This window comes from Peromyscus maniculatus, chromosome 8, assembly GCF_049852395.1.
Source record: "Peromyscus maniculatus bairdii isolate BWxNUB_F1_BW_parent chromosome 8, HU_Pman_BW_mat_3.1, whole genome shotgun sequence".
NCBI lineage: Eukaryota > Metazoa > Chordata > Mammalia > Rodentia > Cricetidae > Peromyscus > Peromyscus maniculatus.
Window position 1 is genome coordinate 13,358,018 of NC_134859.1, and position 71,449 is coordinate 13,429,466.

General features: G+C 44.2%; 1 protein-coding gene across 16 annotated transcripts; it reads left to right on the forward strand.

The window, feature by feature from the left end:
* The first annotated feature begins 1,308 nt into the window (after positions 1 to 1,308).
* On the forward strand, positions 1,309 to 51,107 carry LOC102920207 (meiosis-specific with OB domain-containing protein). 16 transcript variants are annotated; one of them, XM_076578044.1, is made up of 15 exons: positions 1,379 to 1,518; positions 14,222 to 14,299; positions 18,069 to 18,126; positions 20,253 to 20,384; positions 21,811 to 21,883; positions 28,735 to 28,851; positions 28,946 to 29,141; positions 31,066 to 31,166; positions 32,157 to 32,209; positions 32,301 to 32,396; positions 35,692 to 35,790; positions 37,906 to 38,059; positions 46,748 to 46,931; positions 48,210 to 48,296; positions 50,762 to 51,107. In XM_076578044.1, the coding sequence occupies exons 2-15, from the start codon at positions 14,231 to 14,233 to the stop codon at positions 50,870 to 50,872; spliced, it is 1,530 nt and encodes a 509-aa protein (XP_076434159.1). In that variant the 5' UTR covers positions 1,379 to 1,518; positions 14,222 to 14,230; the 3' UTR covers positions 50,873 to 51,107. The 16 variants fall into 16 exon arrangements, with proteins under 16 accessions (XP_076434166.1, XP_076434170.1, XP_076434159.1 ...); XM_076578048.1 differs by having other exon boundaries at positions 20,253 to 20,375; XM_076578045.1 differs by having other exon boundaries at positions 1,478 to 1,665.
* The last annotated feature ends 20,342 nt before the right edge of the window (positions 51,108 to 71,449 follow it).

A 71,449-nucleotide genomic window follows, 5' to 3' on the forward strand; every position in this document is an offset into this window, starting at 1 on the left:
TTGTTGAAAGTGGACTCGGGGTTCGAGGAGGCCCTCCCATTTCTCAAACTCAAGCAGCTGTGGCAGGTCTCCTTCAAAACCTCTTGGGCTGGTGAAAACGTTCAGAGAGTAAAGGAGCTTGCTGCCAAGCCTCGTGACCTGAGTTCTATCCCCAGGACCCACATGGCAAAAGAAGAGATCCAACTCCTACAAGTTGTCCCATGATATCCACACACATAGCATAATACATTATACACATACAGACATGCACACACACATGTAAAAAATGTTTTAAGTGAGTTCACTTTTTCGAAACTTGTATTATTTTTATGTGTATAGGTGTTTTGCCTGCATGTTTCCCTGTCCATCATGCACATACCTATAGAGGGCAGAAGAAGGCATTGGTTACCCTGGGACTAGCATTCTAGTGAGTGCTCTTAACTGCTGAGCCATCTCTTCAGCCCCCAAATTCACTTTTATACACACGCCTACCACCCAAGTTTGCTTTTGTGCGCGCGCGCACACACACACACACACACACACACACACACACACACACACACACACACACTCCTTAGGAAAGTAAGCATATTTAGCTTGGTCTTTCATTTACTTTGCAGTGCTGCAGATCAAACCCAGGTCTCACCAATGCTAGACAACCTGTCTACCACAGAGCTACTTGGCATAAGGACCTTTTCTTCTCTTTCTGTCCCCACCTGAACACACTCTGAGAGACAGAGGCATCAGGCATTTTAGGGGCAAAAACGGATCACTACAATCCACTGCAGTCCCAGAGCTACCGTCACTAAAATATTCCAAGTCTGGATGGTTACTCATTTTATTTTTTCTATTTATTCATTTATTCATTCATTCATTCATTTATTTATTAATTATTTGTTTGTTTGTTCAAGACAGAGTTTCTCTGTGTAGCCCCGACTGTCCTGGAACTCACTCTGTAGACCAGGCTGGCCTCAGGTTCACAGAGATCCACCTGCCTCTGCCTCCCAAGTACGGGACTAAAGGCATGCGCCATGGGACTCCAGGCCAGGTCCCAACCAGAGAACTGCGGCAAATGCCTCGCTCGCTTCCTTAGCGGCTTCCCTATTCGCTTGCATCCGTGCGTGGGAACTGCTCCTGTCTCCGAGTGACCGCAAACTTGGCTTTTCTCGCTCAGCGCCTAAGGCCGACTTGCCGTCGGCGGCCACCCAAGTCCCAAGTCCGAAGGAAGCTCTCCAGTCCCAGGAAGTGACAGCGACACGCGCCTAGCTTCGAGGTGGTGGGCGTAGACCTGTACACAGGGGCGGAGTCAGCGCGCGGCGGGGGCCTAGTATGCCAGGGGCGGAGTCAGCGCTCGACGGGGCGGAACTAGTGTGTCAGGGGCGGAGCCAGCTCGCGGCGGGGGGCGGGGCCAGCGCGACGGGGGCGGGGCCTCGCTCTAACGGACGCCAGGTGGGTCGCCCAGCCGGCTGTGTGGAAGTCGCCGCGCGTGAGTGGCGCCGAGCGGAAGCCGCCGAGCAGCCAGCCCTCCGGGAGCATCCGGTGAGCCGCGGCCCCGACGGCCTGCTGTGGTGCCCGGCCGGCCGGCCGCGCGGGGGCTCGCGGCAGTTCTGAGAGGCCGCCCGCGCGTGTCTCGAGCGCCTGGGTCCCGAAGGTTCACAGCGGAGCGCGCAGGCCCTGGCCTGTCAGGTGCCTGCCGGTCAGGACTCACTCCCTGGGGCCTCTTCTTCCCGCCGGGTCGCTCCCTCCCTGTCCGTTCTCCTCCAGTCAGCTCCTTCCCCGCTTGGTCCCTCCCCGCCCCTCCATTTCCTGTCAGGTGTCCCCTGTCAGGGTCTGAGGATGTCGGTGTCCCTGGTCACCTGGTCCCTTGAGGTCAGGTCCATACCGTGAGGTTCTATCCAGTCAGGCGCCTCGCATGTGGAGGTGCATCCTCCCCAGGCCCTCACCCTGCCAGGTCCCAGGTCAACAGTTAATCTCAGAGACAGGCTTTTGTAGTTTTCTCTCTCTTTCTAATTTCTTTCTTTCTTTCTTTCTTTCTTTCTTTCTTTCTTTCTTTCTTTCTTTCTTTCTTTCTTTCTTTCTTTCTTTCTTTCTTTCTTTCTTTCTTCTCTCTCTCTCTCTCTCTCTCTCTCTCTCTCTCTCTCTTTCTTTCTTTCTTTCTTTCTTTCTCTTTCCTTCCTTCCTTCCTTCCTCATTCCTTCCTTCCTTCCTTCCTTTCTTCTTTCTCTTTCTTTCTTTCTTCCTCTCTTTCTTTCTTTCTTTCTTTCTTTCTTTCTTTCTTTCTTTCTTTCTTTCCTTCCTTCCTTCCTTCCTTCCTCATTCCTTCCTTCCTTTCTTTCTTCTCTCTCTCTTTCTTTCTTTCCTCTTTTTCTTCCTTCCTTCCTTCCTTCCTTCCTTCCTTCCTTTCCTTCCTTCCTTCCTTCCTTCCTTCCTTCCTTCCTTCCTTCCTTCCTTCCTTCCTTTCTTCTTTCTTTCTCTCTCTTTCCTCTTTCTCTCTTTCTCTTTCTTTCTTTCTTTCTTTCTTTCTTTCTTTCTTTCTTTCTTTCTTTCTTTCTTTCTTTCTTCCTTCCTTCCTCCCTCCCTCCCTCCCTCCCTCCCTCCCTCCCTCCCTCCCTCCCTCCCTTCCATATATATATATCTGGTATATATTTGAATGCCCGCTCCCCAGTTAGTGGAACTAACTGAGAAACATTAGGGGACTGGCATAGTTGGAGGAGGTGTGTGTTTTGGGAGTGGGCTCTCTCTTGCTGCCTGCTGCCTGCAGGTCAGGATGTCAACTCTCAGCTCCATGCTTGCCTCCTGCCATCTTTCCTGGAGTGATGATAATGGACTTGAAAGGATAAAAGAAGAAAGGCGAAGTGGGTACCTTTTGGCGGGTCCTGCCAAGTATGCCATTAAGCAAATATGCCAAGAGCAACAGAGGTAGTGCAAGAGGTTTGTTTACTGGGGAAGGGTGAAAGGCCGTGTCAGAGTGGGGACATGAGAGAGGTAGATAGACAGACTGACAAGAGGAAGAAACAAGAGGAAGAAGAGAGGAGCAAGAGGCAAGAGAGGAAACAGCTTTTGTCGTTATTGTTGTCTGTTTTTGAGACAACATGTAGCCCAGGCTGGCCTTGAACTTGTGATTCTCCTGTCTCCACCTCCTGTGTTTTGGATTACAAACCAACATCACTCCAAGCCATGGAGGAAAATGAAGGAAGATGTTCTCTCTCTCTCTCCTTCTCTTCTTCTCTTCCCTCCTTCCCTTTATCTTTCTCCCTTTCTCCTGCCTTTTCATCCTCCCCGAATTGTCTGCCTGCCTTCCTTCCTTCCTGCCTCCCTCCCTCCCTTCTTTCCTTCCTCCCTCCCTTCTTCCCTTCCTTCCTTCCTTCCTTCCTTCCTTCCTTCCTTCCTTCCTTCCTTCCTTCCTTCCTTCTTCCTTCCTTCCTTCCAAATCTTTCCCTCCTTCCTTCTTGAGATAGGGTCTCAAGGAACCCAGGCTGGCTTCAAAATTCACTGTGTAGCTCAGGTTAGCCTTGAACTTTTGGTTCTCCTACCTCCACTTCTCAAATGCTGAGATTGCAGGTATATGCCACCATAACTGCTAGGAGAGAGCTTTTAAGGGGGAAGAGAGCCTGTCAGGTTCTCAGGGGATAGGGACAGGATACATGCAAAAACCTATGGAACAGTCATATGTATGCATGTCACATAGGATCCTGGAGAATACATCAGATATCAGGATAGAGTATGTATTATGAGTAAAACACTACTTTTCCTGACCTAGAAATCCCATGTTCCACTTATTTTCCCTTACTCCTACCTGTATCACCCCCTGGTTATCACTGGCCTTTTTTTTATTATATCGAGGATTTTGCCTTTTCCAGAATGACATACAGTTGGAATAATCAAAATACAAGTTAAAATACTGAATGGGGCTGGAAAGAGGCTCAATGGATGAGGCTTTACTGTAAAAAGATGCAGATAAATTTGGATCCCAACACCTACATAAAAGTGGGACATGGCTGCACTTCTGGGGGTTGGAAATGAGAGATCACCAGGGCTTAATAGTCATCGGCTACCCTGGCTTCAGTTTCAATGAGAGACTCTATTTTAAAGAAATAAGGCTGGCAAGTGGTGATGGTGCATGGCTTTAATCCCAGCACTCGAGAGCCAGAGGCAGGCAGATCTCTGTGAGTTCTAGACCAGCCTGGTCTACAAAGTGAGTTCCAGGACAGCCAGGACTACATAGGGAAACCCTGTTTCAAACAAAACAAACAAACAAACAAGCAAACAAACAGAAACAAGACAAAGAAAAATAGAGGTGAGCTTCTTCCTCTGGCCTTGTTACATACCTGTACACATATGTGCACACATACCACACATAATAATAATAATAATAATAATAATAATAATAACAATAATAATAATAATAATAATAATAATATAGAATTTATTTATTATGTAGGTGTGCAGACATGGAGGTGCCACTGTGGATGTGTGGAAGTCAGGGAACAAGTTTTGGGAGCTGATTCTCTCCTTCTATCATGTGATTTCTGGTGCTTAAACTCAGGTTGGCAGTCTTGGTACCAAGAGCCCTTACTCATTGAGTCATATTACTGGCCCCCTACATTTTTGTTTAAAAATTATTTTATTTTATGTGCATTGGTGTTTTGCCTGCATGTATGTCTGTGTGAGGGTGTCAGGTCCCCTAGATTTGGAGTTATAGACAGTTGTGAGCTGCCATGTGGGTGCTGGGAATTGAACCTGGGTCCTCTGGAAGAGCAAGCAGTCAGTGTTTTTCACTGCTGGGTCATCTCTCCAGCTCCCCCAAAATTTTAATTTTTTAAAAAGCAGTGCTAGAAATTTTGAAACTGCCTTAGAAAGTTACTAACACTTTCTTCTGTCTCCACACTGAAGGGTTTTCCGGGGTGGAAACAACTTAAGAGTGTTTGGAAGAAAGGAAACTATTTTCTTGCAGGAAAAACAAATCTTAGCCATAAAATATTGTTACAAAATTTGTGGTTTATGTTGAGAGGTTGCAAAGATACTCTGTATAGGACTAGCCTCATGGAGAAAACTTCCTTATAATGGCCTCACTCAGCATCAATCTTTAGAATAAATTGGAAACCACAGGAAAGTCATCTCCAAGTTCCCCGGAAGCTTCCTTTGCCTGGAATAGCAAGCTATAAACCTTGTTTCTATAACTTAAATGCTGTAAACGTAGTATTGGGTATCAACTAGAATTCTTATTTACCCAAAAAGTTAACTGTAATAATATTATCTTCAAATTACAAACTAATTTTTTTTTAGGACTTGATTTAATTTAGTCTACAAATTAGTAGCAACTATGTGTGAGATCCTGAAGTACCTAGTCACTTGTGGTTACAAGAGAGGAAGAGCCAAGGCACAGCTCTGATCTCATGTGGCAGCCTTATAATGAGACAGAGCAGAGGAGAGATAGTAGGAAAGTTCTCTACTTGAGGCTAAAGTAGAGGAGCCTGTCCTGAGGGGATTGGAAGGTTGTGACTGGGGAGGAGGAAAGAGGGAGCTGCTTCTACCAGACCCCACCCTTTGCTGGTCTGGGGAATGAGGGCTGCAAGGACACTGGAGGGTGGTAGGAGGAGAGGTTGAGGCAGCAAAGGCTGTCAGCTGTGCACACTAGAGGCTATGACAAAGAGTTTGGACTTTATTCTCAATGCTCTGGAAAGGTTTAGAAAGCTTAGAAGTGACATGATCTGCGTTTTGAAAGATTGTCCTGTCACGTGGAGAAGAGACAGATAGAGAGGATCAAGAATAGAAGCGGAATATTGGGCAGAATGTGCTGGAGAGATGGCTCAATGGTTAAGAGCACTGGCTTCTCCTCCTGATTGCCTAGGTTTAATTCCCAGTACCCACATGGTGGCTCACAACTATCTATAACTCTAGTTCCAGGAGATCTGACACCCTCTTCTGGTCTTCTTTGATACCAGGAACATAAGTGTTACACAAACATGTATGTAGGCAAAACACCCATGCACGTTAAAAGAAAAAAAAGTTGGACATAGTGTTACACATCTGCAATTCCAGCATTCTAGAGGCTGAGGGAGTGGATAAGAAATTTGAGGTTGTTGGGGATGGGTAGATGGGGCAGTGAGATGGCTCAGTGGATAAAGATGCTTGCTGTGAAGCCTGATGAGCTGAGTTCAGTCTCTTGGACCCATGTGGTAGATGGAGAAAACTGACTCCCACCAGTTGTCCTCTGACCTCCACATGCATGCCCATCTCTCAGTAAATAAATCAATTAACTAATGAAAAAAATTCAAAGCCAGCTTAGGATATATGGCCAGAACTTGGTGTGTGTGTGTGTGTGTGTGTGTGTGTGTGTGTGTGTGTGTGTGTGTGTTTTGGGGGAGTTGATATATCCAAGACTGGCCTTGAACTCCTTGTTTTCCAGCTTCTACTTCCCAAATATTGATATCAAAGGTGCACATCACTATGATAAAGGAAAAGAAATAATAGCTAAAAGAAAATGCAGAGGAATGGCTTTTCTGGTGGGAAATTCTATGGTAGCTGCAGGGCATCAGTGTGACACCTAGTTTTCAGCCTGGTGAACAGTCATGACCCTGAAAAGAACAATCAGCCCATGTGGGCATAAACACAGACATGTACTTGCATGCATACACAAACATATTTGGGATCACCAGCTTCATAAATTCAGCAAAGTTCTTCCCCATTTTCACTCAACCCCTCTGCTCACAGTTCATTTATTTAAGGCCCAGATCTGAATCCAACTGACTAAATTTCTCAAAATTTGACTATAGCCTAAAAATTAGAAAATCATTGACCTTCAGAGCTGACTGACATCCTCAGATAACTTGTTAGCTAGACACCACCTCAGAACAAGCAGCTTGCTGCGTTCCATTTTCAGCAGGGTTAACAGAAGCCTCTCTTTTCACACCAGAGTAAAAGGACCAAGTAATACAACATTCTCTGGAGGAAAGAAAGGGGCACGAAGGGTCTGGGCCAGGCCATAAGATAAACAAAAGACCAGGAAGGTCCTGGAGAAACTGGCCCACATCAGACTGGCGGTCACCCCTTTAAAGCTGGAGGTGGTCTCAAGAGCTCAAGGAAGGCCATTTGGGAGACTTGGGTGGAAGCTCTGTCAGAGACAGTCGTAGTGTTCTGTCTCTGGTGGAGCCATAGCCTCCTAGCAGTCACCAGTGGCGGCACTGCCCCACGGGAACCTTAAGCTGGCAGAGTCCCAGCACCATAGCTTCTTTCTTTCCATCCTCACTAAGACCTAGATCAGTGGTCCTGAGGCTTTGCTCTTAAGATGTCACTTCTGGTCCTATATTTTTATTGTTTCTCCCTGAGACACCTGAGTAGGTTCAGGGCGTAGTTCTGGTGACCACCCTAAAGCTCTAGCTCTTAATCTGATTCTTGACCTGAATCCCTATCACAAAATGCACATGTGAACAAATAAGGAAACAGGTTATATGCTGGGCTGTGGTGGCACGTGCCTTATATCGCAGCGCTGGGGAGGCAGAGGTAGGTGGGTTTCTATGAGTTCAAGGCCAGCCTGGTCTACATAGTGAGTTCCAGGACAGCCAGGACTGTTTTACAGAGAAACCCTGTCTCAAAAACCAAAAAAGAAAAAACAAAGAAAGGAAAAAAGAAAAGAAAGAAAGAAGGAAAAGAAAACAGGTTATGATGGTATCTTATGTGAGGACTAATTGTGCCTTGTCCTGGGGAGATGGCACTGGAGTTGGAGAAGAGGAGGCATTATAGCCAAGTGTGGTGACACATACCTTTAATTTCAGGGGCAGGAGGATCAGGAGTTCAGGACTGGGACCTCAAATAGTGATTTCAAGGCCAACCTGAGTTACCCGAGTCCCTATCTCAAAAACCTAAAGGAAATATAGTTATAAATAGAAGTTGATAATGAATTATATAATATCTGAACTTACATATTTAACTATTTTGTGTGAAATTTATATTTTTCAAAGCACTCAGGTAGTGAAGTAAGTGATACTTTTTTGTGGATAAACACTAAAGTGTGTCATCAATATACTTCAGATAGTGGGAACTGAAAGAGCTTTAAAGATATAATATCATTTAAACCATTAAACCCTGAAGATGCTAAGGGGGAGAACCCATTTAGTATATGCATGTGTTTTTTTTTTTCCAAGACAGGGTTTCTTTGTGTACCCTTGGCTGTTGTAGAACTAGCTCTATAGACCAGGCTGGACTTGACCTGAGAGATCCACCTGCCTCTGCCTCCTGAGTGCTGGCATTAAAGGCATGTGCCACCTTGGCGCAGCTTGTAAGTGGGTGCTTTAACACACAGTCACCCACTAAGTAATTTATCTTCTCCGACATAAGTGTCAGGCATTTTATGGATTCCTTTATAAAACAGATTTATTTATTTTTATATGTATGTATGTTTGCCTACACATCATGTGTGTGCCCAGTGCCTGTAGTGTCAGGAAAAGTATTAGATCTTCTAAAGCTAGAGTTACAGATGAACTGCCTTGTAGTAGTTGGCAACTGAACTCAGGTCTTGTACAAAGAGCAGCAAGTGTTCCTGACTGCTGCGCCATTTCTTTAGTCTCAGAGCTCTTTTTTTTATTTTTTTGGTGGGGTGTGTATGTGCAGGGTTTCCTTATGTAGCTTAGTTGGTCTCTAACTCTTGATTCTTCTGCCTGAGCCTGAATGCTGGAATTACGTGTGTGCCACCATGTTTTTGATGGATTCTCTAATAACTTTTTGAAGAGGCCAGTGAGATGTCCCAGCTGGTAAAAATACTTGTAGACAAGCCTCATGACCCAAGTTCAATTCTAGGGACCTACATGATAGGAGAAAACCAGCTCCTACAAGTTGTTCTCTGAGCTTCACATGTGCATCACAGTGTGTGTACAACTCAACCAGAAAAAATGTAGTAGCTGCTGAATGGGTGAATGGATAAATGAATGTGTTTGGCAAGAATTTCAGAAAGTGAAATTGCATTATAAATTAGATAAGACCAGTCAGAAATGTAAGAAATTTAACACTTCTTAATCTCCAGTTGTTTCTTCTGGGACTGGAAGGCCTGGGGTACAAAAACCTGCTACATTGGATATTATTGAAAAGAACTGATGTCATTTCTTGAGAGCCTGTGAACATCCAGGCACATTGTGCACAGTTTCTAATTCTTACTGCAAGGTAGATAGTAGTCACATTTTACTGTGAGGACATAAGTAGTGTCATAATACATGACCACAAAATAGTGGTGCTGGGATGCAGAATCAGTTTTTACTAAGTCTACAAGCACCTGAAATACAAAATCCTTACAGGTGTCAGGGATACTTCCTGGTACTGAACAAAGCCTGGCATGAGGACATTCATAGAGTTAAAGATTCTGTATTGTTACTGTACTGTTGCTGTGGTATAATATCATGCCAAACTGAGACTTGAAGAAAGTTTATTTTGGCTTATGGTTACAGAGAGATAAACAAGACGATGAAGGCATGGTAGGCAGTAGGAGCAGGAACATTTCCAACATCCACACACAGGATCCAGAGAGGGGAGGGGAAGGGAAGGGAGAAAGGGGGAAGGGAGAGGGGGAGGGAGAGATATAGACGGACGGATGAATGAATGGGTGGGTGGGTAGGTGGATTGGTAAGTAGGTAGGTTGGTAGATAGGTAGGTACGTATGTAGATAATGAGAGAATAGGAAGAAGGGTGAGACCATACAATTCCACCCTAGTGATGTACTTCCTCCAGCAAGACTCCACACTAGGGATCAAGTGTTGAACACATAAACCTATGGGAGACAGTTCTCATTTAAACTACCACAGAGGCTCTGTTTTTCAATGTGAATAATCTCAAAGCAAAACAAAAAAGTGAAATCGAGTTGATCAGTTTGGTTGAATTTTTCAATTTTTACTAAAATAAAAACCTTTGGGCTGGGGAGATGCTCAGTGGGTACAGTGCTTGCTGCACCAGCCCGAGGACCTGAGTTCAGATCCTAGCACACAGGTGAAAAGGGAGGCTAGGTCGCATGCCTAGCATTCCAGCACTGGGAGATGGAGACAAGAGGATCTTAGGGGCTGCTAGCCAGGCAGTCTGGCCATCAGTGAGCTCCAGATTGAGTGAGAGACCCCATCTCAAAAAAGGTGGAGAGTAATAGAGGAAGACACTCTAGTCAGCCCCTGGCCTCTGCAAGCACATCACACACATGCATGCACTACAAACACACACAGACACAGACACAGACACAGACACACACACACACACAGCAAAAAAGAAAAAAAAACACCCATAAACCCTTTTGTGATGATGCTAGGAGGCACAAACAGCCATTTATTTATTTGTTATTGGTGCTTTCTGTGTAGGGTAGCACTGGGTACAGTCAGGAGAGATGGTGCACACTTGTAGTCACAGGACATAGGAAGCTGAGGTGGGAGGATCACTTGTACTCAGGAGTTTGAGGCTAGCCAGGGAAATGAAGGAAGTCCCTGGCTTAAAAAAAATGGATAAAGAGACACACATAAAAATATATGTGATGCCACCTCAGTCCTCTGGAACGTAGTATCTAGACGCATCTAGAAAGGTGTTTAAAATGACTTTCCTCAAAAGTGTAAATAAATGTCAGAGTTGAGGTGTTTAAAGTTTTTCTGTATTTTTTTAAATAAAAAAATTAGGTTTATTCTTTTATGTGTAGGAGTATTTTACTGGATGTATGTGTGTGTACCATATGTGTGTGCCTGATAACCACTGAAGTAATAAGAGGGCACTGAATCCCATGGAAATGGAATTACAGATAGTTGTGAGCTACCATGTGGGTGCTGGGAATCAAATCCAGGTCTTCTGCAAGGGCAACAGATGCTCTTAACTGTGAACCAACTCTCTAGCTTGTAGTTTTCTTTTTAAGGAAGGTCTGATGTTAATAAATATTTAAATCTTGAGATGGACTATTGACTCATCATTCACCTGAAATTCTAAGTTTATATGGCACTAAAAATTGCTAAATTTTGCAAAGTTTTAGTGAGTGATAAATTGAAACTTAGCTAGATGTCTTAATTACTGTTCTATTGCTGTGGAGAGACATCATGACCAAGAAAACTTCTAAAAGAAAGTATTTAAATGGGGGGTTTGCTCACAGAAAGTATTTAAATGGGGGGTTTGCTCACAGAGTTAGTCTATTTCCATCATGATAGGAATCATGGCAGCAGGCAGGCATGGCCCTGGAACAATAGCTGAGAGCTTACATCTGATCCACAAGTTGGAGGAGAGAGAGAAGGGGAGGGTTGAGCCAAAGAGAGACTGAAATTGGGCCTAGTGTGAGCTTTTGAAACCTCAAAGCCCTCTGCCAGTGACACACCTCCTCCAACAAGGCCACACCCCCTAATCCTTCCTAAACAGTCCACCAACTGAGAACCAAATATTCAAATATATGAGCCTATGAGAGCCATTCTCATTCAAACCACTACACTAGGACACTTACAAAAAATATACTTAAAAATATTTTTATGTGTATGGGTGTTTTATCTGCTTGCTGTCTGTGCATTAATTATGTGCCTGGTGCTTGTAGAATCCAGAAGAGGGCATTGGAACCCCTGCAACTGAAGTTCTAGATGGTTGTAAGTTGCCATGTGGGTTTGTCATGTTGCTCTTTGAACAACAAGTGTTCTTAGCTGCCATCCAGCTACTTTGGAGTCAGGAGGCTCCCTTAAGCTTAAAAAACCTTGGACAAGGTCTTTGGTATGTCTGTCAGGCTGTTCTTTTTTTAAAATTTTAAATTAATTAATTAATTAATTAATTTTCTATTATCAGCTTGATACAGTATAAATTCTTATCTTTTTTTTTTTTTTTTTTTTTTTTTTTTTTTTTTTTTTTTTTTTTTTTGGTTTTTCAAGACAGGGTTTCTCTGTGTAGCTTTGCACCTTTCCTGGAACTCACTTGGTAGTGAGGCCCAGGCTGGCCTCGAACTCACAGAGATCCGCCTGCCTCTGCCTCCCAAGTGCTGGGATTAAAGGCGTGCGCCACCACCGCCCGGCAAATTCTTATCTTAATAGTGAAATGTTTCATTGAGGCTTGCTCAGTAATTGAGTAAAACCAAAACTTATTATGAGCCACAGTCATCCTAGGGTCCCCCCTTCTGTATATATAGCCTCTATGATTCTGTCAGGCTGTTCTTGAACTCCTGGTTTCTTGAGCTTAAGGGATCCTCCTATCTCAGACTCCAGAGTAGCTGGAACTATGGGAATGTGCCAACTTGCCCAACTTTAGCTATGTCATTCAAAATTCTAAAAGGACACTTTGAACTTGAACAGGGTACTCTTACTATTTTTGAGACAGACTCTCACTATGTAGTCTTGGCTGTCCTGGAGCTCAGTATGCAGACCAAGATTGCCTCAAAATTACTGAGATCCACTTGCTTCTTCCTCCCAGGTGCTAGGATTAAATGCATGCACCTCTACAACCAGCCTTATTATTTTTGAGACAGAATCTCATGTCACCCAGGCTGGCCTTGAAGTTGCTATGTATCATATAGAGGATGTGCCTGAGCTCCTGATCATCTTGCTTCTACTTTGCAAGTGTGTGCCACCATGCCCAGCTTTTTTGTTTTGTTTTGTTTTTAAGATTTATTTTTATTTTATGTGTATGGGTGTTTTGCCTACTTGTGGGTCTGTGCTTCACCTGTGTGCAGTGCCTGTAGAGGACAGAAGAAGGCATCTGACCTCTGGAACTGAAGTTTTTGATGGTTGTTAGTGGTCATGTGGGTGATAGAACCAAACTTGGGTCCTCTGGAAGAGCAGCCAGTGTTCTCAACTGCTGAGCCATCTCTCTAGTCCCACCCTACCTTACATTTTTAAATCTCTTTTTATTTTATATGGATGAGTGTTTTGCTGTGTGTGTGTGTGTGTGTGTGTGTGTGTGTGTGTGTGTGTGTGTATGCATAGTGCATTTGTGGTGTCTGTCAAGGCCAGAAGAGGGTGTCATATCCTCTAGACCTGGAGTAATAGGTGTTTATAAGCCAGGACCTCTGCTTGAGCAGCAAGTGCTCTTAACTGCGATTCATCATCTCTCCAGTGTCCATGCCTGGCTTTTTGTTGTTGCTTTGTTTGTTTTTGAGACAGGTTCTCACTCTGCCTTTCACAGGCTGGCCTGGACTTCACTGTGTAGCCCAGTGGGTCTGAAATTCATGGTCATCCTCCTATTCCAGGCTTCCAAGTGGTGGGGTTAAAGATAAGAGCCACCATACAGAGCTTGAACGTATTTCCTTTTCTTTTTATAAATTCAAAATGACATTTATTTTTTTTTGTGTGTAGTGAGATAGGGGTGTGGTCTCCATAGTAGAGGTGCTGAGGTCAGAGGATAACCTACTGCACTGTAATTGGCTTTCTCCTTCTACCATATGGGGTCCTGAGGCTAGAACTCAGATTCTTAGGCTGGGGAGCAAGCCCCTCTACCAGACAAGCCATTCAAAGGCCCTGTTGTCGTTGTCATTGTGTGTGTGTGTGCGCATGTGTGAATGGGGTGCATATGTGAAGGTCAGAGGACAACTCATTGAGGTAGGATCTCTCTTGTTTCTGCCTAGCTAATACTCAAGGGCAGTCTGGAAGCTTTTAGGTGGTTTTCCTGTCTTGGGCTCCCATCTTGCCACAGGACTGTTGGGATTGCAGATGGGAACCCCACTTCTGGCTTTTTTTTTTTTTTTTTTTTTTTGGTTTTTCGAGACAGGGTTTCTCTGTGTAGCTTTGCGCCTTTCCTGGAACTCACTTGGTAGCCCAGGCTGGCCTCGAACTCACAGAGATCCACCTGGCTCTGCCTCCCGAGTGCTGGGATTAAAGGCGTGCGCCACCACCGCCCGGCTTACTTCTGGCTTTTTTACATGGGTTCCAGAGATGTAACTCAGTTGTCAGCTCGTGCAGTGCTTTATCCAATGAGCCGTCTCACCAGCCCTTGGACGTATTTTCTACAGGTTTAATCTGAATTAGTTACATTTCACCATTATAAAAATTTGCCAGGGGATATCTAGTGCTTCCTTAGCTAATTTTAACTTTTGGATTTTTAGTTTTGTTTTGTTTATTGTTTTTTGTTTTACAAGACAGGGTTTCTCTGTGTAGCTCTGACTGTCCTGGAACTCACTCTGTAGACCAGGCTGGCCTCAACTCTCAGAGATCTGCCTATCTCTGCCTCCTGAGTGCTGGGATAAAGGGGTGTGCCACCACTTTAACACCTTTTTAAGAATTTGTTTTCAATATTTAATGTATACATACAAATTATATTTCCTAAAACACAGATTTAAAGCATGGCAAGCTCCTTTGCATTGAAGAACTTCACTGCACTTTCAGATCTGCATCCAAATATGGCTAATCTGGTAGGTTTCCATTACTATTATTCTGACAGTCAAGTATGTGCTCATGAGACTTTATGTAGCAACTTTACATTATATCACCATTACTGATTCACTGGACAGATGTTTGTATAATTGACAAGTACACAGATACTCACTGAATTAGTATAATTGTGAGAAATTAAATACTCCTAAGCTCTGTATTTATGTCAGCTAAATGTAAATTAAATTTCCTTTTATCTATAGAGTAGTAGACATAGGATTATAGATATGACTAGCAATTACTCAAAACGGTGGCTCAGTGGACAAATGTGCTTATGTTAAGCTTGGGCACTTGAGTTTGTTCGCTAGAACACATAAGGTGCAAGGAGAGAACCGACTCTTACGGGTTGTTCTCTGCCCATCATATGTTCACCATGCATGTGTGCACATATACACACATACATACAATAAATGTAATAAAGTCTTTTGTATTATCTTAGTAATAAAATAACAAAATTATTAAGTGCTCAAATTTACCGTTATAAAATTAAACTTTTTTTTTTCCTTTTTCTTTTTTAAGATTTATTTATTATGTATAGAGTGTTCTGCCTGCATGTATGCCTGCAGGCCAGAAGAGGGCACCAGATCTCATTACAGATGGTTGTAAGCCACCAGGTGGTTGCTGGGAATTGAACTCAGGACCTTTGGAAGAACAGCCAGTGCTCTTAACCTCTGAGCCATCTCTCCAGCCCCTAAACTGTTTTCATTTAACAGTAGAAATTCTCTAAGAAAATTATAAAAATTTATATTTTAAGTACTTGCAAACATGCTGCTCTGACCTTTATTTTGAGATAGGATCTCCTCAGGTACCCCTAGCTAGCCTGGAACTCACTATGTACACCAGACTAGACTTACAGAGATCTGTCTGCCTCTGCTTCCAGAGTGCTAGGACTAAAGGTATGCACCACCACACCCAGCTGTTTTTATGACTTTTGATGTGGAATTTTGGAGTAAAGATTCCTAGTATACTGAGGCTTATTTAAATAAAATCTGGATTGATAAAATGAAGCATTTATTATAAAATAATTACAAAATTACCATATTCTTTGTCCCTGAGCAGCGCTCGCTCGCTCTCTCTCTCTCTCTCTCTCTCTCTCTCTCTCTCTCTCTCTCTCTCTCTCGACCACCAGGCTGACCTTAAAAAAAATTTTCCATTGTGTTCTTCCTGCCTCAGCCTCTGTGAATGCTGGGATTACAGATGTGAACCATCAGGTCTGACTTCCAAGCAGTATGCTGTTAATCTGGCTTTTGCAAATCAGATTTCTTAAAATTAATAAACTTATATGTAACATTAACACTTTGCAATGCAAAATTTATAGATGTAAAAAATCCTTATAGTTTTCCTTGAAACAATTTGCTAATTATCTTTTCAGTTCGAAAGTTTTTAAATTTTCATTTATTTTTATGTGTGTGGATATTTTGCCTACATGTATGTCTGTGCACCACATGAGTTCCTGGTGTCTACAAATGCCAAAAGAGAACATTGGATATTTTGTAACTGGAATTACATACAGATGGTTATAAGATACCATGTGGGTGTTGGGAATTGAACCCAGGTCCTCTGGAAATACAGCCAATGCTCTTACCCACTGAGCCAACTCTCCAGCCCCAATTAGAAAGTTTTATTCAAGTTTTCTATTAGTATGTTTCTCCAACAAAATTCAGTAAGATGTGCATGTATATGGAATTTAAGAAATAATATCAATGTGTGTAAATATGATAAGATGGCCAACTGTTCAGCTGGAATGTGATAATCTTAAAGTTTGAGTGTACTTAACTTATTTTTATTTTAAGTCTATGGGTGTTTTTGCCAGAATGTATGCCTGTGTACCACATGTATGCAGTGCCTGTGGAGGTCAGAAGAGAGGATCAGATCCTCTGGAACTGGAGTCACAGACAGTTGTTAGCCACCATATGGGTTCTGGGAACTGAACCCATATCTTCTTTGAGAGCAGTATGTGCACTTCATGGCTGATTCTCTCTCCAGCCCCCTTTCCCCTCACTGTATTTTAAATACCACAAATTATTGCAAGGTTGAAAACAGTTGCTAGGATTCTTCATTAAAGTTTAATTTTTTTCCTTTCAGAAAGATACTTTTATTTCTTGTTTGTTTTTCTACACTATTTTTTTATTTCTTAAAGCATGTTTTTTAATATTTAATTTTTCTTTCCTTCTTTCCTTCCTTTCTTTTTTTCCCCCTGAGACAGGGTTTCTTTTTTTTTCTTATTTAATTTTTTTCCTTTTATTTATTTTATTTTACAATACTGTTCATTTCTACATAACAGCCACAGATTCCCTTGTTCTCCCCCTTCCTGCCCCCCTCTCCTTCCCCCCAGCCCACTCCCCATTCCCACCACCTCCAGATCAAGGCCACCCCCGAGGACTGAGATCGACCTGATAGACTCAGTCCAGGCAGGTCCGGTCCCCTCCTCCCAGATTGAGCCAAGTGTCCCTGTATAAGTCCCAGGTTTCAAACAGCTATCTCATGCAGCAAGCCCAGGACCTGGTACCACTGCCTAGATGCCTCCCAAACAGATCAAGCCAATCAACTGTCTCACCTATTCAGAGGGCCTGATCCAGTTGGGGGCCCCTCAGCCTTTGGTTCATAGTTCATGTGTTTCCATTTGTTTGGCTATTTGTCCCTGTGCTTTATCCAACCTTGGTTTCAACAATTCTCGCTCATATAAACCCTCCTCTTTCTCGCTAATTAGACTCCTGGTGCTCCACCCGGGGCCTAGCCATGGATGTCTTCATCCAGATTCCTCAGTCCTTGGATGGGGTTTCTGGCACAACTATTAGGGTGTTTGGCCATCCCATCACCAGAGTAGGTCAGTCCCGGGAGACAGGGTTTCTTTGTGCAGCCTTTTTTTAAAGCCTTTCCTACATTTACTTTTTAGACCAAGCTGGCCTCAAACTCAGATCTACCTGCCTCTGCCTCCTGAGTGCTGGGATGAAAGGCACGTACCACCACCGCCTGGCAATGTTTAAATTTTTTTTTTTTTTGGCATTCACTGAAGAGAACATTAAAACTTTTGAGGAGATATTAGTATCTCCAAGATTTAAGGTCTAGAACTTTAAGATTTAAGTTTGTTAGTGGTAATATCTAAGTTTATTATAGTCTATATTATTGCCCAACGTATTAGGAATAAGAAGCTAGGCAGATAGATAGTGGTGGCCAATGCCTTTAATCCCAGCACTCAGGAGGCAGAGTCAGGCAGATCTATGTGAGTTCTAGGCCAGCCTGGTCTACATAGTGAGCTCCAGGATAGCCAGGACTACACAGAGAAACTCTGTCTTGAAAAGAAAATAAAAAAGAAGGAGGAGGAGGAGGAGGAGGAGGAGGAGGAGGAGGAGGAGGAGGAGGAGAAGCAGCAGCTAAGCAGCTTTATGTTAGAAAGCCCCATGCAAAGGAAGGCTTTGAAGACTATGGCAAATTAAATTGCATTATACATGTGTTTGGATGAATTCAGTAAAGATTGATAGCTCCCTCTAGTGACTGAAAATAAAGTAGAAACATTAAGTAAATGATTATATTTGTAATAGCAGTTAACTGTCTCATTACTTTGTACTATTCCTTGGAGAATTGAATATTTATGAAGATTGTTAGATGTTTGTCTGGGATAAATGCATTTAAATATTTCCTAGTCAAAAATGTTTGTTAGAGCTGGTAAAACATAACAAGTCCATGAAATTAAATTTACCATCTACATCTGTGTTTAATATCGGTCTTCTCTACTCTTTTGTTTTCCAGAAAATAATCGGTATAGTTATTGGGAAAACAGATGTCAAAGGCTTTCCAGACAGAAAAAGCTGAGTTCTATTTAACTCTTTCTTAATTTTTCATTAAGTATGGCTTACGACTGCTACAAAATATGTTTAACTGGCTATATTTTCTAGTGTGTTTAAGGCCAGGCCTTCTACATGTATGGTCATACTCAATTCAAGGCTGTGTATGTATAAAGACAGAAAATATTTTCAATGATTTAATGTGATATTCTGCAACTATATTTTAAAGGCTTTAGCAATATAGTTAATTAAATTGATCAATTCATTAATTTGTAGTTTCATATTACCAGATACAATGGTGTCTAAGAGTATGAATTTGGAACTAGATTTACTGTTCTTAGTCACTAAGTGATCTAAGATCTTTCCTACATTCACCCATGAAGAAGGAATCCAGTAGACACAAAAGTTAAATGATTCTCTCCCCCCCCCCCCACCAGACAGGGTTTCTCTGTGTAGTTTGCACCTTTCCTGGAACTCACTTTGGAGACCAGGCTGGTCTCGAATTCACAAAGATCCTCCTGCCTCTGCCTCCCAAGTGCTGGGATTAAAGGCATGCGCCACCACCACCCGGCAAATGATTTTTTTAAAAAAAGATTTATTTATTTATTATGTATACAGCATGTATGACTGCAGGCCAGAGGAGGGCACCAGATCTCATTACAGATGGTTGTGAGCCACCATGTGGTTGCTGGGAATTGAACTCAGGACCTCTGGAAGATCAATCAGTGCTCTCAACCTCTGAGTCAACTCTCCAGCCCCATAATTTTTTTTTTTTTGTTTTGTTTTTCGAGACAGGGTTTCTCTGTGTAGCTTTGCGCCTTTCCTGGAACTCACTTGGTAGCCCAGGCTGGCCTCGAACTCACAGAGATCCACCTGGCTCTGCCTCCCGAGTGCTGGGATTAAAGGCGTGTGCCACCACCGCCCGGCCATAATTTTTTTTTTTTTATTCAGAGACACGGTCTCACATAGGTAGCCCTGGCTGTCCTGGAGCTCACTCTGTAGACCAGGCTGGTCTCAAACTCATAGAGATCCTCCTGCCTCTGCCTTCCAAATGCTGGGATTAAAGAAGTGTGCCTCTACGCACGGCCAATTCAGATGCTTCTAATGACACTGTGCAGTGGACCTGTGGGTCACCCTCATGTTGGGTAGAGGTGGCAGAGGGACGAGGCTGAGAGGACAGTGGTCACATGGAACAACAACAGGAGACAGAAGACTTGGTCTTGGTGGCGAATGTCTGTAATCCCAGCACTTGGAAGGCAGCGGCAGATTTAGGTTTTGTTTTTAAATTTATTTGTTTTATGTGTTTGAGTGTTTTGTCTGCATGTGCCTGGTGCCTGCAGAGCCTGAAAGAGAGTGTCCAATGCCCTGGGACTGTAGTTACAGATGGTTATGAGTCCCTTTGTGGGTCCTGGGAACTGAACCCAGGTGTCGGATACCCTGGAGACTGAATTACAGGTGGTTGTGAGCTGCTAGATGTGGGTGTTGAGAACTGAGCCCTTAACTGCTGAGCCATCTCTCTAATCCCTCTTATATTACTTTTTAAATTACCAAAAGCAACAGAAAAAAAAATCCCACTCTGTTAAAAAAAAAAAAAAAAAAGTCCTTGCTGCCCTCTAGTGGTGCTTTAGTTGCACACAGATTGTTTTGAAACAACTATTTAGGTATGAATTATGACTTTGGTTAAAGCTTTTCCTAATCTTGTTGGGCCTCCCCTATGAAATAATAACCAATTAGGGTTTTGTGACTATAATAGTTGGAAAACAGGAAATCTAAGCTAGCATCTTGACTGTTCAGGTCTACATGTTACTTTCTTTTGAATACACAGGTAAGGGAAGAAAAAGGGCCATAGTGAGATCTAGCTACCATGGCTGTTTATTACACTGTACTTGGAAATGTATGAAAGCATAGTGTAATATAGAATTGCATTAGGGGATAATTAAGTAATCAAGAAGATCACCAAAAGTCCAAGACCAGTCTGCTCTACCCTGTCTCACAAACAAAAACTAAACTAAATAAAGCAGGGACTATGTATAGGAAATAACATTTCTACCATTTTAAATATTTTATCACCATCATCATTATTTTGTTGGGTAATCATTTGTGCAAAGTCACATTTACCTGAAATATAAAAGCATTGGTTTTTCCTCAGATATTGGATCAGAAAGATACACTTTCAGTTTCACCATCCGTGACTCGCCAGACCATTTTGTGAATGTATCCTCCTGGGGCAGTGAAGATTATATCAGGCCACTGTCTGAGAGCTTTAAAGTTGGTGAGTGTGGTAAGTAGGCATTAGTTTTTGTTTGGTTGGGTTTTAAGAGAAAGTTTTTCTGTGCATGGTGGTACACATCTTAAATCTCAGCACTTGGGAGACAGAGGCAGGTGGAGCTCTATGAGTTTGAGGCCAGCCTGGTCTACATAGCAAGGTTCAAGCCAGCTGCTGTTATACAATGAGACCCTCTCTCAAAAAACCAGCAGGGGTCGGGGAGAGGAGGTTGGGGGGGAGAGAGACAGAATGAAGCTCCCTTGGTCACTTACTTTGAACAAGAGGCAGTTCTCTTGCCTCAGCCTCCCAGTGCTGAGATCACAGGCCTCTGCTACCATGCCCAGCAGCACTTTAAAAATGTTCCTCTTACAGTATTATTCTTGCGGTAAGTTTGTGGCTGAGTGGAGTCACAGAAAAGTAAAATTCAGTAATTCTGATCCTTATCAGAAAAAGCCAGTGTTAGGAGGCATGCTTTCTGAATGTTTCCTGGTACATGGTAAGTGATACTTTTACTAGATGATATTTTGCCATCTTTTGATTATTTCACGTTCCAACTTGCCTCAACCCCGCAATTATTATTATAATCACATATCTTTCTATAGACATATCCTGGGCCAATAGTTAGCTATACTGTAGCTTTGGGAACAAGATTTCATTGGGTCTCACCCATGGAATAACACCCATTAGTTTGTTGGGAATGTTAAGGAAGGGGGCGAGTATAAACTTCACCACTTGGTAGATGACAAGTCCAGCCCAGACGAGCAATAAGAAAGCGTGTGCTCCAGTTCTCCTGTTTGTCAGGAAAAGAGGAGGGAAGAGTGACACAGTAATCACACCATCTTTTCCAGTGCTGCAGGACCAAACACACATTACACACGTCAGTTAAGAGGTGCTGGACTCCATGCACTTAACCATGTGTGTTCCAGGGAATGGACAGTCTCTCCTGAGTTGAATAATGTTGTCAAATGTGTGAACTATGAAGACAGAAAACTTTGAAAACTTCATGGGCCTAGTACAGTTATAATTCCTTGAATGAATGAACACCCATGTCCAGAGAGAGGAATTTCCCTATTAAATGTTACAGGTTGACAGTTGTGAGGATAATAAAATAAAGGATTGTTTGTGACGTTAGATGTGGAGTAAAGGTCAAGTAAACATTTGTTTTCTTGAAGGGCATGTTGTAACCAAATCAAATGTTGGATGCAAGAAAATAAAGTAGTATTAGTAAGGGTCATCTGTTGGGACTTAAAACATAAAGCCCTGGAAATGTTATGTGGGGCCGAATTGATGACTACATTCCAGGAGCCCTTTTCTCCTAGTGACATGAGAAGATGCCTGTGGAGGATGGAACCACGGTGTGAGGGTCATTGTTGTGCACACTTAGTTCTCATTAATCTTCTGATGATTTTGTGATGGTACCATACTTTGCCCTCTGTTTTAGTGATAATTGAAAATCCCTTGATCCAAAGAAAGGAGACAGAAAGAGAAGAAAAGTTCAGCCCTGCAACTCCTAGGTAATATCTTTCCAGTCCAGAGAGCGACAATCTTTGTGTTAGAATGATAATATTAATAATTTTATGGAAAAGTTATTTTTTCAGTTATTTAATATTAGTAATTTTGCAGAAAAGCAGAAAACTTTAGGAGTTGCTCTATTTCAATTTGAAAATTGAGTTGAATTCTCACTTAGAATATTTATCCTTAAGATAAATGATATAATTTATAATTTTTATAATCACAAAAGTTAATTTTATCTTGACCAAATCAAAAGTCTCCTTAGGCTACCAAAATCCATGGGTGCTCAAATCCCTTGCACACAGCTTAAACACATCCTCCTCTATAGCTGAAATCATCTCTACCTGTAACACCTAATGTCCTTTAAGGACTATGTGAGTAGTTACACTGTATTTTTATTTATATTAGTTATAGTATTTTGTTTTTTTCTGAAATATTTGATACATGATTGTGTGGGTCTGTGAATGCAGAATTTTCAGATATGGAGTATCGTGCTTAGATTTGTAAAAACAAGACTCCAGTTACAATTTAAACTAAACAATTGGAGGGGCTTAAGAGACGGCTCAGCACTTGAGAGCACTTGCTGCTCTTGCAGAGGACCTGAGTTCACATTAGGCAGCTCACAACAACCTGTACTTGTAGCTCTGGGGAGGCTGGTGCCTGCTTCTGGCCTCTGTGGACACTACAAACACATAAATATACTCCCACAGACAAAAGCACATACATACAAATAAAGATAAATCTTTAAAAAAATCACTAAACAGGAGATGATAAATGCTGGAATATATATAACATTGTATCAGGCTCTCATTCTACTCACACGCTGTCCTTTATTTTAGGCCAGGTTTCCTGGAAAGAGAACTTGAGAGGAAGATTCTTTACAAGTGGCCTATTGAATCACGTGCAAATGACTGTTCTGAGGGTGGGGATAGGGTAAAGGGGAGTAGCAATTTAGTTCAAGTCCAGCTTCTGTGAGTGTGACTCACACAACTCCAGCCTTTGCCCCCAACTCCCAACTTTTTTTTTTTTCTTTTTTAAATTACACTGATGATATTCATTAATTACACTCATGATATTAATCACATTTGTGGTATTCATAGATTACATTTGCAGTATGTATATATGTAATATATACATATATAGGTAATATATTATATATATGTAATATATATATAAAATTTATATATATATATAAATTTTATTATTTTTTTTTTGGTTTTTCGAGACAGGGTTTCTCTTGTGTAGCTTTGCGCCTTTCCTGGAACTCACTTGGTAGCCCAGGCTGGCCTCGAACTCACAGAGAGCCCAGGCTGGCCTCTGCCTCCCGAGTGCTGGGATTAAAGGCGTGCGCCACCACGCCCGGCTTATATAAATAAATTTTTTTTTTTAGATTTAACATTTTCTTTCATCAATTTATCCATCTTTTCTATCATATACTCAAAGCCTGAAATTCTCTGTTCCATGTCTTATATTTTTTATTTTATTTATTTATTTACTTTTTTAAAGATTTATTTATTTACTATACAGTGTAATGTCTGCATGTATCCTTTCAGGCCAGAAGAGGGCACCAGATCTCATTACAGATGCTTGTGAGCCACCATGTGGTTGCTGGGAATTGAACTCAGGACCTCTGGAAGATCAATCAGTGCTCTCAACCTCTGAGTCAACTCTCCAGCCCCATATAAATAAATTTTAAATGCCGAATGTCATTTATTGAAGGAGGGAGGAGGTCTTAATACAGGCTTACAGCACAATGGGAGAACCCCGGAGGGCAGAAGTTCGCTACTGATGTTTTACAATCTTGCATCTAAGCTGTTAACGCCCCTTATTCAGGATACACAGACAAGGAACTTCCCTTTAACATTCAGGAGGGTGGAACCTGGCAGGGAATTAGCATAGGGAGGATATCAAGGTCAAGGTCTGCAAGCAAGGCAACAGTTACCCAAAACAGGGGCCAGGACCCTACCAGTCCCCCTTTTATTAAAAAATGAGCTTCTGACTTGGGTTGCGTGGGACGTCAGCAGGTCATCTTACCTGTCATGGAGACGCCTGCCCAGGCCACACAGGTGCTCTGTCTTAGGTTGGTGAGTTCTCCCCAGGCATTACCTGTCTCTGAAAACTCATTATCATACAGGCTCAATCGTGTGTGAGCTGCAGAGTTAACTGCTGCCAAAGATTTCAAAGTGGCACTGGGCTTGCAATCTGTGTGTTCAAAACAGAAAAGACCCACAGAGGTCCTATCTCACCCATAGCCAGTAGGCTAAAGGCAGCTGAACCATTCCCTTCCTTAACGAGCCATACTGTACGTTGGAGTCCTTGTAAGATAGTATCCCAAAAGCAACTGGAGGTTGAGTTTATAAATTTATAATTTTCAAAGCCAATTGAGATGTATATAACTACTGAATTAAATTTATCATGCCCAATAGAATGGAAGATTAACTAACTGTGGTAGCTACTTTTGTTGCCAGGATCTCCACTGTGCTAGCTGTAGTAAGCAATTATGAAATGGTAATCCCAGAAACAGTAGCAGTGGTGGCCGCCATTGCTATAACAGCAACAGTGGCAGCAGCAATGTCAAATTCTCTTCTGGAGTATGTGGACATCCACTGGCATGGATACAACTCCAGTAAGACAAACTGCCAAGGCCCATTTTTCTTGATCCCAGCACGACTTTAGCTGGCAGCTCTTCTGGAGAATCCAATCTCATGGCTACAGTTCCTAGGCTTACATTAATGCTTGCCAAAGCTGGCCATATTGGACTCTCAATCTCCATTGGCATCAGAAGGGTAGATTTTTTTCATGAAGACCCATTAGGTCTCTGTCCTGTTGGGCTTCAGCAGCAGCCACAGGGCACGTTCAGTGCTCAGGAATCCAAAGAGGAACCTCATTGTCCTGAGGAAAGACATAAATAGAACCCCGGGGCCACACCAACACCTAGATCGGGTCTCCTCCATGTGCTAGTAGAAAGATCTTTTCATCGCTCCAGAGGGTGATTTGCAACAGGGGCCCTCCATTGCTTATCTATATCGGATACTCCAGCAGAATCCACCGATAAAAAATTTAAAATATATAAAACAAGGGAAAGAATAGAATGTGGAGAGGAATGATGAGTCCCTAGTTCTCCCTTTTTTTACTTTAGTAAAATGTTTGTTTGTTTAATATTTCAAATTTTTCTTTTCTTTTTATTTTTTTATTGTTTAAAATTAATTAATTTTTCTATTATCAGCTTGATACAGTATGTATTCTTATCTTAATAGTGAGATGTTTCCTTGAGGCTTGCTCAGGAATTGAGTAAAACCGAAATTTATTATAAGCCACAGTTGTCCTAGGGACCTCCATGCTATATCTATAGCCTCCATGGTTCTGTGGGTTGTAGTCTGATTGTTCTTTATTTTATATCTAGAATCCACTTATGAGTGTGTACATACCATGTTTGTCTTTCTGGGTTTGGGTTACCTCACTCAGGATGATTTTTTCTAGTTCCATCCATTTGCCTGCAAATTTCATGTTTTCATTGTTTTTCTCTGCTGAGTAGTACTCCATTGTGTTTATGTATCACATTTTCTTCATCCATTCTTCAGTTGACGGGCATCTAGGTTGTTTCCAGGTTCTGGTTATTACAAATAGTGCTGCTATGAACATAGCTGAGCACGTATCTTTATGGTATGAATCAGCATTCCTTGGGTATATGCCCAAGAGTGGTTGGCTGGGTCTTGAGGTAGTTCAATTCCTAATTTTCTGAGAAACCGCCATACTGATTTCCACAGTGGTTGTACAAGCTTGCATTCCCACCAACAGTGGAGGAGTGTTCCCTTTGCTCCACATCCTCTCCAACAATGATTGTCATTGGTGTTTTTGATTGTAGCCATTTTGACAGGTGTAAGGTGGTATCTCAGAGTTGTTTTGATTTGCATTTCTCTGGTGATTAAGGATGTTGAGCATTTATTTAAATGTCTTTCAGCCATTTGTGATTCTTGTTTTGTGAATTCTCTGTTTAGCTCTTTAGCCCATTTTTTAATTGGACTGTTTAGTATTTTGATGTCTAGTTTCTTGTGTTCTTTATATACTGTGTAGATCAATCCTCTGTCAGATGTGGGGTTGGTGAAGATCTTTTACCATTCTGTTGGCTGTCTTTTTGTCTTATTGACTGTGTCTTTTGCCCTGCAAAAGCTTCTCAATTTTGAGAGGTCCCATTTATTAACTGTTGTGCTCAGGGTCTGTGCTGTTGGTGTTATATTTAGGAAATGGTCTCTGGTGCCAATGCATTCAAGGGTACTTCCTACTTTCTTTTCTATTAAGTTTAGTGTAACTGGATTTATGTTGAGGTCCTTGATCCACTTGGACTTGAGTTTTGTGCATGGTGACAGATATGGATCTATTTGTAATCTTTTACATATTGACATCCAGTTATGCCAGCACCATTTGTTGAAGATACTTTCTTTTTTCCATTGTATAGTTTTGGCTTCTTTGTCAAAAACCAGGTGTTCATATGTGCATGGATTAATGTCAGGGTCTTCAATTCGATTCCATTGGTCCATATGTCGGTTTTTATACCAGTACCAAGCTGTTTTTATTACTATAACTCTATAGTAGAGTTTGAGCCAACTCCCAACTTTTAAACCAATAATTCAGCAATGTTAGTAAATTCATAAAGTATTTAACCATTTAAACAAAAAACAAAAAAACAAAAACAACAACAAAACAAGTGGCCTATTGAGGGAGAATCCTGCAAGAATGGGGCTGGGTGGGGAACTGCAGCTGGAACTCAGGAAAAAGCTCAGGAGTGTGCCTGTCCCCTTGGAGCAGGACCCTATAGGAAGGGTCAGAGATTTTGTACCCTGAATTATCCATTACCTACAGTCCATCCCTCATCAGCCCTTCCAAATAATGCTGGGGTAAGGAGTCAGGAGGAAACCTCACTCCAAGGTGATCCTGTGCCAGCTAACTCCATGCTGCTCTATAAATGGCTCCGGCTGAGTATGGCAGACTATGGCACAGACACCTGCTCTTCTGACCTCCACTCGTGCTTGTCTCTGCAGACACTGAGGATTTTCCTTTCCATGAACACCTGGACTCACTGCACTAAGATCCACTCAGCTTTCTTGTCCCTTTGCAGAGAACATTCTCCTATCTACTTGAATATTTGCTTCTTTGGGTTATCAGAGTCTCAGCTGGAATGTTACCTCATTTGACCCTCTCATGCATAGAAGCCCTTTCAGTAACTCACCAAGACGTTCCTCCCCACTCTTAGCATTGTAATCCAGGTCACATTCTGAGATGGTTTGATTTATTGTTCTTATGATCCCTGCTCATATATATGAGCTTCATGAGATTAAGTGTATCTTGTATACTGTTCTCCCCATTCCTAGATTAGAGAAAGGCACATAATCGATTCTTAGTAAATATGTATGGGAGGTTGGAGGGACACATTTGGCAGACCCAACAAATGTGAAACCTCCTGGCATTTTCCAGAATATCCAGAATAATTAACTTTTAGGTTGGGAAATAGGAAACTGCTGGCATTCAACACATTTTTCACATAAAATAGAAGTTTCATAGCTAATAATCTGGCATAGGTGGAATATAGAGGGAGAAGCAGAGATACTTCTCAGATGAAATTCACTTCTTAGGGATGAGTAAGAACAGAAAGTCTTTTATCTGGGGAATAATGTCCTATTCTGTAGGCTAGGAAGATCAATTTGACTGTAATGTGGAGGGTGAGTCACAGAGGAGATGAGTCAGGAGACAAGGGCAATGATTTGGAGAAGTGATAGTGTGAATGACTAAGGCAAAGTAGGAAGGAGGGACTGGACCAGAGCTCTGTGGAGGAGGGTTTGTCAAGACTTGTGAAAGGCGCTTGATACAGGGAAATGGGAACCCCAGGTCCACTACACTGTGAGAGTTCTAAATCTACTTCACATATAGCACTACAGAAGTAAGCAAAACGGGATTCTTGACCCCAGGTACTTAGGTAAAGCAATCAGTCATAAAAGAAATAATGATGGCTGGCCAGTTAGCTCAATTGGTTAGAGCATGGTGTTAATTATGTCCAGGTCAAGGTCTTGATATGGGGCTAGAGAGATGGCTCAGTGGTTAAGGGCCATGGTTGCTCTTTCAGAAGACCCAAGTTCAGTTCCTAGAACCCACACTGGGGCTCACATCCATATAACTCCACGTCCAGAGGATCTGATACCCTCTTTTGAATTCTACTGGTACAAGGCACACATGTGATACACAGACATACATGCAGAGGGAAAAATGCACACATAGAATAAATAAATCTTTAAAAAGACGAGACCTCAGGCTTTTATAATCTTAAGCTTTAGAGTAGTTTTTATCCTGTTTAACAGAAAAGGAATCTGCAGCTTCAAGTCTTAGGCAAGGTCCTACAACTAGTATGATTAGAACTCACAGAAAAAAATTATTTCTCAATGTATGTTCTTAATTAAAAGAACATTATTTCACTGAAGAAATATTTAAAGACTGATATAAAATACATTATATAGAATATATTTTATATTATTATTTTATAGTATTATTTGATGTTTTTAGAAGTTAAAATATAGGGGCTGGAGAGATGGATCAGCTCTTCCTGAGGCTTTGAGTTCAATTCCCAGCACCCACGTGGTGACTCATACCATGTGTAACTCCAGTCCCAAGGGATCTGACCTCTCTTCTGGACTTTACGGGCACTGCATGCACATAGTTCACAGACACAGATTTAGGTAAAACATTCTTACACATAAAATAAAAACCTCACAACAATTTAATAGTAAAAATATAACTTTCTTAGTGCACTCTAAATTCCAACAAAAAGTAACTGAATGTAATTTTATTTTGTTTTTTAAAACAGGGTCTGCTTTTATAACTCAGGCTGGCCTGGAATTCCCTACCTATACCTTAGTGGCCTTGAACATGTGTTAGTCCTTCTGCAAATTAGACCTGCTTCCCAAATGCTGGGATTACAAATGTGGGCTCCCACACCTACCTATATAATTTAATGTGAACCAAAGTATTGTTTTAATTAACAGTAATGGGCTGGCTTTTGTGTTTTCCTCACTTAGCAACTGGAAACTATTGCTCAGTGAGAATCACTCAATGGTGAAAGTTTGTTCCCCTTATGAAGTGGATACCAAGTTACTTTCTTTGATACACTTGCCTGTTAAAGAATCTCGAGATTATTACTCTTTGGCTGACATTGTTGCAAATGGCCACAGTCTCGATGGGAGGATTATTAATGTGCTTGCAGCTGTGAGATCGGTAAGTCAGAAAATCAGTAAGTTAAAACCTTAGCAAAGCTCCCTGCATTTTGGCAGGGCACTCTGTCACCTGATTTATGTTTAGAATGCCGTAAGCACCAGATGGGACAATTTTTTCTCTTTACCTTGGTAGTAAGTTGAATTAAGAAAATAACATTTCTCATTATAAGGAAATTATCATTTTATCTGTGAATCACTAACAAAATAAAATCATACTTGATTGCTAATTGCAGCATGCACGATTATACTTATAAGTGATCCATTAGGTATATGAAAGTTTTGTATAATGGGTTAAACAAAGACATCAATAAATAAAAAGGATAAACTTATTGACATGAACAGCCATAATGTTCTTCAGACAAGTCAAGGACTCACCTGTGTGCGTGTGTCCTCAGAGTGGCTCAGATGGAGGGGGTGGGGAAGACCTAGCAGACTGCAGTGGGGGCTGCTGTGGTAAGGTGCTGGTGAGCAGCAGAGCACAGTGTCCACACAAGTCAGGAGTTAGCACAGCTTCTGTACATCAGCATCTGTCTCAGTAACTGTGACAAGCTCTGAGTTCAGAGTTGAACAGACAAAGGCACTACAAAAAATTAAAGGTGGACCTCAAAAGTATACTTTGAAGGACTGGGAGTGTGGCTCCATGTACCCCAAATCCCCACCCCCAAAAAGTAAACCTTCACAAAAATATAGCACATGCAGAAAATTGTTGTTTAGGATAGAGAATCTGAGACTCTATAGGACAGTCTTAAAATTTAGGCAAAATCACTCTCTGGGTCATTTCAGACAACCATTAGTTGTTTCCTCGAAGTCCTTTAATAATGTTATCATTTGCATGTAAAACCTCGAAACAGCTCCCCTCACCCCCGTGAGCATGGCACCCTCTTTTGTAAGTCATCTCACCCCTTTTATGCCTTTTAGCTCCCCATTTGACTTGTCAACCCCACTGTCAGTATTTTACTTACTCCCTTGTTATGGCTGACCTCTCCTAGCCTCTGGCCTTATGTTTCTTCTGACCTTCTTTTGAAGATCCTGTTTCATGGAGCCTTTGCATTTTTCTTCAGGTATTTCCCACAGTGTTCAGTCTAGCTTAGAAAAGGGTCAAATGACTATTCTTGGGGCCTTTCCTTGAGGCCACCAGAGATGCTTACTTCTCTCTCTCTCTCTCTCTCTCTCTCTCTCTCTCTCTCTCTCTCTCTCTCTCTCTCTCTCTCTCTTTCTCTCTCTCTCTCTCTCTCTCTTTCTCTCTCTCTCTCTCTCCCCCCCCTCTCTCTCTTTCCTCTTTCTCTCTTCTCTCTTTCTCTCCTCTTTTTATCTCTTCTCTTTCCTTCTCTCTTCTCTTTCCTTCTCTTTTTCTCTTATTTATTCATTCATTTAGTTAGTTAATTAGGCCTTTTTTTTTTTTTTTTGGAGACGGATTCTCTCTGTGTAGCCCTGGCTGTCTTGGAATTTGCTATGTAGATCAGGTTGGCCTTGAACTCAAAGATCTTCACCTGTTTCTGCCTCTCAAGTACTGGGAGTAAAGGTTTGCACCACCACACCTGGCTTTATGTATTAGTCAGTATCTTGCTATATAGCTCAGGCTGGCCTTGAACTGAATGACAATCTTGCCTCAGTCTTCCAAGTGCTGGAATGATAGTTGTCTGCCACCACACCTGGCTGTCCTGGTATCTTGACAAATAATTTTTATTCATTTACGCTTTGAGCACATACATCTATCTGTATTCTCTCTTCAAAGTGTCCAAATTTACAAGGTTAGCTAAGTACACCTAGTTTAGGCAGAAAGTACATTCAGATAATCAGATATTTATTAGTGATTCTTTTCTTGTTAATATTTAGAATTTCATGGTCGAAAGGAAACTATTTGATTATATTTAAGTACCTCCACAACTGTAGGAGAGGAACAATAATTTTCTTCAATTTCTAAGGTTGGAGAGCCAAAATACTTTACAACTTCAGACCGAAGAAAAGGCCAGAGGTGTGAAGTTAAACTCTTCGATGAAACAGAGCCTTCTTTCACAATGACATGGTAATCTCCCACATCTGTCACTAGCTGCAACATCCTGTTCTTATCATTGAGACAGAAAACTTTCATTTTATAAAAAAAAGTTGTATCAAGAGGTATAATAATAAGAGATGAGCAACACTTGAAAAAGCAAACTTTCTTGAAGGCTGAGATTTTTCTGTATGCAACCTTAGATGGCATAGATTCACTTAGAGGTACTCCACTGTGACAAGTTTTATTATTCTGCTTCATAACAAATAGTGTTGCTTTATTGGGGTCCACTGATGAGGAGCAAGTCAAACTTTTTGAGATTCACTGGTACCCTGGAGAACAGGCTATACCTAAAGTCTTGAAGATTATGACTCCTGATGCCTCTGCCTGCAAGTGCCATTACCTATCAAGTCCTCTGAGCTATGTATCCGTTTGGGAGACACAACTGTAGTGGTTAGAAGACTTGACTTTGAAGATTGTAGGCCTTGAATCATTCAGTTCTAAGTAACCAAGTGCTGGGCAAATAAAGGACTTGTGGAGTAGATGTTAGAGATTAGTACATGCTGGAAACCACCTTCTTGCATAAGTGTTAAGGATGATGTCTTGGGCCTTGGGGATGACTTGGCCAGTAAAGACACGTTCCAAACAAACCTGGCAACCCAAGTTTGATCCCCAGAATCCACATAAAGGTAGAAGGAGAAAACTGACTCCATGAAGCTGTCCTCTGACCTCCATGAATATGTTGTGGTTTGAGTGTATATGTGTACACACATGTGTTTACATGTGTATATGTGTACACACATGCTTACATGTGTGTACACATATACACATAGTAGTAATAAATTAGAAAATTTAAAGTATGAAGTCTTAACCTCTTTGGTTACCTGGAAATTGTTAACCCCAGTCACTAAGGCAGTTTTCGTTTTTCTGTTTTGGGGGTTCTTTTGAGGGGAGGTGTAAATATGTCACAGCCAGATTTTTCTAATGTATTCACTTTGTTTCACTTCTTTTTAAACAATGCAGTTGGGATAATGAATCCATTCTACTTGCACAGAGCTGGATGCCAAGAGAAACAGGTCTTATAATTTTAAGATTGTGTTGAAAATATTTATCATTTTCATCTCTCATATATTAACTTTAAAAATTTATGGCTTCTCCCCCAAACAGTAATATTTGCCTCAGATGTAAGAATAAATTTTAACAAATTTCAGAACTGCATGGCAGCAACAGTAATCTCAAAAACCATTATCACAACTAATCCAGGTAAAATGCTTTCTGTTTTCCATTCTTTTGGAAGTGGTCATGAACATATGCCAATATTTGTACAATGTATTTAAGAACCAAACTGCAGGTTACATTTTAAAAAGCTTTTCACTTAATGGTAGCTGAGGAATGTTGAGGTAACTCATCCCTAATGATTTCCTCTAACCAGGCCCCGCCTCCTGATAGCCATTTAGCTAGGAGTTCATCAATAGATGAATGCATTAATGAGGTCAGGGCTCTTATGAACTAATCACCTCTCAATAATGTTGCCAGCCTGGGACTAATCATACAACAAATGAGGCTTTGGGGCCATTTTATATTCAAACCACGACGCAATATTCACCTTTTTGTGGTGAAACAAAAAATGCATTCTTAGTATTCTTTAGGAATGCAGCCTGAGGCTCGGCAGTGAAGAGAATGTGCTGCTGAGTTTAGTTCCCAGCACCCACATCAGGCAGCTCACAACTACCTGCAACTTCCAGGGGTGCAATACCCTTTTCTGACCTCTGTGGGCACCTACACACATCTGCTATACCCTGCACAGACACATATATGTGCATATAATTAAAAATCTTATTTTTTTGAGACAAGGTTTTACTGTGTAGCACTCAATGGCTTGGAACTAACAAAGGTCTGCTGCCTCTGCCTCCCAAGTGCTGGTATTGAAGGTGTGCACAAAGAAATCTTTCTTAAGAATTGAATGTAACATACTATCCTATTATGTGATATTATTATCTATAGACACTATGTTGTACATCACAGTTCTTGAATTTACTTTGTCAAGGATGTAAATTTAGCAGACTATTTATAAAGGTGTTTAAACTTGGCTGGTTGTTTTAAATCAGACATATTTTAATTTCCTGGGCCACACCTACCTACCTTGTAGAAATGGCTTAGATATTTATCACAGATAACATGTTCCCTTTTTCCTTGTGGTTTTCCCACCTTGAGAGTATTCATTAGAGTGGGAGGGAATTCTGTCTTCCCTATGGACAGTCTAAGCCATGTTCTTTAAGGTGTCCATTGATTTGACTGCTGCAGCTCTGTTAGCAATTGCTCCCCTTCAATGTCTAGCAGTTCTAGTAGGACTTTAAAACATTCATTCATTCACCCATTAATTCACAAATACTCACAGAATGCTTTTTATGCACCAACTATATATATAATGTCAGTCCTTTTTAGAACAAGACAGGAGACAGTGGAAGGTCAGATGGATGTAAGGATAGTCATGGTGTTGGACACTGGTATACACGATGAAAGAGCACAACCCTTGTTCATGAGAAATATACCCTCGATTTGAGAGAGAATAGTGGTAGGACATATGTAATGGGGCAGGAGGAAAAAAACTCCTACATCTGCCCGAGGGAGTTAGAGGAGCCTAGGCACTATCAGCACAATAGTGGAATGTTCAAGTGGATTCTGCAACTAAAGAGTTGTGTTGGAGGCTGGGGTCTTGGGACTGATGGGCATTAGAATCCTGTGAAGACCCTTTCAAAATGATTTTCTTGCCTTATGGCAGACCACATAATTACTCCTGAGAAAACTCATATTCTAATTTGAGGGACAAAGCTTTAAAATAACATTAAAGACATTTTTAAAGCTAGCCATGGAGCCAGGCCTGATGCTTCACACCTTTAATTCCAGCATTTGAGAGGCAGAGACAGGCAGCTTTCTGAATTTGAAGCCACAAGTGAGACCCTGTCTTGAAAAAACAAAAACAAAAACAAAACACAAAACCACCACCACCAACAAAAATAAGCTAGCCATTGTCGTGTGTGTGTGTGTGTGTGTGTGTGTGTGTGTGTGTGTGTGTGTGTGTCTATAATACCAACACTTGGAAGTCTGACACATGAAGATTCTGAGTTTGGATCAGCCTGAGCTACCCATATCTTTCTTCAACACAAACAAACAAATACATTTGTGGGTGGTTAAAACAGGGTTTCTTTGTGTAACCTTGACTGTCCTGGAACTCACTCTGTAGACCAGTCTGGCCTCAAACTCATAGAGCTCCACCTGCCTCTGCCTCCCAAGTGCTGGGATTAAAGATTTGCGAACCCACTGCCTGTCTAACAAATACAGTTTTTAAAAGTAAATAAAAAAGAGAAAAGAAAAGAATATAATATTCTGAAAATCTTGCTGGCCATGTCTGGTAACCTGAGTTCATTCCTGGGAACCTGTGTATAAGTAGTAGAGGATTGACTCAGGAAAGTTGTCCTCTAACTTCTACATGAGCATAGTGGCATATGTGTCCCCCATCATGTCACACACACACACACACACACACACACACACACACACACACACACACTCACACACACACACAATGATAGCAACAAATTAATAAAATTATTTTTTATATTTAATATTATTTTATGTGTGAGTGCTTTGCCTCTGTGTATATATGTGTACCACATGTGTGTCTGTTGCCTTCAGATGCCAGATGATGGCATTGGATCCCCTGGGACTGGAGTTACAGCTGGGGTGAGCCACCACATGGGTTCCAGGAGCCCAACCTGGGTCTGCAAGAGTAGTAAGCTCTCTTAACCACTGAGCCATCTGTTGGGATCTTATAATTATTTTTTAATCAGGAAATGAATAAAATAATGAAAAGGAAAAAGGAACACACAAATAATCGATAATCATAACATCTAGAAGTAGTTTTGCATGTCTATTCCTCCAGATACTTTTATATATTCACATTTTTCAGTTTAAAAGAGTCTGGGTGGATGGGGCTGGAGAGATGGCTCAAAGGTTGAGAGCACTGCTTGTTCTTCCAAAGGTCCTGAGTTCAATTCCCAGCAACCACATGGTGGCTCACAACCATCTGTAGTGAGATCTGGTGCCCTCTTCTGGCCTGCAGGGGTGTGTGCAGACAGAACACTGTATACATAATAAATAAATAAATCTTTAAAAAAAAAAAAAAGAGTCTGGGTGGTGGTGGTTTCTTTAATCCCAGCACTCAAAAGGCAGAGGCAGGCAGATCTCTGTGAGTTCAAAGCAGCCTGGTCTTCAGAGTGAGTTCCAGGACATCCAGGGCTACAACACAAAGAAATCCTGTCTTGAAAAACCAAACAAAACAGAAAAGAGTCTTATACCACATTCTCACTAGCAACAGCCGAAGCATCTTTCCATATTGATTCACTTTGCCTCACAGTGTTAATGGCTTAATGATAAATCTGTTGGATTATGATCTTATGTGGTATCGTGTTTTACACTTAAGATAATTTTAGATGCTTTGTAGTAATTTAAAAGATAATTATTTGGCTTTTTCCTTATTTTGCGTTTTCAATTTAAGATACACCAGAAGCCAATATTCTGCTGAATTATGTAAGAGAAAATAAAGAAACAGATGTGGCTGATGAAATTGACAGTTACTTGAGAGAATCCATAAACCGTAAGTGACCTTCTAGATGAGAAAGAGAGATTGAGAGAGAGATTATTTTTCACTGTTGGGGGTCAAACCAGAACTCAGGCATTCTAAGCAAATGTTGTTTCATTGAATTATATTCCTAGCTCCTCTTTTGATTTGTTTTGCTTTAATTTTTTTTCTGAAACAGGGTCTTTCTATGTAACCCTGGCTGGCCTATAATTAACTCATTATGTATACCAGGCTGATATCTGTCTGCCTCTGTCTCCCTAGTGCTGGGATTAAAAGTGTGAGCCACCACACCTGGCTTTAAATTTTTTTTTAATTTATTTTGTATGAGTTGTTTTTTTTTTTGTTTGTTTGTTTTTTGTTTTTTGTTTTTCGAGACAGGGTTTCTCTGTGTAGCTTTGCGCCTTTTCCTAGAACTCACTTGGTAGCCCAGGCTGGCCTCGAACTCACAGAGATCCGCCTGCCTCTGCCTCCCAAGTGCTGGGATTAAAGGCGTGTGCCACCACCGCCTGGCGCATAGGAATTTTATCTGCATGTATGCATGTGTATCATGTGTAGCTGTGGAATCCGTAAGAGGCTGTTGAATGCCCTAGAACTGGAGTTACAGATAGTTGTGAGCAACCACGTGGGTATCAAGAATTGAACCTAGGTCTTCTGCAAAAGCAGGTAGTGCTCTTAGCCACTGAGTTGTCTCTCTAGCCCTTAATTTTTTAATGGAGGAGCTTATCTTAATATTAGCCAATCTGGGGGCTGAAAAGATGGCTCAGTGGTTGAGAGCACTGATTGTTCTACCAGGTGACCCGGGTTCAGTTCCCAGTACCTACAATGACAGCTAACAACTGTCTGTAACTCCAAGATCTGAGCCCTCATGATCAGGCAGACATACATGCAGGCAGAACACCAATGCAAATAAAATAAAAAAATTAGCCAATCTGAGAGACCTAATGACTCTTTCCTTAGGCAAGTGCACTGCTCACAGAGTTTGGCAGAAAGTATTGTATTCATGAGACCCTGAATTCAACTCATATATGTATATATTTATATATGTAATTCAGATGTTCTGGATGAGTCTCCATGCCCTACTCTTCTTAGCTTTTATTTTGTTTTATTTTTTTGTTTTGAGACAGGGTTTCTCTGTGTAACAGCCCTGGCTGTCCTCGAACTCACTCTGTAGGTCATGCTGTCCTTGAACTCACAGAGATCCTCCTGCCTCTGCCTCATGAGTGCTGGAATTAAAAGTATGCACCATCACTGCCTGGCTTAGCTTTAAATTTTTTTCTTTTTATTTATTCTTCTCTCACACAATACATCCCAACCACAGCCTCCCTCTCTCTAGTCCTCCCTGTCCCCTCACCTTTCCTTCCCCCCAGGTTGACTGCTCCTATGTTTCCTTTCAGAAAAGAGCAGGCTTCCCAGTGATATCAACTGAAAATGGCATACCATGATGCAGTAAGGCTAGGCACAAACCCTCATGTCATATCAAGGCTGGATGAGGCAATCCAGAAGGAGGAAAAGGGTCCCAAAAGAAGGCAAAAGAGTCACACACCTCCACTCTCAGACTTAGGAATCCCACAAACACCCCAAGCTAAACAACCACAGCATGTATGCAAAGGACCTAGTGCAGACCCATGCAGGCTTAAGTCTCTGTGAGCTCCTATGAGCTCTGCTTAGTTTATTCTGTGGGCCATGTTCTCCTGGTCTCCTCAACCCCTCTGGCTCCTACAGTCCTTGTCTCCTCTTCTGCAGGGTTCCCAGAGCTCTGCCTATGGTTTGGGTGTGGGTACTGCATCTGTTCCCATCAGCTGCTGGAAGAAGTCTCTCTGATGATGATTGGGCTAGAGTACTGATCTAGACTACTAGTGTCTGGCATAGCTTCTTTCTTCTTACCATATTAATGCTATCACTTGATAATTAGAAATTCTTCATTCAATAAAGGCTTAATTTCTTATTCTTTTTCTTATTTTGTGACGTTCATATCCACTATATAATCACATTTAAATAGCTAATAGAGTGTTATTCTGTTGTCTTAGCTACTTAAATGTCTTCCATGTGTTTCATTGCTTATGTTGGGACATAAGCCTTTGCCCTATCTGAGAAAATATATAGAAATGTAATATTTGTTTTTATTTTTAGTAAACACAATAGTTGATGTCTATACAGTGGAACAGTTGAAAGTAAAAGCTCTGAGAAATGAAGGAAAAGCTGATCCTTTCTATGGCATCCTCTATGCTTACATTTCTACATTGAACATCGATGATGAAACTACCAAAGTAGTTAGAAATAGATGGTAAGTAGATATTATTTTTTAACAAATTCATGTTTGTAAAAAATAACTATTGTTAACAAAGTTAAGCTCTATAGTAGTTAAAGATATTCTTTGCCTTAACAGTAATTTATGAAAGAAGTTTTTATATAAATAAACCATAATTAAAAGTTTCCATAACAAAAATATATTCTGTGCTGGATAGTTTTATGTCAGCTTGACACAACTAGAGTTATCTGAAAGAAGAGAACCTCAGTTAAGAAAATGTCTCCATATGACCAGGTTCTATCTATCTATCTATCTATCTATCTATCTATCTATCTATCTATCTATCTCTCTCTATCTCTCTATCTCTCTATCTCTCTATCTCTCTATCTCTCTATCTCTCTATCTCTCTATCTCTCTATCTCTCTATCTCTCTATCTCTCTATCTCTCTATCTCTATCTCTATCTCTATCTCTATCTATCTCTCTCGTGTAGACAGGGTCTCAATATGTAGCTCTGACTGTCCTGGAACTCACTCTGTAGACAGGCTGGCCTCAAACTCACAGAGAGCCACCTCAGGCATTTTCTTAATTAGTGATTAGTGTGGGGAGGGCTAGCCCATTGTGGATGGTGCCATCCCTAGGCTAGTGGTCCTAGGTTCTATAAGAAAGCAGGATGAGTAAGCCATGGGGGGTTAAGCCAGTAAGTAGTACTCCTTCATGGCATCTGCATCAGTTCCTGCCTTCAGGTTTTGCCCTGTCTGAGTTCCTGTTCTGGCTTCCTTCAGTGAAGGACTACTGTAGTCAGTCATTTCTCTGTCCTGACCTCCCACTCCCTGTCTCAGTAGCTTCTTCCAAATTATCACACAGAGACTTAGTATTATTTATAAATGTTCAGTGAATAGCTCAGGCTTGGTACTAGCTAACTCTTACGTTTAAATTAACCCATATTTCTATCTATGCTTTGCCACATGGCTTATGGCTTGTTACCTCATTTTCTACATGTCCTGTTTGCTTGGCAGATGGCTGGCATCTCTCCTGACTCTGCCCTTCCTCCTCCCAGAGTCCTCTGTGTCTGGCTGTCTCACCTATATTTCCTGCACAGCTACTGGCCTGTCAGCTTTTTATTAACCAATAAGAGCGATACATATTCACAATGTACAGAAGGATTATTCCACAGCATTTCCCCTTTTTTGTTTAATTAAAAAAGGAAGGTTTTTTAACATAGTAAAATTGTATATATAACTGAACAGTTATTAAGTAAGAATTACAGTTAAAATATCCAGTCCATTTGTATTTGAGAAAATATTATCTATCTTATATTTGTGAGTTCAAAATTTTGTACCTAATTTACCTTTTATTGTAACTAGGGAAAACTATAACTATCTTGTCTTCAGTTCCATCAAAGACCCCAGAAGGGTGAAATGTTACCTAACAACAGGGACATCTCACTGCCTGGACAGTCACTCAAAGTTCCTCTGTAATGTTGGGGCATCTAACTCTGGCCTACAGGCCTAGCATATCTGACAGACTTTCCTGTGAAGCAGGGAGTTCGGGAGGACTGTCCTACCTTGTCTTGGCAAAGTTTGACAATCACCTTTCTTGCAGCTTGCTAGTTCAGTTTGGACAGTATATTGTCAGCAATTGAGACAAGGGCAGTTTCTTGCTTTAATGGCAAGCTTATGCCATAAGAAAAGTAAGCTCCATATGGAGTTTCTTTGATGCCTATCATCTTCTCTGAAGTAGATTGGTGCTTCCAGGAGCAGACATGTCTCACTGTCATGAAAAGTCTTAGGTTATCAAAAATATCAAATGCCATATTCTGTAGGTCTTTGAAGTGTTTGAAGACCATCTATCTAAACATATCTGTGTATGACCTTGAAAACATACCTGACTATTAATTAGACTATTATAGTAACTAACTATAATCTGTATTTCTTAATTATATATTATACTTTTAAATGAGCTGCATAAGCACAATACCCCCCAAAGTAGAAATATACATATAGTATAACAAAATTAATTATAAATTTATATCAATAAACTAAAATACAAAATCCATACTAATGTAAAATATTTAAGATTAATAGTTGTTTTTTGGATTAAAGTAGATTCAATAATCTACCCTTTTATCCTATCATTTCTATATCCTATCCCCCTTTTTCCCTTAGAAAGAGATCTTTGAATCTAACTCCTTTGGTTAGTTTTTTTTTTACTATGACCAAGAATAATTTGTAACCAACCCCCCTAAACAAAGACAAACATCTATAATCCATTTTATGGGAATGGGGGCATAGTTCTCTAGACTGCTTCCTGTTGATTGGGGGTGCTGGTAATCTTTGGGGGACCTTGAGAAAATTCAGGATTATGGTCAAGTCCTGACTGTAGTATTCTTTGAGACTGGATCATCTCAGTCAGCAGCCTTGAAGGTGTTCTGGATGTTGGATCATCTGGGCCATCCGGTTTTTGTTAGTGTCTGGTTTCCTTGCTCTGAAAATACACAAACTTTTAAAGGTAACATACATATTTGTAGTAATACAAGTGTAAACTGTGCATTGTACACAAGTCAGCTAAAGATGATCTTTTGTTATGTGGTTGAGCAGGTAAAATATATGCTACATTTTTGTGGTTTTTGTAGGTTTATTTTTTATGTCTGTAGTCAGGATTTCAGGGGGTCCTCCTCAATCAAACCTTATTTTCCTTAACCTGGAATGAATCCATAGCCTCTCATTTTCTGTGGAAACAAAAACATAACCTCTCTCCCAAAGCGACATATCTTTTGACTTAAATTTTGAAATCAAGATAATTTAAAAATATATACATTGGTTTAATCTAGCAGTTTCTATAATGTAAGGTCTCAGCAGTCAAAAATTTTAAAGATAACACAATCATATACATAATTCAGACTCTCTGTGTATTTTCTATCTTTATGTGGCTTATTTCCTTTATATTACTTTACTCCCCCTTTTAAAGACTTTATTTTATTATTTTCAATATCTATATTTTTAATCTAAGACTGTATATAGTCTTTCTCTTCTCTTTCCCAAGCCTTTTTTTTTTAAATACTATAACCCATTTAGAGGTTTTTTTTCCATCTGAATCTGTCCTTACTGTGTATCTGTAACCTTTTCTGTCTGCATGAGCAAAAAACAACAACAACAAAAACTTGTTGTGTAACTTAGATCATGGTGTTCTTGTGCTGGCTTCTCCCCCTTGGTTCCCTGAGAGTCTAGCCTCATGGTGGAGGTATGTTTACTGCCAGCTCTGGGAGCCATGTTTACTGTCCCAACTCTGGGAAGTTTCTGGGTCCACACTGCTACCACATATTGTGCTGCCCACTGCTCACAAACACCATTTAAGTGTTTGGCAGCAGAGGCTCTCAAAAGAGCTGCCTGTTTTTGCACTAGTACCAAGCCAGGAAGCCCTCTCTTAAAGGAGTTGTACCTCTGCTGACCACCAGCAAACAGAGCCCACCCAAGGAAAAGCAGCTACCAAGAAGCTGTGCTTGATTTTGTTTTTGTGTGTCTATAATCCCTTTTTAAGCTTTGTCAGGTTTTATGCTGGTTTCTGTCCCATGTTGGGCGCCATATTAGTTGGATGTTTCTTTCCTGCCTACCCGTTCCCAAATAACCAACGCAGAGGCTGAATATGAATAAAAATGCTCAGAAGATAGCTCAGGCTTGTTACTAGATAACTCATACACTTAAATTAACCCATAATTCTTATTTATGCTTAGTCACCTAGCTTGGTACCTTTTCTTAGTACAGTATTATCATCTTGCTTCTCTGCATTTGCCGGCGACTCTCTGACTCTGCCCTTCCTCTTCCCAGAATTCTCCTACTTTTGTTCTCTCACTCAGTCTCTTCCTGCCCAGCTATTGGCCAATCAGCTTTTTATTAGCCAATAAGAGTAATACATATTCATAGTGTACAAAAAGATTGTTCCACAGCAGGCTACAACGTAGAAGTGTAAGCTAAATAAAACCTTTTCCTTCCCAATTTCTTCTGTTCATGGTGTTTTGTCACAGTAATAGAAACTGTAAGACAGATTCAATGATGATAACTGACTTTCAGGCCTAGGGTAGAGCTATGTGTGTTAGTACTTGCCTATCACAAGCAAGGCCCTGGGTTCAATTTCCAGCACCACAAAAAAGAAAGAAAAAACCACCTTGTCTTTTAAGGTAAAATAGATCATATTTCTGCTTCATAAAAGATAATATTATTTGAAACATTTTTTTTTCTAGACAGAGTTTCTCTGTGTAGACCTGACTATCCTGGAACTTCCTCTGTAGAACAGGCTGGCCTTGAACTCACAGAGATTCACCTGCTTCTGCCCCTAGAGCACTGGGATTAAAGGCATGTGTCACCACTGACATGCAGTTTGAAACTTTTTTTTTTTTCAAGACAGGGTTGCTCTGTTTAGTCCTTGCTGTCCTGGAACTCATTTTGTAGATCAGGCTGGCCTTGAACTCAGAGATCCTCTTGCCTCTGCTTCCCAAGTACTGGGATTAAAGGCGTGTGCCACCACCACCTGGCTCAGTTTGAAACTTTTAATTGGGATGACTAAACTTGTTTTATAATTTGACAGAAACAGTTTTGCTTGTCATATCTTACAGCAATATGGAGACAGTATTTAATTATTTCAATGCATGACATATCTGACCTCTATCCTCAGTCATTTCCTCACATAAAAATTAAATCCCAAGACATTTACTAATTTTTGACAAACAGTGGTTGGCAAGATATATCTAAAATGTTATTGTGAAAATCTCTTTACAGATTTTTATGGCTGATTTTTTTTATTGAGATTAACTTGAGAGTCACACAAAGTTAAAAATATAGAGACACTCCTTTTATTTCCATTATTCTTATGTTTGGTCTTTTCTTTTCTTTTTTTCTTTTTTTTTTTTTTTGGTTTTTTGAGACAGGGTTTCTCTGTGTAGCTTTGCGCCTCTCCTGGAACTCACTTGGTAGCCCAGGCTGGCCTTGAACTCACAGAGATCCGCCTGCCTCTGCCTCCCGAGTGCTGGGATTAAAGGCTTGTGCCACCACCGCCCGTCTATGTTTGGTCTTTTCATATTGTCCCAGATTTACTGGATGTTTTGTGTTAGGAATTTTTTTAGACTTAACATTTTCTTTGATGAATCTATTTCCTCTAGTTCCTGTTTGTTTACCCAGATTTTCCATCCCCAAGATTCCTTTGGTTTGTATTTTCTTTATTGCTTCTATTTCCATTTTCAGGTCTTGAACAGTTTCCTTCATCTGTTTGTTTTCTTGGCTTTCTTCTAGGGATTTATTGATTTCTTCCATTTTTTGTTTGTGTTTTCTTCAATTTCTTTAAGGGATTTTTTTTCTTTTCCTTTCCTTTTCTTTATTTTTTATTTTTTGTTTTTTTGAGACAGGGTTTCTCTGTGTAGCTTTGTGCCTTTCCTGGAACTCACTCTGTAGCCAAGGCTGGCCTTGAACTCACAGAGATCTGCCTGGCTCTGCCTCTGAGTGCTAGGATTAAAGGTGTGCACCACCACCGCCAGGCTTTTCTTTTTTTTTAAATTAAGAGATTTTCTATTCATTTTACATACCAACCACAGACTCCTCTGTCCTCCCTCCTCCCACCACCAGCCTTCCCCCCCCCCCCCCCCCGCCCAAACCACCCTCCATTCCCACCTCCTCCAAGGCATGGTCTCCTATGGGGAGTCAGCAGAGCCTGGTACATTCAGTTGAGGCAGGTCCAAGCCCCTCCTCCCTGCACCAAGGCTGCACAAAGTGTCTCACCATAGGCACTAGTCTCCAAAGAGCCGGCTCATGCACTAGGGACAGGTTCCGATCCCACTGCCTGGTCTTCCCTAAACAGTTCAAGCTAAACAACTGTCTTGCTTATCCAGAGGGCCTAGTCCAGTATCATGGGGGCTCCTCAGCTATTGGTCCACAGTTTCCACTAGTTTGGCTAGTTGTCTCTACTTTTTCCAATCATAGTCTCGAGATCTCTTGCTCATAGAATCCCTCCTCTCTCTCGATTGGACTCCTGAAACCCGGCCGTGGATTTCTGCATCTTCTTCCATCAGTCACTGGATGAGGGGTCTATAATGACATTTAGGGTATTCAGCCATCTGATCACCAGAGTAAGCCAGCTCAGGCAACCTCTTGACTATTGCCAGTGGTCTAAGATGGAGTCATTCTTGTGGATTCCTGGGAACCTCCCTAGCACTCTGCTTTTCCCTATTCCCATGGTGTCTTCATTTATCATGGTATCTCTCTCCTTGTTCTCCCACTCTGTTCCTGTTCCAGCTGAACCTCCCGCTCCCCTAAGCTCTCATCCCCTGTCCCTGTCCCTCCATTACCTCCCCTCACCCCTAGTTTGCTCATGTAGATCTCATCCATTTCTCCATCACTGAGCAATCCATGTGTCCTTCCTAGGGTCCTCCTTACTAGCTAGCCTCTCTGGAGCTGTGGGTTACAGTCTGGTTGTCCTTTGCTTTACATGTAGTATCCACTTATGAGTGAGCACATACCATGTTTGTCCTTCTGAGTCTGGGTTACCTCACTCAGGATGATATTTTCTAGTTCCATCCATTTGCCTGCAAACCTCATGATGTCATTGTTTTTCTCTGCTGAGTAGTACTCCATTGTGTATATGTACCACATACAAATAATGCTGCTATGAACAGAGTTGAGCATGTTTCCTTGTGGTATGATTGAGCATTTCCTGGGTATATGCCCAAGAGTGGTATAGCTGGGTCTTGAGGAAGATTGATTCCCAATTTTCTGAGAAACTGCCATACTGATTTCCAAAGTGGCTATACAAGTTTGCATTCCCGCCAACAGTGGAGGAGTGTTCCCCTTGGTCCTCATCCTCTCCAACATAAGCTGTCTTCAATGTTTTTGATCTTAGCCATTCTGATGGGTGTAAGATGGTATCTCAGAGTTTTGATTTGCATTTCCTTGATGACTAAGGATGTTGAGCAACTCCTTAAATATCTTTTGGCCATTTGAGATTCTTCTATTGAGAATTCTCTGTTTAGCTCTGTAGCCCATTTTTTTTTTTAGATTTATTTATTTATTATGTATATAGTGTTCTGCCTGCAGGCCAGAAGAGGGCACCAGATCTCATTACAGATGGCTGTGAGCCACCATGTGGGTGCTGGGAATTGAACTCAGGACCTCTGGAAGAGCAGCCAGTGTTCTTAACCACTGAGCCACCTCTCCAGCCCCTGTAGCCCATTTTTAAAATTGGACTGTTAGGTATTTTGATGTCTAGTTTCTTGAGTTCTTTATATATTCTGAAGATCAGCTCTTTTAGTTTTTTTTTCTTTTTTTATAGCCTCTTTAAAGACCTCTATATCTTCCTAAAGTCATTTTAAGGTCATTTTCTTGTGCTTTAACTGTGTTTGGATTGTTCAGATCTTGCTATTAAATAGGGGCTGACCTAGGTACTCTGCATATATATTACAGTTGTGTAGCTTGGGCCTCTGGTGGGACTCCTAACAATGGGAACAGTGTCTGTCTTAGACTCTTTTTTTTTTTGTTGTTGTTGTTGTTGTTTCTCTGTGTAGCTTTGGAGTCTGTCCTGGAACTCACTCTGTAGACTAGGCTGGCCTTGAACTCACAGAGATCCACCTGCCTCTGCTTCCCAAGTGCTGGGATTAAAGTGTGCCACCACTGTCTGGCGTTTCTCTTTTACTGGCTTTTGGGAACCTATCCCTCATACTGGGTCACCCTGTCCAGCCTTAATACATGGGGAAGTGTTTAGTCTTACTGCAGCTTGATATACCATGTTTTGCTAATACACATGGGAGACCTGTCCCTTCCTGAACAGAAACAGAGGGGGAGTGGATTGGGGGGTGGGAACAGAGGAGGGTAGTGGGAGGGGCTGGGAGGAGAGGAGGGAGGAGAAACTGTGGCTAGGATGTGAATTACATAAAAAAATTATTTAAAAAATATAGGCCCCCAGGCAGTGGAGCCAGGACCTGTCCTTGGTGCATGGGCTGGCCTTTTGGAGCCTGGGGCTTAGGCTGGGACACTTTGCTCAGCCTTGGTGTAGGGAGGAGGGGACTGAACCTGCCTTGGCTGAGTCTACCAGGCTGGGCTGATTCCCCAGGGGAGACCTAGCCTTGGAGGAGGTGGGAATGGGGGTGGATTGGGGGGAGGGCTGGGGGGTAGGAGGAGGGAGGATGGGGGAATCCATGGCTGATATGTGAAATTAAGTTAATTGTAAAATAAAGATACTATAAAAAATAAAATAAAATATAGAGATAGATCCTGGTGTAATGGTACCCTTCTGTAATCCTAGCAGTTGGGAAGTGGAGGCAGGAAGACCACGAATTTAAAGCCGGCTTGTGCTACATGAGACCCTGTCTTCAAAACAGAAAACTCTCAGCCAATACAAACCAATACAAACAAAAGAACAGAGAGATCTTTCTTACCCTTTGTCCAATGCACTCTAAAGTTACATTTTGCAAGGTATAATGCCTTTCTTCCATCAGGATAGTGAAGTCATCACTATGATCATCTTATCCAAGTCCCCAGATTTGCATGTTGTCATTGTGTGTGTATGTTCTCTGTAGTTTTGGCACAGAATGGCTTTGTGTATCTGGTTTCATAGTAAAGATACTAACCTCGGGGATTTTAGAACATTTTATAATGTCATTAGACTAAGACAGATATAATGCTGCTAGAGATCAAATTTGTCACCGAGGACCGTTGTCTTCTGAATAACGTGTGTTTCTTTCCAGTTCCGGCTGTGGCTATATTGTAAATGAAGCCTCCAACACCTGTACAATTTGCGAAAAGGATTCTTCCAAACTTCAGTCGTTTTTTCTCGGTTTTGATGTGCTGGTTGATCTTACTGACCACACTGGGACCCTCCATTCCTGCAGCCTCACAGGAAGTATTGCGGAGGAAACTTTGGGCTGCACGGTAAATAGCAGACAGGAAGAAATAGATACAGATATTTCTAATATTCTTGAATAGTCTCCCTTAAAACATAGATTATCTTGTTGAACATTTGATAGAAACTAATTAATAGAAATCTTGGGAAAAGCCATCTTGGTTTAAGCATGTGTATTTCTAAATTTGTCTTTTTAAATGTTGTGTTTTATGTGTATTGGGTTTTGCCTGCATGTATATTTGTGCATCACATCCTGCCTGGTGCCCATAGAGGTCAGAAGAAGGCATCTGACCTTCTGGAATTGGAATTAAAGATGGTTGTGAGCTGCCATGTGGGTGTTGGGAACTGATCTTGGGGTCCTCTGCAAGAGCAGCAAGTGCTTTTAATCACTGGCCCATCTCTCCAGCCCTAAACATAATATAATTTTAATGACTATATGATCTATTAAAATTTCAACTAATTTTGACTATTATGAGTAATGGCAGGCATTCAGAAAAACAGAGGACTAAATATGACATTTTAGGACAGTGTCCTGCTTTTTTTTTTTTTAATGGTTTTTCAAGACAGTTTCTCTGTGTTGCCCAGGCTGCTCTGGAACTCATTCTGTAGACCTGGCTGGCCTTGAACTCACAGATATCTGCTGCCTCTGCCACCACCACCCAGCTTAAATATGACATTTTATATAGTCAATTATAATGGGTAAGACATATTGGAGTTGTTGCTCAGGCATGCACTGGCTGTTCTGGGAATCTGTATTGGCCATATCTCCTATCCAGCTGTATAGCCAGTTCACATTTTGTCCCAGTCCTGCAGCTATAGAACAGCAGCAGATACATGGAGACGGGCACACATTTGTTAAAACCAGGTCACAGCTGAGCATAGTGGCACATATCTGTAATCCTAGCACTTGTGAGGCGGAGGCAAGTGGATCACGAGTTCAAGGCCATCCTTAGGTACAATGTGAGTCTGTAGGATAGACTGGGCTATATGAGATCCTATCTCAAAAAACAAAAAAATAAGAGAAGAGAAAGAAAACAAAACAAAGACAGATCATAAAACTAACCATTAGATTTTGACTCAGAATTCTGAGCCAATTTATTGGGAGAAATTTTTTCTGCTGAACCCTGGACTAGCTTCAGTGATTCTGGTGGTAGTTTTCCACGCTTTATTTTCCCTGTCAAAGGAACTGAGCTGTAATGCTGTGAGTCAAATTCCATTTCTAGTGGGCAAGTGTGCTTCACAGTGTTGTCAAGTGAGTTATCCATGTCTGCTTCAGAAACACCTATGTGATCTTTCTTTTTCACCAGATAAATGAGTTTCTTGCAATGACAAGTGAACAGAAAACGAAACTGAAGTGGCAGTTTCTTTTGGAAAGAAGCAAAATTTATGTAAAAGTGAGTGTATTTTTAAAGTAGTGTTATTTTATAAATTCAAGCAGTAAAACAATCTTCATGGGAGATTTTTCTTCATGAAGATTTTTCTCAGAGCTGAGGATAAAACCAAGGGCCTTTCATATGCTAAGCAAGTGCCCTATGAAGTAGCGCCCCAGCTCAGGAGTGTGTTGCCATTAATAGTTCTCAATTCTAGATGTGCAGAAGGTTTTGGCTGTCATGGAAACAATGGAAATAGTCATAGACTAAAGGGAGTTACCAATAACACTAAATAGGCCAGCGAAGAAATGCCCTTTAATGATACCGTCAGAACAAGGCGACAGACACCACAGCGCCTGCCTGTGTGCACTGCCCTTTGATGAGCCAGGCTTGTAAAACAGCAGTGCAGCGTCCTGCATCTGGGCCAACAGAGACGAGGTGTGAACTCCAGTGTCGCCTCTCCTCAGCTGTGCAGTCCCCGGATGTGAGTTCACTTCACTCAGCCTGTGTAGTTCTGTGATCCTACAACTGTGAAAGGCCAGCACTTACTCCTGAGAGACACTCTAGTGAGAGGACAACAGCCAGTGCTCCTTCCTTCCTTCCTGCTATGTTTTCAGTGTTTTCTCTTGTAATCCTAAGTTGCTGAGCTCCAGTTTGTATTTGCTGATATCTATTCTATTAGAACTTAGTATTGAGGAAATGGACAAACATGTTCATGAGCACACGTGCCATTAGTGGTCAGAGCAATGATGTCCTCTTATCTGTACAACCTCTGCAAATGGCAGAGGATGGGAGTAGAATGTCAGCACTTTGATATAACTCTGATGACCACTACTGCGGTCCTTGTGAATGCTGTTTCTACTCCACTGCAGCCTCAAAGGGGCTGTACTATTTCCAGATAGTCTCTTTCTAGTGGCCTCAAGCTTAATCTGAATACGTTGCAGACATGGAGTCGGCAATGGCCTCACCAATATTTCTAGAACTTGGGTTTCAGGTTGTAGTAACCATGGGTCCCAGGCCCAGGAGAGAAGTTAGTCATAGGTTGCATCTCCCCACATTCATATGAACCCACAAAATGTTCTGTTCTATCATCATAAGAACAAACATGACCTTGCTAATGACTTTGATCACTTTAAACCATTTGTTTATATTTATTTTATGTGTATGGGTGTTCTGCCTACATGTCTGTATGAAGCATGTGTGTACAGCACTTGTGGAGAAAAAGGCAACTGACCCCATGGATCTGGAATTACAGATGGTTGTTAGCCACCATATGGGTGCAGGGTCTTCTGCAAGAGCATCAAGGACTTTTAACCACTGAGCCATCCTTCTAGCCCTGTTTGATTCATGGGAACATATATAAAGTTTTCCAGATTTGATTCATGTACACCAAATTTTCCTCAAATAAAATGATATTGGGTCTTTCAAAACATATGTTTAAAAGATTGTATTTGGAGCTGGGCAGTGGTGACACCCAGCACACATATGGGCCTCACAACAGTCTTTAACTCCAGTTGCAGGGGATCCAGTATCCTCTTCTGGCCTCTGAGAGCACCAGACATGCAAGTGATGTACAGACATGTGTGCAGGCAAAACACACATACACATAAAAAATGTATACTTTTGTTTTGTTTCTTTTGAGATAGGGTTTCCCTCTGAGCTTGAACCTCACTATTGACTGGTTTCAAATTCAAGGCTATTCTCCTGCCTCAGTCTTTCAAGTACTGGGATTACAAACATGAACTTTTGTGTGTATATGGACTAGTGATGGAACCCCATAGTCAAGACTCTACCAGCAAGCCATATACCTAGACCCTAAAAGACTCATGAAAGATCTTGGGCAGATATAATTATAGTACACAAAAATATAGAGACCAGAGCCTGTGAGCCAGGTGCAATGGCTTAAGCCTGTATCTACTTCAGAACGTAAGGCAGGAAAATTGTTTGAGGCCAGGAGTTAGAGGCCAGCACTCTATAATAGCAAATCACAAAACCCTATCTCAAACAAGCAAAAATATAAATGTAAGAATTATTATTTGACACATTTGATCAAGTATGCTAGCTAGGTAATCTGAGTACCTGGGTGGTAGAGGCAGAAATACCAGAAGTTCCAGTTCATTCTCAACTGTATAGGGAGTTTGATGTCATCCTGGGCTATATGAAACTGTCTTAAATCCAAAATAAAACTCTGCCTATAAAGATGAAATATTTTCTATGATTCTCTTATTTCAATTAAAAATTGTTGCCACTTAAAGTGATTCCAAGCTGGGGCTGGCAGTGTACACTTGTAATTCCAGCAATCATGACATCAAAGTAGGAAGATCATGAGTTTGAAGCCAGCCAGAGCTTCACAGCAAAATCCTGTTTCAGAAAAGCACAAAGCCAAATAACAACAATAAAACTTGGAGTTCTTCCTTTGTGGTATTGGTTTTCAACTTTGTGTAAAAGGTAGTGTTTAAATCTAACCCTCTGTCTCTTTTCTTCCTCAGCTGATTTTATCACACAGAGCAAGGGGTGGATTGAAAGTTAGCATACTCTCCTGTAAGCTTGCAGATCCCACCGAAGCAAGCAGGAACCTGGCTGGACAAGGACACACTTAAAACCATGTTTTGTTTTAAAATCTGGAAAAGTATAGGAATTTAACTCTTTAAAAATGGCATGTTTGAGAATTATGTGTAAAATTACATTTGGCCTAAATATAGTAAAACTATTTCCTAGGTTGTCACTGTTTCCTTCTGGAGTTGGCTCAGCTACTTTGAAGACCAATAGCTTTGCCTGTCTCCTCTCACACTGGAAAGTATTTGCTTCTGTGCAGTAATAAACATGCTGATCTTCCTCTCGGGTGTGAACGGTTTCTTTGTCTTCCCTGTGGTGTGGTGGCACACTTGACAGGCACGGTGAAAGGCTCTGATGTGGAGAGAAGGGTGACTGTGCAGGGCTGGCCCTGGCTTTGGTGATGACACTCTGGAGCTACCTGGTGCACGCCAAGGCTTGCTGATGCAAGCTTGGCACTTGTGAGTCACTGGGGAGGAGACGAGCTTCAAGAGCTGCAGGAGTGATGTCTGAACGAGGAACTTTGAAGAGGGAATTTTCTCAAGACACAAGGGTGGCAGCTGCTTTTCATCCTACTCTTCTCTGAAGCAGCGCAGGGCACAGTGCTCAGCCCCACACGATCGATTGGAGCTACTTGTTTCAGGAACCGGCCCCTCTGTAAGACCCACCCTAGCTCAGCACCGACTGCAATTCAAATCTGACCCATTGTCCTGCACAGGGCTGGACACAGACAGAAAAGTGAGTGCATGAACTCTCTTATGAAGCTGGTGTTGGAAGGTATGTGTGCCTTATCTAATGTTGTCTGTGGTTTTTACTATATGCAGTCGTATGGAGGGTTGCCAGATGTCCTAATAAATGAAGTAGTGAAGGACTTGATGGACACAGGCAAGAGGAACTGATCAAGTGCTTTCTCCTGTTCTCTTTGAGGAGGGAGATGTGGCTCGTGTAAGCTAGGGAGTCATCAGGGTGTCAAGAAGGAAGGATGAAGAGCTGGAGCAGTCTGGCTGGGAGGAGAGAAGTGAGGGTGCCCTAGCAGGATTCACATCTGCTATTGCTTGTTAGTCAGCTTTTGTTGCTGTAATAAAATTCCAAAAAATACACTTAAAGGAGGAGAGATTTACTTTGGTTTATAAACCAGACATTAGCCCTTCGCCCATTGCTTTCACTTGAGGTTGAATGTTATGATTGGCAGAATGTGGCAGAGCAAAGCTGCTCTCCTTATAGAGACTGGGAAGCAGAGAGAGGATAAGGGTCCTAAGAACATGCCCCAAGGATCCCTTCCTTCTGCTGGGTCCCATCTCCTAGTTCCTCTCTTTCTCTTTCTGTATTCATCAACAGGGTTTTCCTATGTGGCAGGCTGACTTGAATTTACAATCCTTTTGTGTCAGCCTCCTGAGTACCGAGATTATAGGAATGGTGTTGAACTTACTATGTACTGAAGGTTCCTTGATGCTCCTGTCTCTGCCTCCCAGAGGCTAAGATTAGAAAGGTGTATCACTATGCCTGGCTGTGGCCTCAGTCTCACATGCCTCCCAACAGACCCGGAATGGACTAATCCACCGATGATGTCAGAGCTCTCTTGATCCAGTCACTTCCCAGAAGTCCAATAGGGGCAACCAAACACTTTTGACCCAAACCACAATGGTGCCCCTCCCTGGATCCCACTCAGAGGCTTCTGGGCCAGGGCAGGTCTGTGAGCACCGGTCTGGTTCCTGTGCCAATGGCCCTCAGCTCTCCCGGCTGCCTCACCACTAGTCTCCACCACATAGTAGAGACAGTCTCCGCTGGGTGCCCTGGCAATGCTGTTCCCTGGGACAGCTGAGTATCAGTGAGGCCAGCAGAGGGCTCTAAATTACCTGCTCACAACCAAGGTGACCCTATCTCTCAGTCATGGTTCTGAACTGTCACCTAGTCTTTGCTGGTGGTATAGGAATCTGCCAGGCCTAATTACAAGCCACACCAAATCAAAGGTGTGTCTTAGGTTTAACTTACACATTTATGTGATTAAGTTTACAAAATCAGTCAGGAATTGCCTTTTAACTAAGATCAAAAGCAAAATCAATCAATATCTGAAATTTCATTTGTAGACTGACTAAAATGCAGGCATGCAAAGAAGAAGAAGTACTCCCACCTCAGCACCAAACACCTGTGGTCTCCCCATGCTTCCCATCTGCTTCCCCAGACACCCGTGGCCTCCCCATGCTTCATCAGGAACTGCTTTCCTGGAATAGATTTCTGCCAAGCTACAGGGTTCATGCTAGGTAATCAAACAACTTTTCCTTTGTAGATTATGCTGTGTTGAGTTTATTTGTTCCATTCACAATACATGGCAGAAATACCGTCTATGTATGTGTGCATTCTTTATTCTGAGGAACCCTAGGATATTCCACAACTATTTTTTAATGAAGTTTTATATTTTTCATAGAAAGTAATAGATAACAGAACAGGCTAGCTATAACCTCTAACACTTTTTAGAGTGTTGTGAATCATGTTTTTAAATGTATTTTTGTTTTATATTCTGATAAAACATATATAGCATAAAATTCATAATCTTAACCATTTTTACATATACCGTTTAGTGTCATTAGTATGTTTATAATGGTGTGTGCTCATTACCCTTCCAGAATTGTTTACTTCCTCCCATACTGCAAGGTCATCCATTAGACAATCCACCCTTCTCCCCTCCCTAGAGCTCAGGTAACCTGATTTACATCTCATCCCTGTGAATTAGGCTGGTCTGGGCACCTCCCCTTCGTGGGTCCCACAGCATTTTTCAGTTTGTGTAATGATTTCAGGTTCACCCATGCTGTAACGTGTGTCATTCTTCCGTAGAGCTGAGAAACATTTCTTTGGCTGGACTTTCTTATCTGTTCATCTGCTGGTGACATTTGAGTTTCTTTAACCTTTGGGCTGTTAGGAACTTTGCTTCTCTGAACATGCCTGTGCTGACAAATAACACTTTTGTATGTCCTTCCTGCATACTGTCTTCTATCTTTCCATCCATATTAAATAGAGTATATCATTTATAAATTATTATTATTATTATTATTAATATATATAATTATTATAATTATAATTATAACTACAAACATAATTTTTTGGAGACATGCCTGTCTCTTTTTTCCCAGTCCTGAGACTGAAGACATGTACCCCACTTCCCTATTAGAAATCATCTTAAGTGTGCAATGGTATTAGATTGATTATACTCACTGTCCTATACTCATATAATGAAATATAATCATTAAGAATATAAGGCTTGGTCCTCTTGTGGGACTCTCGGCAGACAGAGCGGGGACTGTCTCTGACTCTGTTACCTGCTCTTGGGACCTTTTCCTCCTGATGGGTTGCCTCATCCATCCTTAATAGGAGAGGAGGTGCCTAGTCTTCCTGCAACTTGACATGCTGTGACTGGCTGATATACATAGGAGGTCTGCACTTTTCTGAAGGGAAGGGAGAGAGAGAATGCATGGGGTGGGGGAGCTGAAGGGAGGGATTGGGAGGAGAGGAGGAAGGAAGGGAAACCTGTGATTGGGCTGGGGAAAAATGAATTAATTGATCAATTAATAAAAAATGTATTGTTCAGTCTTCAAAAAATAAATGTTTGTGAATATTTATTGACTTAAGAAAATGTTTATTATAAATTAAGTGTCCCTAAAATAAATTAAGTGTGAAGCACATTATAGTGTGACCTCTTTGTAAAGTATGTGCTTATTAGTGGGGTGTGATAGTGCACACCTTCAATCACAGCGCTTGGGAGGCAGACGCCAGAGGATTTCTGTGAGTTTGAGGTCAGCCTGGTCTCATAATTGAGTTCCAGGACAGCCAAAGCTACATAGAAAGACCTTATCTCAAAACAAAACAACAAAAGAGGAGTTGTTTTCTACTTCTTATTGTTATAAATAACAGTGAAACATTTATACATGTACTTAACCATTGCCTTGAGATACATTTCTAGGTAATAAATTGCTACTGTGTGTGTGTGTGTGTGTGTGTGTGTGTGTGCGCGCGCACGTGCTTCAAATTCACTATTCCTCTTAGGCTGGCCTTGAACTTCTGATCCTCCTGCCTCCACTTCCCATGTACTAGAACTATAGGCATGCACCACCATGCCCAGTTCATAAATTGCTGTATTTTTTATTTTTAATATTTTATTGTTTATGTGTATGAGTGTTTTACCAGCACGTATGTCTGTGTCCCACATGCCTGGTGCCTGCAGGGGGCAGAAGAGGGCGTCAGAGCCCCTGGAACTGGAGTTACAGACAGTTGTGGGCTGACATATGGGTGCTGGGAACCGAACTTTGTCTTCTGCCTGAGCAGCCAGTGCTGTTAACCACTAAGCCATCTCTCTAGCCCCATAAATTGCTATAATATTAACAACTACCTAACATTACTGAATCTTTTTTTTCTTTCAAGACGGGTTTTCTTTGTGTAGTCCTGGATACCCTAGAACTTGCTCTGTAGACCAGGCTGGCCTCAAATGTACAGAGAACCACCTGCCTCTGCCTCCCCAGTGCTGGGATCAAAAGCTCGTGCCACCACCGCCTGGTTCTGAATCTTTCTTATGTAACTTCTAAATAGCATTTTACTGGTATCATCTTATATGTATGAGGGGAATTATTTTGCTCATTTCCCAGACAGGACATAAAAGCTCAGACAGAGGTAGCTGAGTGGGCAGGCTCTGTGGCTGTAGGTTCAAGTTCCATCTGCCGTTCCCAGGCCTCCTGTTCTAAGCTTTGTGTTTTGTGGTTCTTAATTACAAATTCTCATGGCAATTGGGAAAACAGGTTAATTCTTGCAAAGTACATAGCTTTTTGTGCTTAGTCTTTGAACAGAAAATACCAATTATTGTTGAGTCCTTATCATGGTAATATTTTTGTTGTATGGATTTTTTCCTAATATATTTGACACTTATAATTACTTTTAAAAATAGGTATATAATATTTTGTTGAGCTGAGCGGTTGCACGCCTTTAATCTTTTAAAGATTTGGGAGGCAGAGGCGGGCAGATCTCTGTGAGTTCAAGGCCAGCCTGGTCTACAAAGCGGCACAAAGCTACACAGAGAAACCCTGTCTCAAAAAACAAACAAACAAACAAACAAACAAACAAACAAACAAACAAGACCCTTTGCTTAACTCCTGAACTGCGCATGTGTGGTCATGTAGCTGGTAACGGAGTTGCTACAATATCATTTGTACAAATGTAGCAGATAGCTGTTTAAAGAGATGTAAATTATGACCTAGCCATGGAACTTGGTCTTGGCTAGAGTTTGTAGGGTTGGGAGAGGCATTCTGAAACTTTCATGTTCTGTTACACTATTCAAAAATCTACTCACCCCAGACAGGGAACAGATGGCAGACCAAAACAGTGATCCTACCAAAGTCCAACTTGATGAGCCAATGAGTTTTATGGGGTTACTTGTAGGAGTGTAGGTGTGAGTCACTTAGGGGAGCAGAAATGAGTCAGACATCTGCATCACCAAAGCTCACTCCAGCATGGGTGAGGCTGCACGAAAGCAGGAATCCCGGAGCTCACTGGAGAACTGCAGATGCTTTGACAGGCTGGAGAGTCTGAGCCTCTTCCGGGCAGCTCAGCCTGCCTCCTTTAGGACCTTCTCAAGCAGCACTGCCCTGCCCTGCCCTGTCCCCCAAGAAACTAAAAGATCCCTTCAAAGTTGGAACTACTGGGGCCAGAGGGATCTATGCCCCTTCCAGAAAGTTCAGCTGGTCTGAGACTCTTCTAAGCAGCTCATCATGTCTAAGAATATCTCATAGCAGTCCTTACTGTTTATATAAGCTTCGGAAGAGAGGGGTCTAGACATCTGGTCAGTTTCGGGGACTTCCTGAAATTATTGAGTTATTTCCTGAGATTTTAATTATCTTCTCCGAAGAACTGGATTTTTACACTTCACTTTAGAACAATAAGAGGCTTCCATAAAGATGGAGTGTTTTATCTTGGAGGAAATTGTTATGTAACACTTTTCAAGTACAAATTTGTATATTCTTTTTCCTATACATTTTGACAAAATGTGCCTAAAACTTCAAGTGTAAACCAGCTAATCAGTTTCATAGCCTTGTTTTCCCCTGAAGAATAAGAGTTCAATGTTGTGTTTGAAAACTAGTCCTTGTCTTGTTGTGTCTAACAGTTTAAGCATCAGAAACTAAACCTGTGGAGAATGTTGCCCCATGCCTGGCTCCCATTAATTCCAAGTTTGCAGAGATCTCCTGGTTTCTGTGAGGAGCAGTGATGCCTGATGAGGCCCTGAAGGAGGCAGAGTGCACTAGGACCCTGCAGACTACTTTAGTGCTCTCTCCAATGGGAGTCATCTGCCGCTGGGTTTCACTCCATTTCTCTCCCACCTGCTTCATAGGGGCTGCTCTCTGCCCTTTCAAGTTCCTTCACTGTCCCCCTGAGAGTACCCCTTGAAAAGTTACCTGGACAACAATCCATCTTATGTTCTGCTTCTGGGACACATGCTCAAAGAATATACACCAATTAAAAATAATTAGATGAGTATGCACCTGTGTTCACTAGCCTGAAAAGATGCTCATAATACATTAAGTGAATGTATAATACTTTCCCCCCTCCAGTACTGGGGATGGAACCTAGAGTTTTCTACATGATGGTGATAGGCAAGTACTATATATATATTCAGCCCTCTTTTTTGTGACGCAGGGTCTCATGTTGTCTGGCCTTGAATTTGATATGTAGCTAAGGATGAGCTTGAACTCCTGATCCTCCTGCCTCCACTTCCTGAGTGCTAGGCATGCTCTGTTTATATGATCCTGGGATCGAACCCATGACCTCATGAATACTAGGCAAACACCTCATCACTAAGTACATTCTCATCAGCCTTTTTTTGTAGCTGGAGAGCTTCTCTCCAGGTCCCACCAAGCCCCTGCAGTCCCACAACCCACATATAAAATAATCACTCAGACACTTATATTGCTTACAAACTATGGCTGTAGCAGGCTTCTTGCTAGCTGTTCTTATATCTTAAATTAACCCATTTCTATTAATCTATAAGTTGCCACGTGGCTTGTGGCTTACCAGTGTCTTAACATGTTGCTTCTCCTCACAGCCGCTGGCAGTGTCTCTCCCCTCAGCCTTCCACTTCCCAGAATTCTCCTCTCTCCTTGTCCCACCTATACTTCCTGCCTGGTCACTGGCCAATCAGTGCTTATTTATACAGAGCGATATCCACAGCATTCTTTCCCACTTTCCACTGTTTCTCTTCTTTTTCTTTTTCTTTTTTTTTTTACTTTATATTTTGAGACAGTCTCACTAAGTTGCACTGGCTAGCTGTATACTGACTGTATAGCTCAGATAGATCTTGAAATTGCTATCCTCATGAGTAGTTGGAATTACAGGCCTGTGAAACTGGGCCTGGCCTAATGCTCACTTTTTATAGATACCCAATTAAATTATTATTATTTTTTGAGACAGGGTCTTACTATGTAGCTCTGGATGGCTACAAAGTAAGACCCTGTTTCACTATGAAGAAGCTGCTGATTGGCTGGGGGGCGGCAACGGCGGTGCGAGACAGATTCTGGTTGGCTGTGAGCTCTATGGGTAGGCACGGTTGGCGTGAGGGCGCAGTGTTTTGGTAAAGAGCAGGAGTTGGTTGGTTGGGAGCAGTGCAAGGACACTGATTGGCTGCAGTCGCCAACGCCAGTGTTGATGCCCATGATGCTGGTGTTGCGGACTCCGCAACCCTATTGTGCACCCAGTGGGTCATGGTGCTGGGTCTCAGGCCGTGGTGCCTCCAGAGCCTGTCAGCGCTAGGAGCCGCCTGTGTATGGGCGCTGACGGGGCAGCCTGGCGTTGGCCTTCGCCGTCTCCAGCCTCAGGTGCTGAGTGCTACTGGGCAGTCTCGAAGCAGAGGCCCGGCGTGATGAGTCCATGGCCATCAGAGCAGAGATCATGGCTACCAACTGGCATGCATGGTGCTGGAGCAGCAGTTGAGAGCTCACATCTTGGGATAGCAAGCATGAGTCAGAGAGAAACCTCAAAGTTCATCTCTAGGGACACACCTCTTCCTACAAGGCCACACCTCCTAATCCTTCCCACACAGTTCTGCCCTCTGTGACCTAATCAAGCATAGGAGCTCATGGGCCCATGCTCATGAAGAACACCGCAGTGACGAGCCAAATTCTCATTGGAATTAAAATCCAACCCACAAGAATAAAAGCCTGCATCACAGTGTAAATCTAGTATAGTACCTGTGGCTGGCAAACTCACAGGCCCCCAGGGTGAGCCTAACGCAACTACCATGTTAAATGTCAGATCACACTGCCTCTGAATTCACATCTCTGTACTCACAGGTCAGTCAGTCCTCATCAGAGAAGTCTCTTAATGCAGGAAGCTGTGTGTCACACTAGAAACTCAAAATTCAGAGATGTGGCATTCCCAGGCATAAATGTGATATTTACATTACACCTTCCTCTGAGTCTCAGAGACCATTCCGGAAGAGGGGTGGACAGATTTTAAGATCCGGAGGTCATGGAATTGCAATAAAGCACTGTCTACTTTACATGACAGCCCTGCTGCTTTTAGGAACTCTGGGATGAAGCCATTCAGTATTTTAGCATGGAAGGGAAAGAATCTCAGTGGCCCCTCCCCTGACTGAGAAGCTGTTGACAGCTTCTAGTTGGTGTTGGTGGCTTCTAGAGGAAGAAGAGTCAGTTTTCCTTAATGTAACGCTACAATGGTAGGTTGAGCAAATCTTGTTGGATCGCCCTACACACACGAGAGAATGGACATGAAATGTTGCCTTAGGTAGGTGTCCCGAGGCCGCCCCCCCCCCCCCCCCCCCCCCCCCCCCCGCCAAAAAAAGACACCAAAATGGTGCAGTTGAGTGTGAGGTCAGCAAGATTTGGAGAACTGAAGCAGACTATGTAAAAAAAAATAAACTATGTTTATGTATGAAATACTTGATTAAAATATATTTAAAATTTTATTTTTTAATGCTAAAATCTGTGCGAAACCTTTTTTATCTTTTAAAGGGAAAGTGTGAGAATTCACTGTCACTGACTCTGCAGTGGAGGTCATTGTCACTGCAGTTCAGCCCTGTGTGCTGTGGAGTAAGAGTTTCGTGCAGAGGCAGGTGGTGGGTGGGCTCAGTTCATTCCCTTATGCTTTCCGACCATTTTCTTTTTCTCAGGAAATGTGAACTGCTGCCTTGTGGATCTTCACGTGGCCTTTGAAAATGTTTCCTCATCTTTGGGGAAAGGTAATGTTAATTATCATTTTATTTTCTTTGTATTTGGGCGAGTAACTATCTTAACTATGAAGTACCTGGTACCTAAACAAAACATGAATGATGGAAAGTCCTAGGACTCAGTTACTTAGTTTTAAGAAGATTCATTTTTCTCTCTACCCTGTGGCCTTTACAGGACAGTGTGACAGTGAAAATGGTTTAATATTTATGTAGATAATACAAAAGCCTTGTAAGTGCTTCGAGGAAACAGTGTGTGGGGAAACAGTTGAGTTGTATTTAAATCTAATTAGGAAACTAAAAAAACATATTTATAGGCTAATTCCGGGCTTCCTGGAGTCTGACTCTGGTACTCAGTACTCAGGTACCGGTATAAACCGGAAACAAAAGGCCGCCCAGGGTTCTGCCGCTGCAGTGAGAAGTGAGCGACTCACAGTCCTCGCTTCTGTGTTTCTTCCTCCCAGATGCAGGCGGCACAGTGGGAATTGGTTTAATGTGAGATGGGGCTTGGGGAATGTGTGGGTGGCATGGGAGAGGACAGAGCACTAATTATATCCTGGGGTGTCAGCTGATTTAAAGGCTCCAGGTAACTCTGTCACCACAGAACCCCCATGTCAACACGATGTTGTAATGTCTGTGCGGGTGTCTTCTTGGGAGAAGGGAGGTCTAGGTGTGGAGACGAGAGTGTTGAAATACAACACAACACAGGAACGCTGTCTCACTGCACACATATTACAATAGGAGTTCTCACCCAGCCAGTCTTCCACTAAATAGTTACATTCATAATTTGTAGAATGAAAATAAAATCATACCATTGCACTATCCTTCTTGATCTAATCCTTCTCTCTCCCTCTCAGAATGATGATGACAAGTTTTCGTTATTGACCGATGTTTACAGAAAAATGCTAAGATGTAAACCTACCGTAGGCTGCGCCTGTTCAGTGATGTGTGCATGTGTGTTACAGGTCTGAGTACTAGGTACTGGATAACCAGGTAGGGGATTCATCTCTGGACAACTAATTCTCCCTCCATCGGCAATGCTTAGTTCCCTACAGCTCCTCATCTCGGGAAGAGTCCCCATGAGTTTCCCCTCCTACCCATAAAAGCATGTCCAATGGTATTCCCCTTGTTTCTGTCTCATTTTGGCTCCCATATTTTCATGGGTGCAGTTTCCATGTCATTTCTACCACACCATCCCTGTGTCTGTATCAACATGGAACACATCTGCCACCTGTCCCTCCCAGGATCAACAGGAGCGAGCTCAGAGCTGCAACCCGCCAGCCTCTAGTTCTCTAAGGGAAGGAGCACAGCACACTTTACTGTCCTTGGACCTGAGCCTGTCCCTCCCTGTGTTGTGGCACCACGCAGAGGATACCAGTGGGGTCCATTCATCTTCCTGTGGAGTCTCACTGGAAGACAATTTCCAATGCCTGTTCCTGTGATCCACACTGAGCCTCCTCACACTCCTCTGCCCCCCAGACCTTTATCAGCACCTCTGCAGCAATGGGTGCTCATCTGATTTGCTCACTGGATGGGGTTGGGAGCTGTCCCTCCAATTTAGAAATTTTATCCCAGTGATTTTATAACTAGGTGAGGGCTCCTACCTACCTAGCACCTTTCACTAGCCTTTATTTACTTTTTTAAGAGACTCCCACAAATAGCTAGGATACAGACCATGGACAGAGGTGCCGATCTTGAGGATGAGGTCTGAGCATACAGATGTGCTGTATACATGAAGCTACCTAACTTCCTGTCTGTGAGTAACCATCACAGCCTGTTCTTCAGTAGCTCAATGTTATTACTATAGGGAAAGAGCCAAAATAAACGATCCAGGAGCAGCCATGGTTGTAGATAACCTTGTATTTGAAAATTATACACATAATGTTAGTGAAAGACGTGTGGAATAAGGCTGATGACTAAAGGCTTTAGAGCTGTGTTGTTATTGTTGCTCCTGCTGCTCTTCAAGTTGAAGAGTAGGCCCACATCTCTTCTTGTTGGGCCCAGGCCTCTTCAGGGTCTGGGGTAGGCCTAGGCCCACATCTCTTCTTGTTGGGCCCAGGCCTCTTCAGGATCTGGGGTAGGCCCAGGCCCACATCTCTTCTTATTGGGCCCAGGCCTCTTCAGGGTAGGGGTAGGCCCAGGCCCACATCTCTTCTTATTGGGCCCAGGCCTCTTCAGGGTCAGGGGTAAGCCCAGGCCTACATCTCTTCTTGTTGGGCCCAGGCCTCTTCAGGGTCTGTGGTAGGCCCAGGCCCACATCTCTTCTTATTGGGCCCAGGCCTCTTCAGGGTCAGGGGTAGGCCCAGGCCCACATCTCTTCTTATTGGGCCCAGGCCTCTTCAGGGTCTGGGGTAGGCCCAGGCCAACATCTCTTCTTATTGGGCCCAGGCCTCTTCAGGGTCTGGGGTAGGCCCAGGCCCACATCTCTTCTTGCTGGGCCCAGGCCTCTTCAGGGTCTGGGGTAGGTCCAGGCCCACATCTCTTCTTGTTGGGCCCAGGCCTCTTCAGGGTCAGGGATAGGCCCAGGCCCACATCTCTTCTTGTTAGGGCCCAGGCCTCTTCAGGGTCAGGGGTAGGCCCAGGCCCACATCTCTTCTTGTTGGGCCCAGGCCTCTTCAGGGTCAGGGGTAGGCCCAGGCCCCTATCTTTCTTTGTAGGGCCTAGACCTCTTCAGGATCAGGGATAGGCCCAGGCCCATATCTCTTCTTGTAGGTCCCAGGCCTCTTCAGGGTCTGGGGTAGGCCCAGGCCCACATCTCTTCTTGTTGGGCCCAGGCCTCTTCAGGGTCAGGGGTAGGCCCAGGCCCACATCTCTTCTTGTTGGGCCCAGGCCTCTTCAGGGTAAGGGATAGGCCCAGGCCTCTTCAGGGTCTGGGGAAGGCCCAGGCCCACATCTCTTCTTGTTGGGCCCAGGCCTCTTCAGGGTCAGGGGTAGGCCCAGGCCCAGATATCTTCTTGTTAGGGCCCAGGCCTCTTTAGGGTCAGGAGTAGGCCCAGGCCCACGCATCTTCTTATTGGGCCCAGGCCTCTTCAGGGTCAGGAATAGGCCCAGGCCCACATCTCTTCTTGTTGGGCCCAGGCCTCTTCAGGGTCAGGGGTAGGCCCAGGCCCACATCTCTCCTTGTTAGGGCCCAGGCCTCTTCAGGGTCAGGGGTAGGCCCAGGCCCACATCTCTTCTTGTTAGGGCCCAGGCCTCTTCAGGATCAGGGATAGGCCCATGCCCATATCTCTTCAATTTGGGCCCAGGCTTCTTCAGGGTCAGGGGTAGGCCCAGGCCCACATCTCTTCTCGTTAGGGCCCAGGCCTCTTCAGGGTCAAGGGTAGGCCTAGGCCCACATCTCTTCTTATAGGGCCCAGGCCTCTTCAGGGTCAGGGGTAGGCCCAGGCCCACATCTCTTCTTATTAGGGCCCACGCCACTTCAGGATCGGGGATAGGCCCAGGCCCATATCTCTTCTTGTTGGGCCCAGGCCTCTTCAGGGTCTGGGGTAGGCCCAGGTCCACATCTCTTCTTGTTGGGCCCAGGACTCTTCCCGGTCAGGGAAAGGCCCAGGCCTCTTCAGGGTCTGGGGAAGGCCCAGGCCCACATCTCTTCCAGTTGGGCCCAGGCCTCTTCAGGGTCAGGGATAGGCCCAGGCCCACATCTCTTCTTGTTGGGCCCAGGCCTCTTCAGGGTCAGGGATAGGCCCAGGCCCATATCTCTTCTTGTTGGGCCCAGGCCTCTTCTGGGTCAGGGGTAGGCCCAGGCCCACGCATCTTCTTATTGGGCCCAGGCCTCTTCAGGGTCAGGTATAGGCCCAGGCCCACATCTCTTCTTGTTAGGGCCCAGGCCTCTTCAGGGTCAGGGATAGGCCCAGGCCCACATCTCTTCTTGTTAGGGCCCAGGCCTCTTCAGGGTCAGAGGTAGGCCCAGGCCCACATCTCTTCTTGTTAGGGCCCAGGCCTCTTCAGGGTCAGGGATAGGCCCAGGCCCACATCTCTTCTTGTTAGGGATCAGGCCTCTTCAGGGTCAGGGGTAGGCCCAGGCCCACATCTCTTCTTGTTGGGCCCAGGCCTCTTCAGGGTCAGGGGTAGGTGCAGGCCCACATCTCTTCTTGTTGGGCCCAGGCCTCTTCAGGGTCAGGGATAGGCCCAGGCATCTTCAGGGTCAGGGATAGGCCCAGGCTTCTTCTGGGTCAGGGATAGGCCCAGGCCCATATCTCTTCTTGTTGGGCCCAGGCCTCTTCTGGGTCAGGGGTAGGCCCAGGCCTACGCATTTTCTTATTGGGCCCAGGCCTCTTCAGGGTCAGGTATAGGCCCAGGCCCACATCTCTTCTTGTTGGGCCCAGGCCTCTTCAGGGTCAGGGGTAGGCCCAGGCCCACATCTCTTCTTGTTGGGCCCAGGCCTCTTCAGGGTCAGGGATAGGCCCAGGCCCACATCTCTTCTTGTTAGGGCCCAGGCTTCTTCAGGATCAGGGATAGGCCCAGGCCCATATCTTTCTTTGCAGGGCCTAGGCCTCTTCAGGGTCAGGGATAGGCCCAGGCCCACATCTCTTCTTGTTAGGGCCCAGGCTTCTTCAGGATCAGGGATAGGCCCAGGCCCATATCTTTCTTTGTAGGGCCCAGGCCTCTTCAGGGTTAGGGGTAGGCCCAGGCCCACATCTCTTCTTGTTGGGCCCAGGCCTCTTCAGGGTCAGGGATAGGCCCAGGCCTCTTCAGGGTCAGGGATAGGCCCAGGCCTCTTCAGGGTCAGGGATAGACCCAGGCCCATATCTTTTCTTGTAGGGCCCAGGCCTCTTCAGGATCAGGGGTAGGCCCAGGTCCACATCTCTTCTTGTTAGGCCCAGGGCTCTTCATGATCAGGGATAGGCCCAGGCCTCTTCAGGGTCTGGGGTAGGCCCAGGCCCACATCTCTTGTTAGGGCCCAGGCCTCTTTAGGATTAAGGATAGGCTCAGGACCATATCTCTTCTTGTAGGGTCCAGGCCTCTTCAGGGTCAGGGATAGGCCCAGGCCCATATCTTTCTTTGTAGGGCCCAGGCCTCTTCAGGGTCAGGGGTAGGCCCAGACCCATATCTCTTCATGTTGGGCCCAGGCCTTTTCAGGGTCAGGGGTAGGCCCAGGCCCACATCTCTTCTTGTTAGGGCCCAGGCCTCTTCAGGGTGAGGGATAGGCCCAGGTCCACATATCTTCTGGTTGGGCCGAGGATTCTTCCCGGTCAGGGATAGGCCCAGGCCTCTTCAGGGTCTGGGGAAGGCCCAGGCCCACATCTCTTCTTGTTGGGCCCAGGCCTCTTCAGGGTCAGGGGTAGGCCCAGGCCCACATCTCTTCTTGTTAGGGCCCAGCCCTCTTCAGGGTCAGGGATAGGCCCAGGCCCACATCTCTTCTTGTTAGGGCCCAGGCCTCTTCAGGGTCAGGGGTAGGCCCAGGCCAACATCTCTTCTTGTTAGGGCCCAGGCCTCTTCAGGATCAGGGATAGGCCCAGGCCCACATCTCCTCTTGTTAGGGATCAGGCCTCTTCAGGGTCAGGGGTAGGCCCAGGCCCTCATCTCTTCTTGTTGGACGCAGGCCTCTTCAGGGTCAGGGGTAGGTGCAGGCCCACATCTCTTCTTGTTGGGCCCAGGCCTCTTCAGGGTCAGGGATAGGCCCAGGCATCTTCAGGGTCAGGGATAGGCCCAGGCCTCTTCTGGGTCAGGGATAGGCCCAGGCCCATATCTCTTCTTGTTGGGCCCAGGCCTCTTCTGGGTCAGGGGTAGGCCCAGGCCCACGCATCTTCTTATTGGGCCCAGGCCTCTTCAGGGTCAGGTATAGGCCCAGGCCCACATCTCTTCTTGTTTTGGCCCAGGCCTCTTCAGGGTCAAGGGTAGGCCTAGGCCCATGTCTCTTCTTGTTGGGCCCGGCTTCTTCAGGGTCAGGGGTAGGCCCAGGCCCACATCTCTTCTTGTTAGGGCCCAGGCCTCTTCAGGGTCAGGGGTAGGCCCAGACAAATCTCTTCTTGTTAGGGATCAGGCCTCTTCAGGATCGGGGATAGGCCCAGGCCCACATATCTTCTTGTTGGGCCCAGGCCTCTTCAGGGTTAGGGATAGTCCCAGGCCTCTTCAGGGTCTGGGGTAGGCCCAGGCCCACATCTCTACTTGTTAGGGCCCAGGCCTCTTCAAGGTCAGGGATAGGCCCGGGCTAACATCTCTTCTTGTTAGGGCCCAGGCCTCTTCAGGATCGGGGATAGGCCCAGGTCCACATCTGTTCTTGTTGGGCCCAGGACTCTTCCCGGTCAGGGATAGGCCCAGGCCTCTTCAGGGTCTGGGGAAGGCCCAGGCCCACTTCTCTTCTTGTTGGGCCCAGGCCTCTTCAGGGTCAGGGATAGGCCCAGGCCCACATCTCTTCTTGTTAGGGCCCAGGCTTCTTCAGGATCAGGGATAGGCCCAGGCCCATATCTTTCTTTGTAGGGCCTAGGCCTCCTCAGGATCAGGGATAGGCCCAGGCCCACATCTCTTCTTGTTAGGGATCAGGCCTCTTCAGGGTCAGGGGTAGGCCCAGGCCCACATCTCTTCTTGTTGGGCCCAGGCCTCTTCAGGGTCAGGGATAGGCCCAGGCCTCTTCAGGGTCAGGGATAGGCCCAGGCCTCTTCAGGGTCAGGGATAGACCCAGGCCCATATCTTTTCTTGTAGGGCCCAGGACTCTTCAGGATCAGGGGTAGGCCCAGTTCCACATCTCTTCTTGTTAGGCCCAGGTCTCTTCATGATCAGGGATAGTTCCAGGCCTCTTCAGGGTCTGGGGTAGGCCCAGGCCCACATCTCTTGTTAGGGCCCAGGCCTCTTTAGGATTAGGGATAGGCTCAGGACCATATCTCTTCATGTTGGGCCCAGTCCTCTTCAGGGTCAGGGATAGGCCCAGGCCCACATCTCTTCTTGTTAGGGCCCAGGCCTCTTCAGGATCAGGGATAGGCCCAGGCCCATATCTTTCTTTGTAGGGCCCAGGCCTCTTCAGGATCAGGGATAGGCCCAGGCCCACATCTCTTCTTGTTAGGGCCCAGGCCTCTTCAGGATCAAGGATAGGCCCAGGCCACATCTCTTCTTGTTAGGGATCAGGCCTCTTCAGGGTCAGGGGTCGGCCCAGGCCCACATCTCTTCTTGTTGGGCCCAGGCCTCTTCAGGGTCAGGGATAGGCCCAGGCCTCTTCTGGGTCAGGGATAGGCCCAGGCCCATATCTCTTCTTGTTGGGCCCAGGCCTCTTCTGGGTCAGGGGTAGGCCCAGGCCCACGCATCTTCTTATTGGGCCCAGGCCTCTTCAGGGTCAGGTATAGGCCCAGGCCCACATCTCTTCTTGTTTTGGCCCAGGCCTCTTCAGGGTCAAGGGTAGGCCTAGGCCCATGTCTCTTCTTGTTGGGCCCAGGCTTCTTCAGGGTCAGGGGTAGGCCCAGGCCCACATGTCTTCTTGTTGGGCCCAGGCCTCTTCAGGGTCAGGGATAGTCCCAGGCCTCTTCAGGGTCTGGGGTAGGCCCAGGCCCACATCTCTTTGTTAGGGCCCAGGCCTCTTCAAGGTCAGGGATAGGCCCGGGCTAACATCTCTTCTTGTTAGGGCCCAGGCCTCTTCAGGATCGGGGATAGGCCCAGGTCCACATCTGTTCTTGTTGGGCCCAGGACTCTTCCCGGTCAGGGATAGGCCCAGGCCTCTTCAGGGTCTGGGGAAGGCCCAGGCCCACATCTCTTCTTGTTGGGCCCAGGCCTCTTCAGGTTCAGGGATAGGCCCAGGCCCACATCTCTTCTTGTTAGGGCCCAGGCTTCTTCAGGATCAGGGATAGGCCCAGGCCCATATCTTTCTTTGTAGGGCCTAGGCCTCTTCAGGATCAGGGATAGGCCCAGGCCCACATCTCTTCTTGTTAGGGATCAGGCCTCTTCAGGGTCAGGGGTAGGCCCAGGCCCACATCTCTTCTTGTTGGGCCCAGGCCTCTTCAGGGTCAGGGATAGGCCCAGGCCTCTTCAGGGTCAGGGATAGACCCAGGCCCATATCTTTTCTTGTAGGGCCCAGGCCTCTTCAGGATCAGGGGTAGGCCCAGGCCCATATCTTTCTTTGTAGGGCCCAGGCCTCTTCAGGATCAGGGATAGGCCCAGGCCCACATCTCTTCTTGTTAGGGCCCAGGCCTATTCAGGGTCAGGGATAGGCCCGAGCCCACATCTCTTCTTGTTAGGGCCCAGGCCTCTTCAGGATCGGGGATAGGCCCAGGCCCACATCTCTTCTTGTTGGGCCCAGGCCTCTTCAGGGTCAGGGGTAGGCCCAGGCCCACATCTCTTCTTGTTAGGGCCCAGGCTTCTTCAGGATCAGGGATAGGCCCAGGCCCATATCTTTCTTTGTAGGGCCTAGGCCTCTTCAGGATCAGGGATAGGCCCAGGCCCACATCTCTTCTTGTTAGGGATCAGGCCTCTTCAGGGTCAGGGGTAGGCCCAGGCCCACATCTCTTCTTGTTGGGCCCAGGCCTCTTCAGGGTCAGGGATAGGCCCAGGCCTCTTCAGGGTCAGGGATAGACCCAGGCCCATATCTTTTCTTGTAGGGCCCAGGCCTCTTCAGGATCAGGGGTAGGCCCAGGTCCACATCTCTTCTTGTTAGGCCCAGGTCTCTTCATGATCAGGGATAGGCCCAGGCCTCTTCAGGGTCTTGGGTAGGCCCAGGCCCACATCTCTTGTTAGGGCCCAGGCCTCTTTAGGATTAGGGATAGGCCCAGGCCCACATCTCTTCTTGTAGGTTCCAGGCCTCTTCAGGGTCAGGGATAGGTCCAGACCCATATCTCTTCATGTTGAGCCCAGGCCTTTTCAGGGTCAGGGTTAGGCCCAGGCCCACATCTCTTCTTGTTAGGGCCCAGGCCTCTACAGGGTCAGGGATAGGCCCAGGCCTCTTCAGGGTCAGGGATAGACCCACGCCCATATCTCTTCTTATAGGGCCCAGGCCTCTACAGGGTCAGGGGTAGGCCTAGGCCCACATCTCTCCTTGTTAGGGCCCCGGCCTCTTCAGGGTCAGTGGTAGGCCCAGGCCCAAATCTCTTCTTGTTAGGGCCCAGGCCTCTTCAGGGTGAGGGATAGGCCCAGGTCCACATATCTTCTGGTTGGGCCGAGGACTCTTCCCGGTCAGGGATAGGCCCAGGCCTCTTCAAGGTCTGGGGAAGGCCCAGGCCCACATCTCTTCTTGTTGGGCCCAGGCCTCTTCAGGGTCAGGGATAGGCCCAGGCCCACATCTCTTCTTGTTAGGGCCCAGGCCTCTTCAGGATCAGGGATAGGCCCAGGCCCATATCTTTCTTTGTAGGGCCCAGGCCTCTTCAGGATCAGTGATAGGCCCAGGCCCACATCTCTTCTTGTTAGGGCCCAGGCCTCTTCAGGGTCAGGGATAGGCCCGAGCCCACATCTCTTCTTGTTAGGGCCCAGGCCTCTTCAGGATCGGGGATAGGCCCAGGTCCACATCTCTTCTTGTTGGGCCCAGGACTCTTCCCGGTCAGGGATAGGCCCATGCCTCTTCAGGGTCTGGGGAAGGCCCAGGCCCACATCTCTTCTTGTTGGGCCCAAGCCTCTTCAGGGTCAGGGATAGGCCCATGCCTCTTCAGGGTCTGGGGTAGGCCCAGGCCCACATCTCTTCTTGTTAGGGCCCAGGCCTCTTCAGGGTCTGGGGTAGGCCCAGGCCCACATCTCTTCTTGTTGGGCCCAGGCCTCTTCAGGGTCTGGGGTAGGCCCAGGCCCACATCTCTTCTTGTTAGGGCCCAGGCCTCTTCAGGATCAGGGATCGGCCCAGGCCCATATCTTTCTTTGTAGGGCCCAGGCCTCTTCAGGATCAAGGATAGGCCCAGGCCACATCTCTTCTTGTTAGGGATCAGGCCTTTTCAGGGTCAGGGGTAGGCCCAGGCCCACATCTCTTCTTGTTGGGCCCAGGCCTCTTCAGGGTCAGGGATAGGCCCAGGCCTCTTCAGGGTCAGGGATAGACCCAGGCCCATATCTTTTCTTGTAGGGCCCAGGCCTCTTCAGGATCAGGGGTAGGCCCAGGCCCACATCTCTTCTTGTTAGGGCCCAGGCCTCTTTAGGATTAGGGATAGGCTCAGGCCCATATCTCTTCTTGTAGGACCCACGCCTCTTCAGGGTCAGGGATAGGCCCAGGCCCATATCTCTTCATGTTGGGCCCAGGCCTCTTCAGGGTCAGGGGTAGGCCCAGGCCCACATCTCTTCTTGTTATGGCCCAGGCCTCTTCAGGGTGAGGGATAGGCCCAGCCTCTTCAGGGTCTGGGGTAGGCCCAGGTCCTCATCTCTTTGGGCCCAGGTCTCTTCATGGTCAGGGATAGGCCCAGGCGCACATCTCTTTTTGTTAGGGCCCAGGCCTCTTCAGGGTTAGGGGTAGGCACAGGCCCACGCATCTTCTTATTGGGCCCAGGCCTCTTCAGGGTCAGGTATAGGCCCAGGCCCACATCTCTTCTTGTTAGTGCCCAGGCCTCTTCAGGGTCAAGGGTAGGCCTAGGCCCATGTCTCTTCTTGTTGGGCCCAGGCTTCTTCAGGGTCAGGGGTAGGCCCAGCCCCACATCTCTTCTTGTTAGGGCCCAGGCCTCTTAAGCGTGAGGGATAAGCCCAGCCTCTTCAGGGTGTGGGGTAGGCCCAGGTCCTCATCTCTTTGGGCCCTGGTCTCTTCATGGTCAGGGATAGGCCCAGGCCCACATCTCTTCTTGTTAGGGCCCAGGCCTCTTCAGGATCAGGGATAGGCCCAGGCCCATATCTCTTCATGTTGGGCCCAGGCCTCTCAGGGTCAGGGTTAGGCCCAGGCCCATATCTCTTCTTGTTAGGGTCCAGGCCTCTTCAGGGTCATGGGTAGGCCCAGGCCCATGGATGTTATTTGGCCCAGGCCTCTTCAGAGTCAGGTATAGGCCCAGGCCCACATCTCTTCTTGTTAGGGCCCAGGCCTCCTCAGGGTCAAAGGTAGGCCCAGGCCCACATCTCTTTTTGTTGGGCCCAGGCCTCTTCATGGTCATGGATAGGCCCAGGCCTCTGCAGGGTCTGGGGTAGGCCCAGGCCCACATCTCTTCTTGTTAGGGCCCAGGCCTCTTCAGGGTCAGGGATAGGCCCAGGCCCATATCTGTTCATGTTGGGCCCAGGCCTCTTCAGGGTCAGGGGTAGGCCCAGGCCCACATCTCTTCTTATAGGGCCCAGGCCTCTACAGGGTCAGGGGTAGGCCCAGGCCCACATCTCTCCTTGTTAGGGCCCCGGCCTCTTCAGGGTCAGGGGTAAGCCCAGGCCCACATCTCTCCTTGTTAGGGCCCAGTCCTCTTCATTGTCAGGGATAGGCCCAGGCCCACATCTCTTCTTTTTAGGACCCAGACCACTTCAGGGTCAGGGGTAGGCCCAGGCCCACATCTCTTCTTGTTAGGGCCCAGGCCTCTTCAGGACCAGGGATAGGCCCAGGCCCATATCTTTC

Coding starts and splice junctions, on each gene's coding strand:
- LOC102920207 (XM_076578044.1), top strand. CDS start 14,231: ATGGCAAGCTCCTTTGCATTGAAGAACTTCACTGCACTTTCAGATCTG. Junction 21,884..28,734: donor TTCAGCCCTGCAACTCCTAG/GTAATATCTTTC, acceptor TTTTTAAAACAG/GGTCTGCTTTTATAACTCAG. Junction 35,791..37,905: donor CTTGAGAGAATCCATAAACC/GTAAGTGACCTT, acceptor TTTTATTTTTAG/TAAACACAATAGTTGATGTC.